Below are 72,089 nucleotides of genomic sequence, written 5' to 3'. Positions count from 1 at the left end.
CATTCTTTCCAAAACTTGCTCATTGTTTTGAGATTGCACCAATTCAGTTCTTAACATGTCATTTTAATGTGCCAACATAAAGAATTCCTTAGATCCGTCTTTTAGAGATTTGGCAAGATTTTCTTCATTCTTCTTCCAGTCTTCAATCTCCTTGGACATTCTCATGGTTAGGGCTTGCATTTAATTCTTCATGACACCATTCTCCTAACTCGTCTTCTAACATAGTTCCTTAAGGGCATTCTTTTCTTCATCATCCTCATTTTGTAAGAGTTCCTTCCTTTTGGATTGAGTAGATGACAACCTCTCTTACACGGTAAGAATGAATTCTTTTACAGAATTTAACTCATCTTGCAGCTTCTTATTATTCAACCTTTCAACGTCATAGTCTTCAAGTGCTATTTCAAGTTATTTCTCTATACTCATCTCCATGGATTTTGGATTGAAGATCTTCCTCAAGTTGTTAAAATTATTTCAAGGCACCAGGCTTTGATACCAATTTTTAGAATCCAAGAACACTAAGAGGGGGCTGGTGAATCAGTGTTCTGTAGGTTTGAGTATGCTTATCCTTATAATTAGACCCACTTATTAACCAATATGCATAAAAGAAAATAAAAATAAGTAATAACAATGCAACCACAAGGATCAACACCATAACACATAGATTTATGCGTGGAAAATGTCAAAGAGGAAAAACCACGATGAGATTTGTGACTCACAATATCTATCCACTAGGCAGTTGAATAAATGTTTCATAAATGAGGGCCCTGCACATGTAAGAGGGCACACTTCCTAGAGCACACCGATCAATACAAAGGAGCCTCATTGAGTACATGATCAAAGTGATAGGTTACAACAAAAATATAAACTTTGAAAGTGCATCTACTATGCTAGATGAGTTTCGATTGAAGCACAGACTGTATCGGTTAATAATGTATCAGGTTCCTTACCGGTAACTTAGTTTGCTTTCCAATCTTTTTGACAAATAACCATGATCGACTATAGATCATTACATTTGCATTCTATCGATCAAGATCTCACTCACAAAATATCACATAACCTATTACACATATCTCTAAATGACCTAACTGGATTGACTTATATACCCTTTACATACATAAACATAAATGCCTTATGTCAACTTACAATCATATTTCAAAGGAATTACATGTCAGCTTAGACAAAAATATAAACATTAATCTTTGTGTATGTTGCCGCTTTAACCTGTCGGATCAATCTCATATGTCAGCCTTCAAATACCGGTTCCTAGTTTGTCGGTTTCCCTGAATGTCAGTTTCCTTGAATGCTGAATGTTAAACCTTGAATACCGGTGAGTACTAGTTAAGTATCCAACCCAAAATGATGTGTATTTCCATCAATGACAACACCATGATCCCAGATGAGTGTCAATTTCCAACATTAGTAAGAAATAACCCCCTTCATTTGAGGTAAGATCAATTCATGTGGCTCATAATCTTGATTCAAAATGAAAGGCACCTCCATCAAACTTTCATAGTTTTCACATAGGTTTACCACAAAATGAACATGAATAGGAACCCACTCATCTATCCACCTCATTTGGATTATCACTAACATTGTCAAGGTCCATGAACTATGTTATGCTAGATTGTTTGTTCATTGAAATATTTTGCGTTAGGGTTAACTAAGAAAATAACCTACACATAGCAATTATTGATGATGCACCACTCAATCTCCAACAACAAAGGAAATATTCACTACAACAACACATGGAATATGGATGTTATCTTCCCCCCATTATGTGAAACAATTATTAGAAACATAGAAAATTGAAGCACATATTAGAATAGAAAGTGAAATGCCACTAGACAAGATAAGCAACCCTATTGTTGTTGACTGATGAGAGGACACTAATTGTCTTCCTTTGTCCATTGCCTCCTGCCTCCAAGATTGAATTATTTAAAACACATCCTCCTCATTACCAGAACAAGGTATCTTTTCATCACTAGCATATTCTTTCCAATTTGTTTCTTCAGCCAAGGAAGCACAACAATCTAGTTTATCATCCAGTGGATCTTGTGTCCTTTTCTTACAATTTCAAATTGCATGTCCTATTTCATTACAATAGAAGCATTTTTTTATTTTTTTTGAAAGAATATTCTTAGACTGGTACTTTAATTTTCTTGTTTTGTTATATACAAATAAGACCACTTCAGATTCTAAGTCTTCATTATGATCCAGTAGAGTAGATATTACTCCTTCAAGACCAATGGTTACTTTATTTAATGTAAACACCATTCGTAACATACTTTTAGGCAAACTATTCAGAAAAATTGCTTTGGCATCATAATCTTTTACATTCTCATTAGTCATAGCTAGTTGGTTTAGGAGAGAGTGAAACTTACTTGTATGATCTATTTTTTTGGTGCCTTTATCCATCTTCAATCCATACAATCTCTACTTCAATGTTGTCTTGCCACTTTCTACTTTAGATCCAGAGAGCTTGTTTAATGACTCCCAAATTTATTTTGCTGACTTCATAAAATCCACATGATGTAAATATGCTTTTGATTAAGCAAGCCCAATAATTCTCAAAGTTTTCTGATTTGTGATATTCCACTTTGCAAGTTCATTTCCATCAGTTGGTCCAAAGATATTTTTCTATCAAATGTAATTGTATCTATATTTATCATGTATGAAAGTCTCAACAGAAAGTTAATTTATCCATAACTACCTTTTTGTCAATAGAGAATCAAAGATGTCAGGCTCTGCCAATAATGCACCTTTTGATGACATAAATTGACCAACTTGTAGAATGGACCCTATCCTACATGACTTTGAATTTTAAATCACTTACCCTTCATTGGTACACTGCTTAAGGAACCACACTACAGACAAAGGGAAATCATTGCAAATGAGTTCTTGTAATAGAGAGAGCTTGCAACAATATTCACCCAAGAATATAAAAATCCTCGAAGTCAAACATAGGCCGATCAAAGAAATACATACCCATGCCTCCACAGATTTTTACAAGCATCTGAAATTGTCTCTATAAATATGCTAGTACGGTTGTTGTATGATTTCCACCACGAACAGTATTGACTTCGTCTTGAAAGAAATCAAAATGAGGATCATATTTTTGACCATGCTCATACCTTTATACTTTCATGTCCTCTCTATTTTCCTTGGGGATGAATGTCCAAGCTGCTATTGTATCCTCAATCCTTGTAATAATTGCATCCATAGCTTATACAAACTTCACTTACTACAGTGTCACCAAAATCATTGTCTACCATAGCAGATCACACAAGTTATGTGTTTGCAAGAAAAAAAAAATGGTTGCATTCTTCGTGGGAAAGGAACCCTTCTGTACTCAAAAGTTGTGGGATTCCACAAAATTTGTTTGATTTTGGTGTGATATACGATGGGCTCTTTCTTAGATGATTCAACAATTATGTAAAGATAACGACATTGAAGTCGCTTCTATTTACAAACTCTTATCCTCCATAGTCAGGGATACAAACATCTAATGTAAGAAAAATGCTGCTAGAGAATCTTCACAAACACCCACAAACTATTGAAATTGAAGGTCAGTAGTTCTTTCCTACACAAAGATAATGATGGCAATAGGCGTATTAAACTTCTACTATGGTTCCTAAGTTGGAGGCCTATCAAACTCCTTAAGAATAGGCACACCATTGATTAGGCTCTAATACAATAATTTAGATTTCAGAGAATAATGAAATCTATAAAAACCATCGAAACATTCTACTTCAATTCATGTCTTTTCTGAATGAGAAATAAAAAATATATAGGAATTGCATCTCCTACCTTATAGGAGGAAATCATGTAACAAATTATTTATACAAACAAATCTCAACAAATAATCACTTTTGTAATAGCTACGTTAATAACTCACATTATGTGAACACTGACAATAAATTTCCCAACATTAAAAATATTCTATCTCAAACAATATCTATTTAGTTGGATGACCTAAACCTCTATAAGTCACTTTAACATAGTACTCCTCAAAATACAAATAATTTGCATATGGGCAATGGTTGCCTCAAATGTAAGTCCACCCTACTAGTCCAACCACTTCTTCTAGTTATCAAAAAATCCTAATCTTTGATGCAAGAGCATGTTGCAAGGTGTGTGCCCTTGGTCTCCTTGTGCTATGCAACGCAATGCTCGGGTTTGTGACATAACTTAACTGTCTCATGTGGATTCTATAAGTCTAGTGGTTGTATTGGGAATTAACAAGTCAATGTTTTGGGGCAACGACAAGCACACTTGTAACAAGTGGTATCAGAGCTTGGTCACAAGTTGAAACTCCTTGCTTTCTCTTGTGGGGGGTGGGTAGTGTTGCAAGGTGTGTTCCCTTGGTTACTTGTGTTGTGTAGTGCAATGTCTAGGTTTGTGACATGGCTTAACCGCCTCCTATGGATTCTATAAGTCTAATGGTTGTATCGGGCATTAACAGGTCGATATTTTGGTGCAATGGCAACCACACTTGTAATAGAGCATATCTGGTTCTTGGCATTCTTGGACCAACCAAAAACATTTTCTTTTTAGTTTGTTTTATGTTTTGTAATTTCAGCATTTCATTTTTCATTTCACTATATTTTCTCACTAGATCTTGTGGAGATATATTTTGTTTGTGGACATATTCATCTATCTTATCCTATGTCAATGGGATGTTTGGATCTTTTTCTAACAAGTTATCTCTTTCAGAATGTGGGACAGTTTTCTAGCTCGACACTAGAACCGTTTGGACTTATCTAATAATGGAGAATCTTGTGGATCATTTACATAGCTTGCAGAGCTTTATTTCATTGTTTCCAATGTTCCCTAGCTTGTGATCGACCTTCCCTTGGGTCCGCACCTCATTCTATGTAATGTTTGGAAGGATTCCTTTGGTGGAGATCGACCTTGGTGTTCTACACGTTACATCACTTCATTAGTAATTTTTTTCATCATGGGCTGATGTGGATCTTCCTTGAGCTACGAATGTAATATAATTCAATATAATCAAGCATTTAGAAGAAAGTAATGTAGAATAAGATTGATTCAGAAGAAGATAGAAGATCAAGAGTTGGCTAGCATTCAACTTGAGCCGGAATACTATATTTGATCATTTTGTACTCAGGCTTGTGTCATAAATCTATAGGGTTGCATGTTGTCAGTCAATTTGTATTTGAATTCCATGATATAATAAGATTTTGAACCTACATTGCCTCTATCACATTGTGTTGCTTCTGTTGTGTTACTCTTGCTACACAATCTAGACTATTCTCTTTGAGGATTAACTCCTTTCATGACTGCATGAATATTAGTGGAGGCATCCATGTATCCACACAATCTGAACAAAAAAATATGACACAATAGGGAATACTATATTTTAATGCATAATGGAGTTATCTTTCTTTATTAGCCAAGGCATTATTGATTTTTTGTTCTAAAAATAGGCATAATCTAAGTGCCTATTATTATCCCAACTTTAAATGTCCTCTATTATCACCATGTGTTTTATCAACATGAATATCTTGGCATCAATTCCAAGGAGCTGGTACACAAAAACCAATTCTTCTAGAAGTACTCCTCAAAAATGTCATAACCGAACAACTTCTTGTTAGCATATATAAAATTCACCAACTTGTCATTTTGCCTATATTTGTGACTTGGTATCCATTTAAACTTGTAATCATATTATAGTCTATGATATTTATGAAGGAATTCTACCATATCGATTGCAATTTGGGCTCTTAGATCAAGGTTAAAAACCTTACATATATACTCCCTTGTTAACTTAACCACTGGTTATCCATCTCCAGTGTAGATTGTTTTTTTTTTAGGTACATATTTCCTCGCCAATGCCCTTATCAAATCCAAAAGACATTAGCTACCAGTAGCCTTCCGAACCCCAACCTCCAAGGATTGCAAAAAAAGTTTTTTCTCATGCACTTCATGAAATGATATTCGAATAGCACATATCCTTCAATTGGTAGTGTATCATCTTTAAATTTTTGTTGAATATCTATGATTCTATTAGACTAGAAGCTTAACTGCTATTGATGGTGAGGTCTTTTGTAATAGCCAAGTAACATACTTGATGTGTGACACATTGTAGAATCTTGCACATTAATGAGTAGCAAAGTATTCCTCCGAATTTCCCTATAATGCACTAAAGATGTATGATATGTTGCCATGTGGAAAAAATTAGTAATACATATGCATATCACAATATCACAAGATTAAGAGGAAAAGTAACCCTCAAGCCGCAAAAGAACATTTAACCTTGATACCAATGAAACGTCACCGCCTAGAAATCAGTTTGATCAAAGATAGGATATCAACTTTTTGTCTTTCCATTGATAGTTCCAATAGAGAGACGTATAATAGAAGCACTATTTGTGAAAAGACGGTGTTAGTGAAATAGATATCACATCAACGTATTTGTCTTTTACAACTTTAGAACAAGCTTGAGATTCATGGGTATGACATGAGACATAATTATGATATGAACACGTTTCTCTCATGGATGACACGTGTCATCTTTTCATGAATTTACTACTTCAAAATTTGAGACCATTATAAGTTTGTGATAAGAAATTTAAGTTTGATACTAGAGCAATGAGGCAATGGAGTGTCATGTTAGTATATCATGGTTTTGCAACTTTGATAAAGAACACAAGATTGCTTCTACGATGAAAAGGTTAGTTGTTATATGATGATAATAGCAAAAATGTAGCTAACATGGTGGCTGACTTGGCAAGAAAAAGCCATCTCATGGTTTCACAAGAACGAAACATCCTTTTGAACAAAACCCACAATAGAAGTAGGCATGATGCAATCAAAAGGTGTCAATTTGTAAACTAGGATGGGAACAACAAATTTCAATCCTATAGACAAAGACTTAAGTTATATAAGCTATACATGCTTTAAACAAGACAAGAAAGGTGAAGAGATTAAACCACAAATATAGGAAAAAGGAAATTATAGAAGCTTTTTTCAGAAAGGGTGAAAAAATAGATCACTTCTAGAATTTCTATAAGATACAAGTTCTCCCAAAGCCATGGAAGAAGGTAAGTTGATGCTTACTAAAATTGTTCACATTAGAAGATGAATTTTAGCTAATCCATAATTATCATTTTCCTCTATTATTATATTAGCAATTTAGTAAGATGATTAGCTTTCCCTTCTATATTTTTTCCCTCCTAGAAGCCTCCATTATCAATGGAGATATTCTCCCTACATAGAAGATTAATCTAAACCAATTCAATCCGCATAGAAATCACAAGTCTTTTGTTTAGAATAAAATTGCTATTAGAGAGCCTAGTTATAAAGTCTATTCTTAGGATCCTCTCTCCATCATAAAAAATCCCCTGAGGATTAACAATATATTTGACTTAACCTCCCTATTAAATCCTTGTATCGGGATAAAGATTTAAAGTGCCCAAATAGTTACCCTTGTTGAAAACCTCTATTTTAAGAAGGATAAGATGGGAAAGGGAATTGTAAAGGAGCTCAGGATTGTTTCCAAAGGAGCCAATCATAAGGGGGCCTCTAGTCACACATTCCCATTTCGATGACAAGGAAGTAAAAATATAAGTAGAAACTATAAATATCAAGAAAAATAAGAAAGGGAAAAAGAAAAAAATAGTAAAAGGAAGGAAATGGGGAGGATTTATGATCAAGATAAATAGGAAATTTAGAATGAAAGCAAATAAAAGAGGTCTTTAAGAATTGCGACACCTACTAACCATGATAAAACCTATTAAACTTTTTTTTGAAAAAGACAACAAAATTGACACTCTGGAAGTTATTCTAGATTCTATTACAAACAATGAAGAAAAAGAGTTTTGTTTTACCTACCAAATCCCTATGGATCTATCCTTTAAAGACATTCATAATTCCTTGAGGAGGAGGCACTTGAAATCAACTCAACATCATTGGTGCTAGACTCTATCTCACCTTCAGAAACCTCATAAAGTATGAAAAGTTTAGGTCATGATGAAAAGGAGGGTATTAAAGGCTCTCAAAAGGAAAAGAAGGGCAATGTGGATGGAAAAAAATAGTTCTTTGGATTGCAAAATTTCTCAAATTGAGGAAACTTTCGCTAAGTTGCTCTCCATTACGAAAAAATCTCATGGATTGTTCTATAGCTTCCATAACTTGTCTACAAAAGGATTTCAACAAGAAGAAGGGCTGGTAGGAAGAGAAGTGCCATCAAGCTAAGAAGGAACCAAACATGACTTGAAATATGGAAAACACAACATGGGATCTCATTCCAGAATGGGGTATTTTGTCATATATTCTAAAGGTGTATAATTTCCTCCTTTTTTTGATATCTCTAATAAATTATTTTTTATAATATATAATATATTTCAGACTTCGACCTTATATATATAAAATTAAAAAAAATAAACTTATATAATCTTCACTATTACAATATTCAATATCTAAATTATTTCCATTAAAATGATATATCAGAATTTTGATTCGATTTTTCAATATAATCTGTCGACTGGAGTTGAGTCCTCATTAGTTAAAAGCTATTGGGGACAAATGAAATGATAAAGAAACAAATATACAATATGACAGCCTTTTCAAAAAAAAATTCCATTTTCTCGCCACTAACAATTAATTTGAACAGAATGACTTCAAAGAGTAGGCTGCTCCCTCAAGCAATAACTGAGGTAAAGTGAACGAACTTTAAATATTATCCGAAAAAAAATTCCATTTTCTCGCCACTAACAATTAATTTGAACAGAATGACTTCAAAGAGTAGGCTGCTCCCTCAAGCAATAACTGAGGTAAAGTGAACGAACTTTAAATATTATCCGTTTGACAATTTTCACTTTTTTAAAAAACGTTAAGTGTCTGAATGAGCTTTAATATAAATAATTAGTATGTTCTAGCTCAAACAATATAAGATTAATGATAAAAAAATAAACCGATGGTCTTCATTTCAGATGAGCTTTGAAAGTGAGCAGTGTACGAGATCTGTCCAGCCTTGAAATGGGGCCGCATACATTTATTAAATGGTTCTATTGGTAGTTGAATTTTGGGTGGGAGTATCGGCAGACAGCCAAAGAAACTATCTGTATTATGCCAGAAAGTCTGACGTAGCCTTCAAAAACATAACCCATAGTTCTCAGTCTGGTGGGAGGAATAATTCTGGCATTAGCTCTTTGTCTGACTGCATTGAGAAAAAGGGTTAAATCTGTCATTTATGGGAGGCCAACAACTGCTAACGCTGACAATCAAGGTGTTCTGGGAATCCTTTTCTAATTTTTAAGGTCATTCCTTCTTGTGGCTTGATTTAACATTTTCTATAAGGTTAACTCATTTTTGTCTCTTTATTTTCTAATACTACAGAGGCATGGATTTTCCTCCGAATCTGGCTTGCTTATGCAAGAGCAACAATTTGTCTTCAGCTTAGAAATGCTAGCAGAAGCCACAGAAAATTTTCATTACAAAAATAAACTTGAACATGGAGCTTTTGGTGCGATCTACAAGGTGGGTCAATAGTTTAATCTTCGTCTAAAGTATGTCAATTTAAATGGAGAGCTCTAAATCTGTTTTGTATGTTTTAGGGAATAACCAGAAATGGAGATGAGATAGCTGTGAAAAAACTTTCTGCCAAATCTGTACAAGGAAACAAAGAATTTATGAATGAAGTGAAACTGGTGGCTAATGTTCAACACCGAAACCTTGCAAAGCTGCTAGGATGTTGTGCTGAGGGAAGTAAAAGTCTGCTTGTTTATGAGTATTTTCCTAACAAGAGTTTGGACACATTCCTCTTTGGTAAGTTCACATTCAACCTTAATTTATGAATTTAGGAAAGATGAATAAGTTACAAATGTTCTGAGAAATTGATATAACAGATTCAGAAAAGGGTAGAGAGTTAGATTGGCAAAAGCGTTATAATATCATCATTGGAATTGCACGTGGGCTTCTCTACCTTCACGAGGATTCACAGCTGCGAATTATCATAGAGATATTAAAGTAAATAATATTTTACTTGATCACAAACTCAATGCAAAGATAGATGAGACACATATTCGTACAGGAGTTGCAGGCACATAGTAAGCATCATATTAATAATGCAGTTTGTGTTCTTTTAGATTAAAATTGCTAATGATTAAGCTATTGAAACCTGAATTTCTTCTCTAAATAATTTTACTTATAAGCCAATTATTTATCATTGTAAATAATTTTAATTTTTAAAAAATAGACATTAATAATAATTTCAATTTGAACCCAGTGTTTGCATGGCTCCAGAGTATGCAATGCGAGGGCAGTTGTCAATTAAAGTAGACATTTACAGTTTTGGAGTGGTGGTCCTTGAGATCATCAGTGGAAGGAAAAACACGGATACTAATCTTCCACATCGCATGCAAAACCTGTTGGAATGGGTAAGAAACAAGATTTATCACTTCCCATTATCCTCATCTGTTAGTTTTCAATATTAGCAAGGATCCAAAATTCTCTGTTGGACGCAGCTCCTCTGCCCACCGCTCTCAGACCTTGCGGTTCCAGCCTCCCCACCGCCCTTCAAGTGGGAGAGATGATGCTTGGCGTCGCCGTTCGGCTTCCCCGCCACGGTGTGGTTCTGGCTCGGGGTGGCCCTCTGATGCTCCTGTGGCCTTTGCTCCTCTTCCTGCTGTTGATTCTAGGAGGTTCTAGGTGGCCCTCTGCCACCACTTCCAAGTTTCCTCGCCTGGCTTTGGTGATCTCGCCTTCCAGTAGGAGGAAGGAGAAATTGAAAGAGGTCCAGAAGATGGGTGGTCTGTGCCAGACCCGACTCCTGACCCCGCTGATGTATGTGGCAAAAAAGATGACCCTGATCCTCCACCCTCAGTTTCCTCTGCTTTGGCTGCCTGAGGAAGTTTTTTGATGAATAGCTTGTTTTTTTGTTTCCGGCCGAGTGACTCTCGCAGAGTGATCTCGTATCGCCTCTCCTTTTTTGTGAATATGTACTTTAATATTTCTAATTAATAGAGAAGGCCTATTCATCAAAAAAAATTCTTATGACTTAATGAGATGTGATGCAGGCACTGAATCTGGTAGACTCAAAGGCGTCACAAGTCAACCAGGAGCAGGCCTTAAGATGCATTCATGTTGGGCTTTTGTGTGTGCAACTTGATGCAACACTTCGTCCAGCTATGTCTAATGTCATTATGATGCTCTCTAGCAGTTCAGTGACATTGCCAAATCCTTCAAACCCTGCTTTTATAGGTAATAGCGAAAGCTACGTTTCCATATCTAAATCAAAGTCAAGCTCGGGGTTTGAAGAACATGAGACGAGAACAACATCTCAGACGACATCAGAGACGACTACCTCATCTTTCGAAAGGATTCCTTCTATAAATGAAACCTCGCTCACTCAAATGCAAGCAAGGTGACCTATAACAAAATCCATCTTTGGATTCTATGCTGCTCATAATCAACAGAAACTTTACCTGGGTAATAATTACACCCAATTGATAGTACTCAATACTATCGGGCTTATATGGTAAAGCATAATACGAGGCCGTTTATTTCGCCAGAATCTTGAAATTCCCGGAGAAAAGAACACCGTCCATTGGGAGGGACTAACCAGGGGAGATTAGATGCTTCAAATGCAGGTGGAGTGGCACATAGTACAGGTAATGGAGATTAATTTTTCCTTTCAAAGTGCAACGATATCATGAAATTGACTTTATTGGTGGACAGTCACATGGTAGTGGGAATCTCATTTTAGTAAATGGTATGGCAGAATTTTTCTGACATCATCTGAATTTGACTTCAAAGATACAGCTTGTTCATGAGACTTGTCATTGTTATAGTTTATCATGTAAAAATAAATTTAATAAAAGTTTACGTCCTTCATGGATGAGTCTAAACAGTAAAAAAAAATCATAAAATGAAAAATTTATAAGATCATTTAAATTTGGTATAGAGATACTTGGCTAAATCTATTTCAATTTCTATTTATAAGATCATTTAAATTTCTAGTTGTGTTTGAGTGTTTTTAAGTAATATTTTTTCTTAAAATGAAATTTGTTAGTGGAGAAAGATCAATTGTTGTGCAAGTTAACTTTATGAGCAAGTAGCAATTGCATGGAATATTGCAAGATTCTTGTTTCTTTTTGGCATTGTAAGCTAGGCTTTTGTCTATCCACAACAAAGGTTTGGAGGACTGACTCATAACACAACTTGACACATCAATACATTTAGTCAAAAGTGTCCTAAAACTGATTTTCTAAAGATTCAACAAAAAATTAATCTTGGTATCTTTTGTAGTTGAAGAAAAGAAAAACTTGTCCTTGTTAGAACAATATAATATTCTTATCTAAAATATAACTTATATGCAACTTGAATGATCTTAATATGTTTCAGTCAACATAAAATCTTGTATTCTCTAATCTTTATATCAACATATATAGATCAATAGTAGAACACAAAAAAAAACTATTTTCTATTAGGAAAAAAACATTATTATTCAAAATACAACTTATACTCAGCTTTAGATTATCATACAATTTTTTGAAAATCTTTGATATTTCATAGGAAATACAACATGTTTATTGTTCTTGCCATTCATATGTGTGATAGGGAAAATTATTAATATGGATTATTCTAATGCATACACATTGTCACCTCAATAGTTGTACAAATACAAATATTATTTTTTCACTATGACATTAATAATTTTTTAAATGAGTACCTTATTTTTCAAATGAAACACTTAAAGTTGATAGTTGATAGTTGTGATATTTTCTATGTAAAAAAACTACTTTTTTCATTGTTAATGAATTTATTTATGCTTTTATATATAACATTTATAAGTTTTCATTTATTCAAGAATGAATCTATCTTCAACAAAAATTGGTTAGTTTTAGATTTAAATGTTTACTAATTATTCACAATATAAAGTATAAATATGTTGTAAGATTAAATCTTATAACCACAAGTACTCTAAAACAATCGCACCCCCATAACTATTGGGCCCTCTCCCCTACCTCAAGAAATAAATCTTAGAAATAGTTTAATATTGTGGATGTCATCTTAACATATTTTCCTACGATTTTAAAAACATAAAATCAAAACATCAAAAAGAGCTTAAAATGAATGACCGTTCTCTAATGTATTGAATTATACACATTAATTTTTATTTAATATAGAAAGATTGAATGTGAAAGTTTCATTAGCTCTTATGGAGGAAAAGAGACAACATATTTCTTATCCTTTATGCAAACATATCGAGTTGTGGTAGAATAACAATTAAGCTAGGGTCATCATAGTAAATAGGTTGATTCATTTACATATATAAATAAATAAATAAGAAGGTTTTACTGATGGGAATGTATCTTTTTTAGGGAAGAAATATTTTTTTACTAATATAAATATAAATCTCATACTAGTTGGTTAGTTTTGGAATTACTATTAAGGTGTAACTTACATACATATTTTTGTCAAAGTTATCAATGGATAGTAAATATATACATAAATTTTCCATAGTATTATTGTTACACAAACATATAAATAAGCTCATGTATTAGAGTAGTTATAACATAAAATAATGAAACTTATAGTATGAGTAATCAATGCACAAAGAAAGATTGTAAAAACTCAAATAACTCTACATTGTGATCACAATGTCAAATCAATCATTCAAGATGTTAGATCTACATTAAGAAATGATGATAGATATTAAAATAGTAACCTCATATACCATGAATGGGTAAGAATAGAATGAGAATAATTCTATTTCACAGTCCAAGAAAACTTATGCATCAATGCATTATTTTGAACCAACTAAGATGCAACCGATCACATATCCAAAAATTAATGTACAAACCATTCAGAATGATTGATTAGGTTGTACAATAGGTAGAATCATAATATCAACCTGATTTATCAAAAGATTTATTGTTTTCTCATGAGGAGCATCTAATAAAATAAAAGGAAAAAAATAATTAAAAAAAATTTATAAAATAAAAATTAAACACCATTACACTAGGTTTATAGGTTGATAAGACAAACTCCAATGATCAATATTTTCTTATGAAAGTTTTTTAAAAGTGCAAAAAATTATCGAGTGCCTTAGAATTTCTCCTCTCAAGAAGAATAACCTTGAATACTAATGTATAATTATCCTTATATACCTGAGGATCACCTATAACTATCTTGCAATCACCCCTAGTAAATAATTTTGTTTTGAAGACTAAATAATCACTCAAATAAATAATTGAGTTCCTAGTGACTCTAAGTTTGATTGAAATGATAAGGGAGGGGTACTTAATAATTATACCACCATAATTAACCTTTAACATTAACATTAGAACTCCAACATAAGGATAAGGATCATAGGTTTGAACACTATTGCCTATACAACCAAATAAAAAAATATGTTTTAACACTAAACATGCTAGAGTAGTCTTAAAACTAAAATTTATTTTTATGCTTGATTTATCGATGATTGATTGTAATATTACTATTATTAAGATCCATTGTCTAGTTTATAATTTCTTTGAATATTAAATAATAAAAAACATGTTGAAAGTTATTCTATTTGTAATTTCGAGTTTAATTTTGTTGAACATTGAGTATATAAGAAGTAAAATCATGATCAATTTTATTCAAGTTTGTATATGTGTTTTAGGTTTTTAGAACTTATGTATTTATATTTTCATGTATCTTGTTAATATTTTTAAAATTAAAGAATCTAATCTACTATAATAGAAGGTCATGAGTTTATTCTTCAAATTAAAAAAAAAAAAGTAAAGCTATGTTAAAGATACACACTAGTAGAAATTTTAAGCATTTGTGGGCTAATAATAGTGCTATATATTATTTGATTTATTTTTCAAAGTATTAGAAGGATAGTGGCATTTAAAGGTAAAGAAATATCCATTTTTCTCATAATAGTATAATTTGTAATGAAGATGGACATTTGACACCGATGGATAACCCTAGAAATGTTCTAAGTGGAGTTGGATTAGAATAATGGCTATGGTTTAAGATTGTTGCAATAGTTTACTACCTAATTAATAGGTCTACCACATCAACTCTTGTTGATAAATATATCTATATAGGCCTGGTTAGGTAGAGAACCTTTACTAAATATTTTTCATGTGTTTACATGCGAGGCATATGCACATATGCAATGAGATATGTACAAAACAATATAGAAAATGATTGTCAAATATATTTTCATTACTTATATCTCTATTGTGAAACAATACAATATTTTGGATCATATTGTATGAAAGGTATTATATCATAAATTTTTTATTTTTAGAGATTAATAGTGATATTGTTATAGTTTTACAATTCATTAACATTTAACTTTATCAATATGGAATGGTTTCTAAAGTTGACATGTAATAATTTTTCAAGTTCTTACAATAGTAGACTTTATTAGCTCAATTTTATACTATAAGCTTGTTTAAATTAAAATTAGATATAATCAAATATTACTTGGAAAGGATTTTTTTTTTAATGAATAAGAATTGTAGTTTTCACAATGTTGTTGATATATTTAGAATGAAGCACCTACAAATCTTGCATATAAAATAAAGAAACTAAAATAAACTTTGAATAAAGATACAATGAATAATAGAGTAAATTAAATAAAGGTAATATTAGACCCCTTCTCTTTCAAGAAGAGCCAGACTTGCTCCTCTTTAAGATCAACTCCTTGAGTAATTGAAATAATTAACTTTCTTGTTTTTTTTTCAAAGTCAATACAAGTGATTAATAAAAAAATTTCCTCCTAATAAATTCTAGGTATTGTTTACTCTATATTGTGGATCGCTTTATAAATAACTATCTAACTTAAAACTAATGAATAATATTTATATAAAAATAATTTATAGAGGATTAATGTTATGGAATAACATTTTATTCAAAATCAATCTGTAAACTAAAAAAATTGAAATTTTAAGTTGAAGATGTTCCTAGATAATTAGTGTCATAAAATAATATCTTAACCTTGACTCGAAGAATTCCTAAACTTTATGTAAAAAATTAAAGTTGTAGTTCTTCAATTATAAAGTTAAGTAGAATAATTAATTCCTTTGAAATAGGTTTTGCATGTTAGAATTCCAAAATAGAGCACAAAAGAAAACTCTTTACAGTAGGCATCCCAAATATATACAATTGAAGGCGTTTTATTAGAATTATTCCTTTCATATATTTAAGATAAGTGTAAAATATCACTCCTCTAGAATTTGAGTTGTTGCCATCACTATTACACATATTTTGAAACTAGGTTAACAATTTGAGATGACAGTCATTAGTTTTAGAGTTGATTGTTAGTCCATTTTGGAAATAGTTATAATTCCACATTTAACATTAGAGGGATAAAAAATTCTTTGGTGCATGCGTAATTTTCTCTCTATTTTATTTTGTTCTTCTCAAGACCCTATATTTGGTATTGAAGGTATGGATATATACAAAAAAAATAATTTAAATGTTCATTTGGTGTTATTTATCATTTAGAAGAAACGAGAATTAACGCGCCATAACTTTTACTTTAAAGTTGTAATAAGCTATTAGTCCCACAATCAAGTAAACTAAATAAATTTTTCCAAAGGGAGACCTATAAATTCTTTCCATAATAGTTTAATAAAGAAAATGAGATCCCTATAACAATCAATACAATCTAGATGATCTCAATTCTTCATGATATTAGGACATGAAGAGGACTAGCTACTATTGTTAATGAAGTGCTAGGCACCAGGACTATGTTCAAGTTTGTTGTAAGAGATTGAGGTTGTGAAGTGTTTGTGAATGAACTATGATAATGATGGCCAAACAACTAATTCTGTTTAGTTACAACATAAATAAATCATAAACATAGAACAAAAAGGAAGATTTCAAATGTAGACACAAAGAATAGCCTAGATCTAACATTTGAAGTTGAATATGATGGATAGTATAAGCATTGGGAGATTGTATCTAAAGGTCATGGATGCTTAGGAGATGGCTAGAAATTGGATTAGGAACCTCTTGTACACTTGTGTCCTTAAAAATGGGTTAAACTAGTTAGGTAGGGGGTGTTAGATGCTTGTGTCTCGAAATTTCAATTCATTTGAAAATTAAAAGTATACGTCGATTTCTACTCCTCCTCTTAAGAGTTCCTTATAGTTAGACCTAAAACTGCATATATAGAAAATGGAGGAAATGGTTATGCTATATATGAGCTTGTCTAAGTCAAATTGTCTGTTAGTGTTACCGCCTCCATGAAAATGATAATGTAAATGAGTGTTTGTCCTTGCAAGGACAAAGGCTAAGTAAATGATAAATATTAAAATGACACAATTAACTTAGCTATGAAACCCTCTCAAGGAGTTTCACATAAAGGTGGAAAATAACTTCTCTTTGGAAGTCTTGCAAGTGTTAGTGTATAGCATAATAATGATAACAAGTGAGAAACAACAATCAATGACCTCACTATAATTGAATTATAGATTGAAAAATGCTTGAAATTCACTAATGCTAATAATATTTAGAGATTGATTAGCTCAAAATGTGTCTTAATGGTTTCTAAAGATTATCTTCTTACACACTAGTTAATGAATGATAAAATGGCGTCCTTATAGATGATTTCATAGTTTGAAAAATTAATATTTGATATAAGGTTGACAAACAAGATCAGGTTTTGGGGTTACCAAAGGTTGATAGTTGAATTTCCAAAATTCAAATGGAAATAAGGACATGGGCATTGAGAACCATAGTCTAGGAATAAGTTTCACTTGAAAGAGCTTAAAAACCTAGAATTTGATGAAGTTTCCCAAACATGTCCCTAAATGGGCATAATTAAATACAATCAAGAATATGCACTAAAAAGAGTGTTTGACATGATATGGAATTGTTTTTTATTAAGGTAAAATAGATTTTGATGGGTCCGTGAAACCCAGTACATAAGGAAGATCAAAAGATAAGCATTAACGCACAGCTAAACAAAATACAACAGCTAAAGAAAAGATAGTTGGCGTACAAAACGCCAAAAAGAAAAGATCATAACAGACTAAAACCAAAAAGGACCGACAAAAGCCCAGACTTAGGTCAAATTTTGAAGCATCTTTGTCACTTCTAGCTCCAACTGATCCATAGTTTCCACAGCCCACTTGATGTCCTCTATTTCTTTGCTCTGGTTCTGCATCCTTTTAGTACTAGCTCTAGTTCTTCTTCCGAACCTAGTTTCCTTATCCTCAAGGGTGTTGTCTTTGACCTCAATAATTCCCTCTATAGCCTTATCCCCTTGGTAGCTCTCAAGCTTGCGGTGAGGGTTTTCATGCTCGCCAATGCAGCCTTCAGGATCTTGTGGCTCTGCTCCCCAATTTTTTTAAGTGTGTTCTCAATATCATCCAGTTTGTGATTAGTAGTATCTGCTCTATTTTATAGGCAAGTAAAACTGTTGCGGTTGGTATTTATAATCTCCTCCGCATTGCCAATCGCCTTGGTTAGCTCACTAAGACAATCTAGGAGGGAGTTGAATTTTTCGGAACCTAGGGCTTGTAAAGTTTCAATTTTCCCAGCTTCATGGGCTTGCTTGACTTTTATGCCCTCGATTTCCTTTTGAATATAGTTGAGCACTTGTTTGAAGTTCTTTTTCCCATTATTTATACAAAGGCCTATGTCCACTTGATGCTCTCCCTGGTTCTTGACATTCATGGTATTAAGATTGACCTCCAAACTAACCTCTCTATCCTTAGTGTTTTGATCATGTTTCATTGTCATGTCCTCCTCCATGATGCTCTTCTGCTTCAAATCAGACCTAAGAGGTGATCTTTCTTCCACCTCCCTACCTTTTGAATTCATCTTTTTCTGTTTCAGGCTCACCTGGGTTTGAGCCTCCTCGCTTCCGGTGTCTGTGTCATTGTCAGTCCCTTCCTCCTCCTTATTCCAACTATCATCCTCCCCTATCTATTTATTTTTAGCAAACCCTCTATTTTGTCTCCCCTGTTCTGACATTTTTCTTTTGTCTTCTTGTTCTGGCCATTTGGGGGCCATCTTCAATCTCTGCTTCTGTATCACAACCATCACCTTCTTCCTCTTCTGACTCATCAAAATTTTCATCCGAGTCAAAAATCTCTGCAATATTCATCTGGACACTCATGTTCTTGATGTGATTATACAAAATCACAATCAAGCCTTCATGCATTGCTGGGTTAATGTGGGGATTAGAAATGGCCTCCTTAATCCTCATGCTAAGGGAGCAAAAAAGATAGCAGGGAAGAGAAATCTTATCCTTATGCCTAAAATGATTTAGTAGAACAAAGTGGTAGCTATAGACCCTAGTATATCTACTGTCAAGCGTGATAAACTCCATAATAGAAAGTAAAACCTTTTGCCAAATTAATTTGATTACCTTAGGTGAAAAGTAGGTGTGGCTGCCCTTCAACAACTTAGCCCTTTCCTCCTTAGTCTTTGGGAACTTCTTCATAGCAACATCGTAGATTTTTCTATCCCTGTAAAACTAGATGCCCTCCATTGGAATGCTAGTGGACTCTGCTATCATTGTCTCAATCACTTTAATCTTCCTGTTTCTGATGGTGAGAGTTCCTTCGGTCTGGCCCTTCTTGAAAATATTGGTGATTTCAGGTTGTTTCTCCTGCTTTTTTTCCATAAATTTCATCATCTTGGCAGCATGGAGGATGCTCGAGACTTGCGGATGACTCTTCCATTTCTCAATGGTAGTCGCATTTGTTCTCTTCCTTTTACCTCCCATTTCTCTATTAATTTCAATCTGGAGCTTCAAACTAATAACTTTCTTCTTGCCAGAGTCTCTGTGAAAGCCACTTCGATTACTATAGAAATTTCTAGTGTAGTTGTTGGGGAGGGTTAAAATTGTCCATAAAGTGTGCAAGATTACACTACAATGATGACTATACTTCCTCCTTGGTAACCTGCAGTGCCAATGTTTGTTGCCACGATATTGTTTTTTGCTTTGAGAAATGATACTAAATCTATCCCTTCTTACCATGTAATCTTTTATAAATAACTATATCACGTGCCGCACACAGTAGATCCCTTTCACCATTCAAGGTTATTATAGTTTCACTCCGTACTGCTATGTTGGCTGCCCAGTCTACTCTTCGATTAGCCTCTCAGAAGACATGTGTGATGTGGCATTTCTTAAACCCCTTTAGAAGATCTCTGGCAAAGTCTATGATGTTTTTGATGGTCCAAGAGGGTTGATGATTGCCAATAAGGAAGTTAATTATGTTTTTAGAGTCACCTTCCAACCAAAGAAAATTAACCCCTAACTTGGAGGCTAATTTAATAGCTTGAAGTGCCCCCATAGCTTCCACTAAATGATTGGTTTGAATGCCTAAAGGATAGGCAACCACTCTTGTACAAAAGCTAGCCCCATTACGAATGATGCTACCACAACCAGTTGGGCCTGGGTTTCCTTTAGCGGCCCCATAAAAGTTTGCCTTGAACCACTCATTGGGGGGGAAAGACCAACAACATAGACTTCTTTTGATTTGGTTAATGTCGGCGCCCAAAGAGGCAGGGATATTCCATCTTTTGAGAACATCAAAATCCTCGTTGGTACAAACTGAACTCCCCTGATCATCACATTCTCAACACAAATGTTTTTAATTTTGAGCCAAACCACATCCGGGGTGTTAGTTTCATTCTCTGAAAATTCTATTATTTCTCTCTTTCCATATCCCCCAAAGGATATGGGCAAAGTAGAACTTCCAAAAATTTCTAATGGTAATGTTATTGGTGGAGAAATGCAAGCTTTCAAAGCAATCCTGCATCTCCTCCTAGAACACCCAATTCAGTCTCCACATCTGAAAAAATATCCCCCAAATAGAAGTGGAATAAGGACAATGTAAAAAGATATGGTTCACTGATTCCTCATTATTCAGACAAAGGTAATAGATATTTGGAAGATAGAAGCCCCTCTTTCTCAGTTTGTCAGTAATCAGAATTTTGTTTTGCAAGAGGATCCACAGAAAGATATTAATTTCGGGAGTCAACCCACGATGCCAAGCCTTGGCCCAACATGGAGTAGGAACGTGGGATTGAGCTAGTAAAAGAATAGCAGAAGAGACCGAGTAGGTCCTTGATGAAGTCCCATGCCACACCATCAGGGCTTTCCTTCCCGAATTTAGGACTGCATGGTTGATCATTAAGTTAATCTTCTTGAGTTTGGGATCAATGTGAGTGAGATCCACCCAAGAATGGTCTCTCCAATAGTCCTCGAATTTCGTGCCTATCTTCTCTTTGCAATTTTGGATGAGTGTATCAGTGGTCATCTTGTTAAGAGGGGCCCCTCCAATCCAGGCATCATCCCAAAAGTTCACCTTCCTTCTATCACCAATGGTCCAGACGCTGCCAAGAAGAGCAATATATTTATCCTGGGTAATGATATTCCAAATGAACGAACCCCTTGGAATCTGTTTAGAAGCCGGGAACTTCTCTATGGTGGGAGCATTCCTTAGGTATTTAGCCTTCCAAATTTCATTCAATTCCCCTCTTCCTTGATAAGTCCTGCAGATTTGTTTGGCCGGGAGAGTTTTGTTCAAAGTTCTGATATTCCTGAGACCCAATCCTCCCATCTTTTTAGGTTTACAAACATTTTCCCAGGCAATGAGAGTCATTTTCTTCTTCTCCTCCACTCCTGACTACATGAAAGCTTTCTGGATTTTCTCAATGGCATCAACAAATTTACCAGGGATTTGAAAAAGGCATAAGGCATAAACTAGAAGGCTCGGGATGGAAGATTTTAAAAGTTGGTTTTTCCTTGCTTGACTAAGAAGGGTTCCTTTCCATCGTGCCAGGTTTCTGCTTAATCTATCAACAAGATAATTCCAAAACAACTCCAAAGGTTTCAAACCCAAGGGCAGGCCAAGATAAATAGCAGGAGACTTGCCCAATTGACAACCATGAATCTGAGCCAATCTATTCATTCTATCTTCAGGGGTATTAAAGAAGAAAACAAAACTTTTCTCCCAATTGATAGTTTGACCTGTAGCCATACTGTAGGTGTTAAGAAGGTGTTTAAAACTGGAGGCTTCTTTAATGGTGGAGGTACCCATTAGAATGGTATCATCCACAAACTGTTGGTGGGTACAAGCTCTAAAGCCTGAGGAAGGTGAAATGCCACAGAGGAGCCCATCAGAAATAAGGTTGCTAATAAATTTGCCCAAACATTCTGCCAGAATAATGAAGAGAATGGGGGATATAGGATCTCCCTACCGAATGCCTCTAGAGGATTTAAAGAAGGTGGAAGGCACTCCATTGACAATGACCGAAAAATAAGGGGTAGAGATGAGTTGGTCGATCAAAGTAATGAATTTCCCATCAAAACCAAAAGAAGACAATAGTCACAACACCTTGCCAAAAAAACTCCAGTCCACCCGATCATAGGCTTTAGACAGGTCCATCTTCATCAGAAATCCTTGTTTTTTTGAGTCCACCAATGAATGTATGTTTTCATGGATAGCAATGATAGAATCAAGGATTTTTCTTCTAGGTACAAATCCACTCCGCTGGGGAAAAATGATTAGGGGAAGAATCCTTAACAACCTGTACGTAACCACCTTTGAGATGATTTTGTAGAAGGAATTACAAAGACTTATTGGTTAGAACTTATCCATAGAGTCCATACCCGAGCATTTGGGAATTAGAACAAGGATAGTAGCATTAAGTTTCTTTAAAATTCTTCTAGATCCAAAGAACTGCTGCTGACCATGTCAGCTTTGAGGATGTCCCAGAAAGTTTGAAAGAAGAAAAGTGGAAAGCCATCCGGGCCTGGGGCCTTGTTCCCATAAAAAAAAAGACATCTTTCTTGACTTCTTCCTTAGAGGGGATAGCCACAATATCCTTATTCTACTCCTTGCTAATGATAGGAGGGATGAAGTCAATGATAGTGTTCTAAAATTGATCATTCAGACCATGGTCCGTCAAGAGCATAGAGGTAAAGAAATTCTTGGCTTCCTTCCCAATCTCCTCATCCTTCCTAATTTCATTTTCCCCATTTTTTAACTTAGAAATTTTGTGAGCTACTTTGTGTTTCAATGCAGTCATATGGAAGAATCTAGTGTTTCTATCTCATGCTTTAAGCGATAGGGATCTGGATCTTTGTTTCTAGAATTCCTCTTCTCTTCTGATAATCCTATGGTAATTCATCAGAACTTCATTTTCCTCATTGAATGAGACTTCCTTGTATCCGCTACTTTGGATTTTATCCTGCATTTCCTTGAGTTCCATCTAAGTTTTAGTTTTGGCAGCAAACAGGTCACCGAAAACCTCCTTATTTCAATTCTTGATGTTGTCCTCTACATTTCTAAGTTTCTTAGCAATTCTATACATACATGTACCTTTGACCTCAATAGACCACCACTTCTCAATGGCTTTTGCAAGGTTAGGGTGGTCCAGCCACATTCTTTCAAATTTGAATGGGAAATTTCTTTTAACAATGGTGTTAGCTATAGTAAAGATTACAGGGAAGTGGTCTGACCCTATACCAAAGATTTAGATAGCTGTGAGGGAGCATTGATAGTGGTTAAACCATTCATTAGATGTGAGTGGCCCTATCAATTCTGACTTGAATGAGATCATCCCCTATCCTTCTGTTCATCTAGGTAAACTTGGCACCCTGGAGATCAATGTCATGCAGGCCTTGATTGTTGATAAATTTCAAAAGATCCACTATGGTATCCAACTAAGAGGGGACACCTCCAAAATTCTCATTATGAAGAGGAGTATGGAAGCCCCCCATAGAGATCCACATATCATCCTTGTAAAGGGCCCTAATAGCCTCTAGTTTTTTCTAGAATTTGCTTCTACCAAATCTATTATTAGGGGTATAAATATTGGTAAGAAGAAAGGATGTACAATCTCCAATGTGATTAAACCTAATGAAAGCCAGATTGTTGTCTTTCATGACCATCTCCCTTGACAACCGCTTAAGGTTCCAAAAAATAGCTATACCCCCAGAGGCACCATCTGAGCTATCCTCACCAACTTCACCATACTTAAAAAGCTTAATTTTTTCAACTTTCTCTTTACTCATTTTAGTTTCTTGGATAATAATGATGTTTGGTCTATGATCTCTAACTAAATTTTTTAGCACGTCCTATTTATGTGGGCTATTTAGTCCAAGTATATTCCATGACATTATTTTCATTTCTTGAGTAGGGAACATACCTCATGGATGGTCATTTGAGTACCATCTGCTATGTTCTTGCTGGCCTCTTGGTCTTTGATCTGGCTAGCTTTTTCCTTCTTGGAAGTGATGGGATGAAACCCGTGTCAGCTTTACTATAGTTTCTTGTTTTGACTGAGTTAGCCTGGGGTGTCGGCTTAGGCCCTTTTTTTCTCCTTGTCTTTCTATCTGCTCCTTCATTCGTATAGCAATCTTCTTCTTGAGTAGTTGTCTGCTTGTCCCCAACAACATCATCTGCCCATTTTTCTTTAAGCACTAAGGCTATAGGTGACATGTGGTTGGTTTCTTGAACCGTATCTCCAGATTGCAGAGATCCTAAAAGTGTGATACTTCCAAGGATCAAGCACTACTAGGCTTCTTCAAAGTCATTGCTAAGGCTTTCTCCGTTGGTATTTTCTGCAATGTGGTTCGAATCAACTTCTTCATTATTCTTTATTAATACTTGTATTTTTCCTTCTTCCAGGATATCACTCTTTTGATCATCCTGATTGATATCATTTTGACCTTTAACACCTTTGCTTGTTTGGTTCATTTTACCTTTATCATTTAAAGGTATATATGGTATATCCTCATTATTGTCAATGTATTTCTCTGTTGTATGTGGGATAATAGTATTCTGGTCCTCTTCAAAACTTCTCTCTTTTTCATTATTCTTAATTTGCTTAATACAGTTTCTAGCTTTCCACTGTAACGTCCTCTCTTTCTTTTCTTTCACTATGGCTATCTGTAGAGGGCATTTCCTTGCTATATGTCCCACTTTTTTACAATGAAAGCAGGTGAAGGGGATTCTTTCATATTCTAGAGGTTGGTTCCATTTTCCTAAGCGAGTGTTGATTTCAATGGATAGAGGCATGTTTGTTCCTTGTGTAACTCCAACGCAGATTCTGGATAAAGTAAGTCTTCTTCTAGCTACAGTTATGGGGTCCATAGATAGGAGTTCACCAAATGAGTTAGTGATACCTTTAAACACATCTTCCACCCAGAATTCTAAGGGAAGCCCTGGCAATCTAACCCAGACCGGGGCCAGGACAAAAAAGGATTCATTGAGTGCCATCTTAGGTGCCCATTTCTGTAGAGCTAGCATAGCTTTACCAATCAAGCAGGGACCATCACAAAGCACCCTTGACATATCTTCCTTGCATGAGAATGTCAAAGAAAAAGCCCCTTTTGGCATAGCTATAATCTCCACTTGTCCTTTCAATGACCATTTATGTTTAGCAAAAGCCCCAATAATATAAATATTCGGCCTAGGCCCCAGAAATTTTCCTACCAATGTCATTGCCATAAGGTTAATGTTATGGTCAATAACAAGGTCTAGGATTTCAATGGCAAATCTCCCCTTTTATTTTGAGATATTGCGAACTAGGGGGAGTGAGAATTTTCCACTCAGTTTGACCCTGAATAGAGAAGTCCAAGACCTTCCACTATCCCTTTGCACTGAGTCTAGACCAGGAGTGCTTTCCTCGTGTGATTCATCATTTTTCCCACCAGGATCAATGCATTTGTCGCCTGCTTGTGGGTCCCCATCCGTCGGGTCCTTTCTGCTTGGTTCAAGAGAATCTGGGCAGTCTCGAGGGTCATCCCTACCTTGCTCCCCCTGGTTACAGAGACTCCCACCCTGTCTCGAATTCAAATTCACCTCCGCTTTATTTTCCTACTGCTCTCCCATGCCTCCCATGTCTTTGTATATATATGGAATTGTTAGGGTCAACAATTTATGATGCTACAAGTTGATGGGAAATTATTTTTCCTCACCATTCCCCCACACATATGATAAATCATATCCTCTTGTCACAAAATAGGCAACCTTCTCCTTAAAAATTGTTTTCTTCTCATCGACTATGTTATAGTAATACTTGAATGTCTAATACTTTACATACATCTTGTCTTCTACATAACCTCTATGATTCAAAATTCTTGCATTTCTAGAATTTGTGAAGTGGCTTCTAACCTATTGAGATCCATCTAGGGCCTAGCATTAAGATAAAAAGAGGCCTATGAAAGTGAATATTACCTTTCCCTTTAAAACTCCATCTCAAATTATATAGTAAACATTTCCTGCAAATGATTTCGAAATCATTCCTACTAATTGATACATAAATGGCTAATAGTAATTAAGAGTTATCCTTCAAGATTTTTGAAATAAAAAAAGCTAATGAACATTTTTTAAGCATATTCATGCCTCACTAAGATACCAACAATAGCTTGGAAATAGTTATATTCTTTGAGTCATTGTTATAATACAATTTGGTATTTTATGAGGGAGATAAAATTTTTAAGTAAACTTCACCATCATATAAATTAAGCATAGACATGTAATGTTTCCCACAAAGAAACCATGTTGGTAGAGTTCACATTAAATATCTTGTTGGTCAATAGCATGATCTTTTCTTTATTCTTGGAGCCCCTTTGCCACTCTATAAAATCTACCACAATATTATCTTCAATTGGCTACAACATAGATTCTCTGACGTATAATCTTTGGCTAAGGTTGTTATCACCTATGACTGCAAATGAAGATAACGTAATGTGATCTATTTTTGCCAATTACAATTGCAATTGCTTTTTATCTTGGGTGTCCTCTTTCAAGTTTTCTCGCTCAATTTACAAATTGCAGTAGACTTCAATGTTCCTTCACACGATCTTCTTCTTATCCATGTTTTTCACAAATTCTCAACAACTAATCCTCCAACGGTCTTTTGGCGATTGCTTCAAGAAATCTCCTGCACTACAATATCACAATCTCCTGCACTACAATCTCACAATCTCCTTAAAGTCTTTTCCAATCTACTCCTAGAAAACAAGATCAACCTACTCTAATACCACTTCTTGATGGTTGGAGGTAAAAACATACAAACTCAGTACACATAAATCCAAATTTGAATGATCGTGAATATACATAAATTTCATAATCTTTCAAACAAACATTTTTTAATTCAACTTTATTACAAATGGACAAATCCATTCACAAACTATATTCATTGATCACTTGGTCACATGAATACATAACATTAAAAGCAATAATTCTAAAGTAAACCAACAGACCAGAACCAACAACTTACTAACAATACTTTTCTTATCTAGAAACTTACTATAAAAATAGTGAAATTACATATTCCAACGCATTACCCAAAAGCCCGCCAAAAGAAAGACAGAGAAGTGACTCATGCTTTTTGATGTCATCGAAGAAGTTTCATTAACTGTATTGGGCTAGAGGAGCCTATCGCAGGAGGCGGTACAGTTGTGGAAGTATTTGAAGTGGATCAGGGGATGGAGAGGGCGACTTAGCAGAGTCAAAAAAATGAGTATGTCTCATATCTTACCTTACAGCTCCCGCCCAGAAACTGGGCTCCTTGATTCGTAGAACAACATTCGTTCAGCGTTGTTGTTGCTGCATCCAAGCATTTTCTGCAATCTTTCGTTGATATATCTCTCCAACATTGAACTGAACCGTATAACATTCCTGAAGCAGAATAATTGGCTGATCCAGCAGCGAATCCCTTATTTGCAGGGATGTAAGCTTTGTTCGACAGATTCGACAGAAGCCTACCGGTTGTGGACTTGAAAACCTCTCCGGTTATACTATTCACGTTCACCAAGATAGGTCCATTAGTATCTAGTGTTGAAATGAAATTAGAGCTCTGATAGCGGAGGAAGCAGTCACCCAACCATATTCGCCCACCTATGTCGTTGGCACAACCTTCTTGAATACTGCTGTTCGCTTCCACCACACATTTTGAGCATTTCAGAGGTGATATATTTCCGGTACACTGCACCAGACCATAGACTTTATTGGGAGATTGGCCATGGGAAGAGGTGTTAAATCCAGAACTTTTAGGTGCATTACGAAACAGATCATTGATAACTAGATTCAAGTTTGTGGGATAGGTGCTGCCCTTTCTGAAAGTTGAGGAATTATCGCAGGTGTGCCATAAGTAGGTACATATGACTGAAGGAAAATTCATTACAAACAGGAAAAGCACGAGGGATTGAAGAAAAATTGATGCTCTTTGAGGAATAAAAGGGAAAGAATTGCACTTCATCTTGTTCTTCCTTTAAACTCTGAAGGCAATTAGGTATCAGAGACAGCATGGGCGAATTTAGGGAGGGGATGAATAGAAATAAATAAATGGATATCCCTTTACTCGGTGCCAATGAAATTCAGGAATAAAAGTCACGGTTCGTCCTGGAAATGTGTGGCTGTAGTTACTCAAGTGGCCTGGAATTTGGCTTGTCTCGTTTCCACTGTACTGGCGGCTAGAGTGGGGGGCCATTATAATTGTTAGTCAGATGAATTAGAAATATAGAGTAGACATCACTGGTGGTCTTTAAAATATATGATAATGGTTACCTGTAGGTTCCAGAAAGGGACGTGGAATTTGAGTGATCTTGTTTGGAAATTCAACGTGTCATTGTATTCACATTGTATCGGTAGTGTGAGGGCCCATTATAATTCCGGAGTTGGGTGGGGCGCATCATATTATTTTATTTTATTTTGTAGAAAATGGCATTTGAAATTGACAACTCACCTAGAAAATCAGCCGTCACGTGAAAGACTGACCAAATGTAAAATTGAACCATTCAAAGTGAATAAAAAAGCAGCCATATTAGTCGTGGTTTTCGTATGTTTGATTTCCTTATCTGCTCATTTGTCTTCCACATGTTTTTCAATAATGAGGACTTGACTGGGCTCTATAGCTTAATATTGACAGATTGAATCGCAATTCTAATCTCAAAGCAGCCATATCAGTCGTGGCTAATTTCCTTATCTGCTCATTTGTCCTCCACATGTTTTTCAATAATGAGGATTTGACTGGGTTATATAGCTTATATTGACAGACTGAATCGCAATTCTAATCTCACTTTCACGGTAAAAATTAGATATCGAATTCTCTAATAGTGATTACTATCCTAATAATTCGTACAAAAGTATAGCTAAGGTTATTGCAAAAAGAATTAAATGCATTTTTCAAATGGTTGTGTATCCGGAAAAAACTGATTTCTTAGGAGGAAGATTTATCTTAGAAATTTTGGTTCTTGCATGGGGAACAACTCAACGAGCCCAACAATCTGTTCAACATGTTCTACTGAATTAAAAGTAATAATTAAAAGGCATTAAAATTAATTTAATTCATATGTGTTCTCTGACTAGAATTTTATTTATTGTAGAAATTATAATTAAATTTCATTTTGGTTTCTATAATAAAATAAATTTCAACTTAAAACCTAATTGAAATGTTTAGAGAGAGAGAGCAAGATAGAGCAACTAACTTTTGATAACTTGTTTCATGTCAATAATTTAAGGATATCATGTTTCTTTGGGGAGTTATGCTGAAGTTAGCATACCATTTGACTATTATCTCCATCTCTATCTCTCTCCCCCATCTATGTCTTGATGCTTCTCCATGTATCTCTCTCTTTTCTTCTTCTATCATTCTCACCTTATGTATCTCTCTACTTTTATCTTCTCCTTCTTTCCCTCTCTCGTTCTCTCTATCTATTTATATATCTTTCCCCCTTTGTATACTTGTCTTCATATCTTTTTCAATCACACATACATTCTATGTTTCTCTCTCCTTATCTCTATATCTATATATATCTCACTCACATAGACACACTCCCTATTTGTCCCTCCCTATCCTTATCTCTCTATCTAGACATCTTATACACTTCCTCATTCATATCTCCTACTTAGTCTCTATATCCCTCTCTACAACTCCATATATCACTTCCTATATCTTCATCTTTCCATCCCCTTATCTCTCACTCTCTCATTGTCACCCTTTATCTCTATTTCTCTCTCTTCCCATTTTTCTCTCCTACCATATTTCCATCTCTCTCACCCCTTTATTTTTTACAAGTTATATCTACTCTTTCTCCATTTTATTCCTATCTCTATCTATTTTTATCCCCATGTATATCCCCCTCTCTACCTCTTTCTATCTAATCTCCCTCTCTCTGCCCCTCACTCACTCTTATTATATCTCTCTAATCCTCCTATCTCTAATATCTATACAAAATCTCTCTCTATTTCTCATGAACCCTATCCCTATCTTTATCTCTCTATCTTTCCCCATCTCTATATATCTCCTCTCTAATGTCTAAACCTTTCTCTCTATTACTTGTCTTTGTCACCTTATTTCTTTCACTCTTGCCCCCCTCTATCTCCATCTCTATATCTCTCTCATCCCCATCTCTCTCTCTCTCTCTCTCTCTCTCTCTCTCTCTCTCTCTCTCTCTCTCTCTCTCTCTCTCTCTCTCTCTCTCTCTCTCTCTCTCTCTCTCTTCCCCTCCTCTCTATTTCTCCACATCTCTCTCTCCCTCATTCCCTCCCAATGTCCCTATCTACCTCTTTGTGTCTACCTCTCTCTCCCTTTTTCTTCATTTATATCTCTACATATCACTCCTTATCTTCCAATATATGTATATATCTTGCTCTCCCCCTATTTCTACCACCCTCTCTCCATCTCTTGTTTCCTCTATTTGTCCATCTCTTTATCTCTCTCAATCTCTTTATAGATCTCTTTCTCTTTTCCAATATATGTCTATCTCTCTATCTCCCCCTATTTCTCTCACCCTCTCTCCATCTCTATTTCTCCATCCCTTGTTCTATCTATTTTTCCATCTTCCTTTATATATCCCTCTTCCTTTATACATCTCTCTATCTCTCCCTCTCTATCATCTATCTTTCTTTCTCTACCTTCACCTCTACCTCTATCTCCCTCTCTGCCCCTATATCTCTAGACATACCTCCCTCTATCCATTGATATATCTCCTTATCTATCTCGATCTCCCTCTTTTTTGACCTCTATATCTATATTTATTTTCCACTCTATATCTATAACTCCCTCTCTCTCTCTCTCGCCCTCTCTCTCTCTCTCTATATATATATATATATCACTTCCTATCTCTATCTTTATCTTTCTATATCTCCCTCTCTCCCACTATTTATTGTTCTCTTCCATTTCTATGAATTCTCCCCCCCCCCCTCTCTCTTTATCTCTCCATATATCTCTTGTTCTCTCCATCTATATGCATAAAACTTTAAGAAACCCCCCCCTTGGACAAGGTGTAAAAACCTGGCAAAAGGTGTATAATTTTCGAGGAAAATATTAATTTTACTAGTGAAATTTGGCAGTTTACGGAGAAAAAATAATAATCTCCATTGGCGAATCATTCATGATCGCTCAAAATTTGTGAAAAATCCTGGCAAATTGTAATGTTTTTAAAACCAAAAGAATATTTGCATGGGCAAATTGTAATGTTTTTAAAACCAGAAAAAATATTTGCATTGGCGATTTCAACCTATTTTGAAACCATAAAAAAAAATATATTGGTGATTTCAACCTATTTTCAAACCATAAAAAAAAAATATTGCCGATTTCAAGCTATTTTCAAACCATTAAAAAAAAATATTGGTGATTTCAACCTTTTTCGATAATGTAAAAAAAATATATTGGCACCTCAGCAGTCCCCATCAAGCCATTAAAACATGTGGCAGATAGTCATCAACCGTCTGCTTGAAAGACTACCCATTAGAAAATTTTGTGACCTAGCAACAAGCCCTTACGACTCTATCTCTAGCTCGCAAGCTGAAAATGTTAAGTCTTCATAACCTCAAGATCTAACGACTGAGGGCAACTGAACTGCCACTCGCCAATTCTCGACCACAAAATGTTAAGTCCTTGTCACCACAGCAACTTGGAGATAGTGGTAACTTTAACCCTTGTCACGTACTTGCCAACATAAAATTGTTTATCTCTTAACTGCTAGCACTTCACTCGCAAGGTCGTGGCTTGATCATGTCTTTAGACATTTAACCTCGCGAGTTGGCGATAACCATAAAACTTAACCTCAAACTGTCTAGTCGCTAGCTCGCGACCTAAAAATGCTAACATTAAACAAACATGAGAGCTAGCGACAATTGTGTGAAATGAGCTACTCGCTAACTCTCGCAGCTATAATGTATGACATCAGATCAACTTGAGCGACCAAAACAATTTCATTAACAATCTCAAGCTCGCTAACATAAAATGCTAACACCCAAAAAGCTAGAGACCTCGCGATGTAAACCCAAACCAACTCTTCGCTAGCTCGCGGCTTGATCACATCTTCAGATATTTAACCTCACGAGCTAGTGATAACCATAAAACTTAACCACAAACTATCTAGTCACTAGCTTGCGACCCAAAATGCTAACATTAAACAAATATGAAAGCTAGCTAATATGTGAGAGGAAATTTTAAGGCTTCGATGCTAACTCATTCTTGAGGGACTAGTTTGAAGGTTTCTCTTGAGTTGAGGTTTATTAGACAAGAAAGGATGATGGTTTCAGAGGCATAAAAGGATTGGACAGCTTTTGAGTTAGAGATGGGAGATCACAATTTTTTTTGAGAAATCAGAGGTTGCTTGTTGTCAGGGATTTTGAAGCAGAATTTGTACAATGAAGGAGGAATAAAATCAGGAAAAAATCATTCACATAAGATGAACCTTAGCAAGATGTAATGGATTTGATAGGCACGACTTCTAGAGTCTAGAGTCACGTTGAAAAACACCAAAATGATTATTTTTCACGTGAATGAGCATCACCAGATGAAGTGTTAAAAATTTATAAATACAATGGAGTGGTGACTTAATTGGTAGAAGAGAAAAGAAACCTTTTCCATTTTCTAAGAGTGTATTTTTCCTCATAAAGCAAGATGATGTTTGAGCAAGATTGTGCATGGAGTTGTTGTGTTCTCTATGATACCGGATGGTTTTTTTTTTTTTTCTCTTGTGTGAGTTTCTTTATTGTCAGAGGGGTTGTGAAAGTGAGAAGGATTGCTAGAGGGGGCGTGAAAGCCTTTTCTTATCAAGAAAAGCCACGCATGGCACATCCTCTCCTTCTACTCTGCCACTGGATGGTAGGGGTTTGGAAGAAGGAGCCTATAGAGGAATGAAAGAAGGATTTGTTTGGGTGGGGAGTGGTAGCTAGTTATCTTTGTGATGACATGGAAGTTGCAACCCCTCCCCAGCATATTATGTTTACCCTAAAGCTCATCTTTCCACTTTCTATGATCCTGGGCATGAAGGCTCGGGCTCCTCTTTCCATTTTCTCTATTCTTGGGTATGAAGACTGAAGCTCCTCTATTTTAGGGGTGACTTTACTTCTTGTCAGGACCCAATATCCCTTCTGAGAAGGGAAACGATCTATTGGACAAAATGTAACATCTCACACTCCATTTGAAGGCATCAGGGTGATAATGGCATGGTTCAAGAAATTTTGCTTCTACCAATTTTTAGTTGAAAATTTTGATTCACGGACAACGCATGGATAAAGAATATTTTTGTAACAAAATTTCATATGGCCTTTTAGGCCTAATTGCTGAGAGTAAATGTTATGTTGACATGTGTCTCTTGGCCTGAAGCTTGTTGCTCCCTTTTCTTCTATAAAAAGGGAAAACAAAGTCATTAGAAGGATTCCTTTTTTTGTGGGGGGGGGGGGGGGTGTCTTGAGGGTTCCAAAATTTTGGTGCCTTTGGGGTTCCTTTTCTGGTTCTAGTAGTGAGTCTAGGTAAAGCAAGCAAGTTGTATAGTCATTTACATAGCAAATGAAAAACATTTAGTGTCAAGATTTTGTGCAGGTTCTTGAAGGAGTTATATGTAAATTTATTTTGTGATAAAAGTAGTAATTTTATTCAATAGAAATTAAATTTTGATCTATTTCTCTCTTCTGTGTATAATTCTATCATCTTTCAAATGAACAGAATCAAGATTTTTTTCATTTGTTGCATTGTTATGGTGTATGTAATTTTTCATTTAATGCTTCCTATTATGCCCAGGAATGCAGAATTTCTATTAGTTTGGAATCATATTAAGGATGCACCTCATTGTAATTGGTGGGTAGATTACTTAAGGGAAGAGGGTTTTGAGGTCCCAAAAAACTTGTCCAACATACCGATGGATAAGATACAAGAAATCTTGAATGTTCACAAAGGAATATATATATATAAAATTTTTATTCATATATACACATATAATGGCAAGGATACAAAGGTCGAGATACATGTTGATTATAGGTATGAGGAAATTCCAACTTTATGGAGGAGGGAAAACATGTACATGATAGAACACCTCCATATATATTACATAAAGATCCATAGCATATAAAATCATAAGAGTATTAAGAATGAAAGGATCGAACACCACAATAGATAGGAATACAACATAACTAGTAAAACATGCATGCAACTCAATTAAAGGGAATATTTTATGAGGATCCAATTCCATGATAGATGTTATAGACAAAGAAGTAAGAACATAGTCTAAGGTTGGGTAGGTGAGATCAAATATATACAACACAATGAAAACCCAAACCGTAAACAAGATGTAATAATGAAACACAAATGAGGGTAGATACAAAATCTAATCAAATCTAATATAAAAAGAATGAAATTATTAAATCAGATCTCAAAAAAATCACACTTTCATAATCAAAGGTAAACAAGAAATCATATTCACCCACAATGAATCAACTATTATAATTGGAAGGTCACATCATCAAGACAACAGATCTTTGCCTTATCCTAGGGCATAGAGTAACTTACAGTTCAAAGACAACCTAATAATAAACTCCAATAAGATTCATTTGTATATAAATAGGAATGAATATGCCATTACATACACAACCCAGATTCATACAAATGACATAATCATCTAATTTGTATTAAGAAAAAATGATTTCACTGAAACTGCCCCAAGAACTTTAATTCTTTCCTTGAAAGAAATCCTAGAACAATTCCATAATCTGCCTTGTAGACACGTAAATTTTAAAACCCTTGACCATTCAATTCACAGTGAAAACATAAATTCAACACAAAGACAAGTATGTGAAGATCTCAAACTACAAATGATATTGATATTATATTCATATTGATATCAGAAAGTAAATTCAAAATGCGATTTAGCTATGCACTTATCAAATTCTTGAATAGTTGAACTATTATAACTATATCAGAGTTTTCAACATTAGTAAAAGTGGCCAATTGGCCATCCCTCTCTACGACCAAAGAAAAAGAGTGGCCATCCCTCTCAAATTAATCTTGAAATCCTTTTCTAAGATGAGGATGCAACAAGCTTAGGATTACTTTGAGGAATCTTGGGTAGCAACCTGACATGTCTTCTTTTTCTTTAGCATGGCTTGCCACTTGTCCACCTCTTTGTCTATTGGCCAGCTGAATGCCTTTACCTCTTTCATCTTTGCAACTGACTCTATCCATCTGGCATTTGTAATTGCCCTGGCCTCAACAATAAACTTTATATGGTCAACCTCAACCTTGAATAGTGAATCAAGCATACCGTTAAGGAAATCAACATCAACCTGATCATCTATATGCTTGATTATTTCTTCTTCCTCCAAAATCAAATCAAATTCGCTAGGCCAATCAGAAACTGATTTCAATTCTCCATTACTACCATAAATTGAAGGCACCAATATACTATAACCTTCCCCAAATGTCTGCAATTTTTCATTTATAAGCGCATCCTTCCTTGTGAAAAATGCATAAGTTGCATTGATTACCTCGAACATGTCTTTAGTGTCACTGATCTTGGGAGGGAACTTGTCACTATACAACATTGTAGTATCCATCTTATCCATTAATCTGCTTCTTCTTGACCAAACATTGAACAAAGGTCCAAGAAAAGCGATAGCCTCAGAGGAATTTTTACTTGCCTCTTTCAAAGAAATGTGCAAATCATGCACTACCATCACTTTTCCTTTCAATATATTAATCCTATGTTTCAGAATTTCTGACACAATAGAGATATCCTTGACATTTTTTTCCTTTTCAATCTTTTCAATTTTCTCTATGTATTCCTCCATTTTTGTTGTCACATGAGCTAGTATTTCTTGTACTTGTTTTGTAATCTATATTGGAGGGGGCTCATTTGAAATTTTTTCTTTCAACTCCACTAACTCTTCCTCTACAGCGGCCTTCTTCATCAATGTCTCTTCATATTTTTTAGCTAATCCAATCAATTGGTTATATGTTTTTGTGTATCTTCTTGAAAAATCCTTTATTTTTGATAAATTCAGGAAAGAAACTTGAGTAAAAAATGAGGCAATCTCCGTGTCACTTGTCTTTTGCAAATTTTAGATCATTTTGTCAGCTTTCTTTTCTACTTGGATATTTAGAAGGTGGGGATTTTGAGTGGAAGGGGCCAAAGACCAAGTAGCAAGTATCTTTGATAGGATTAAATCATGATCCTCTTATTACATCTCCAATTTCAAATTTAGTTTTAAACAATGGGTCCTCTTGCTTCCTAATCTGATCAATAATAAAAATAGACTGGATATCCTAGTCAAGCATCACAATCATACCAGCACTCTTAATCACTTTTCTTGCTTGATCCATAGTTATTTGCTCCCTCTCAGGATCATATTCCTGCAGTGGCTTGACAATCTCCTCATTATTTTCTACATTTCCTTCCTCTATGATCAAATTTTGTCTTAATTGATTTTGTTTCAACCTTATCAAAAAACTTTTAAATTCATCTGACTTAATAAAGTCATCGTCTTTCATGAACTCATTTGACAACATCACACGCTCATCAAATCCTTGAGCAAGGGCTTCGTTTGTTTTTGCCTATTCTTCATTCTACCCTGCTTCTCTGAGATGTGTCCTTACTTGATGAAAGTAGTGTCCTTATTCTATAACAATTTCTCTAGCAGGGTCTCTCCTCACAATTGCACCCACCTCTTTGGTTTTTTGTTTCTTTGCAGGTGGCACTTGGGCAGATTGAACTTCATCCCCACTCTCTACATCATCAACAGACATAATAAGTGGCCTCTTTCCATGTGAAGATTTTCCATCTTGGGGGTCTTGCTGTTGAGCAACCACTTCTGGAATTTAAGTCATTTGTTCCATTAGAGTCATATAAAATCGGCATTCTATTAATCCTCTCTAGGTACGGGTTATCAAGGCAAAAACCTGAGAAACTAAGGTCATCATCTTTCAATTTTGCTTCAACTCTCATCAAATTTTTCCATTTTCTTCTCCTTTCTTGTACTTCCTCTTTTCTCAGCAAATTCCTAATCACATCTTCATCATCCAATGGGTCATGGTCCTTTATTATGGCCCAAGGTGTCATTTTTGGCAATGCATGTTTAATAAATTGTTCAAGATCACAAAATCTAGACACAAAATTAACAAACCTATACTGTTTAAGGAAATTGTTTACTTCATCAATAGACTTCCTACCAATGGTAAAATCAGACACAACCCAAAGCCTAGGAAGTAAAGAACCCTTCTTGTGTTTCTCAAGGTATTCTCTTTCAACTAGAGTCAAATGCCAAATAAACTCCATAAAATCAATCCTAATTGGAACAAATTTTGGTAAAATATGGGTAGTCTGAGGACACCCATAGACTCTGATCACAATAAAGTTATCAAAAAAGAAAAACTCCCCCCAATTATGTGAAATAGACCTGTTTGGAACATACTGGTAAGCTCTCAAAACTCTCCTAACATTAATGGACAATATTTCCCTATTTATTCCTAGCATTTCCATAATTGGCTAACAATCTAGTATTTAAAGTAAAGGAAAGAAGAATGGGGAGAACTACTGTCCCGAACCTAGGTCCATCTTTGTATTGGTATTAAGACACCAAATTATTCTTTGAACAACCCCAATTCTTTATTCATGAACTCAACATTATAGAACAAGATTAAATGCATTAGCAATGAATAATGCTTAAATGTTTCTGAATTTCAATTAAAGCTTTATGAATGTGTTCAACTACATAGCCCACTTAATCATAATCTTTGTTAACATCTAGGTGTTGAATGTCCATAGCCATCACCAGTAATTCAATTGACACTGTTGAATCTCCATCAAAACCCAACACTCTGCATAATCCATAGATTGTACAATGCATATAATGGTGGAAAGGTGTGATGTCAAATGGTGGCTAGATACTATTTCAAATTCTAACTGGTTTCCCATCCACCCTAGGCATGTATCTGGGCATTGCATGCTTCTTCATAAAACCTTTGTGTTTGTCATAATCCTCTACAATCTGCTCCAGATCTATATCTGTACATGCAGCACCAGTAATCTGGAAAGCATCAATGAAGCTAGCTCTGTTAATTGAAACTAGGGAATACTAGTTCTTTCTTCTGATTACCCTAGATACTGGGCAATAGCATTTGGCCAACTCTTTGATCAAATCCACATCAACATACACATCTAGCACAATTAACTTTTCCATATTTAAATCCCAAGGGTTTGACACCGGCACACCCTTAACCCTATTATTCCAGAAATAATGAAACAGAGTAGTACCAAACATATAAAGCATGGTCGGGTTTCTGCATTGGCTCCATAAATCTTTCCATGCCATTTCATTTGTATTCAAAGCAATGGAAGTCCTTGGTAGAAAATCTACAAATTCTTTTTTGTATTTCTTATCCTTCTTTTCCTTATTAGCCTTGGGTTTGGAACCTCCACTTGTCATCACCTTGCTCATTTTAGTTGCAAGAGAAAAACTTAACTAATTTTTTGAAATTTTCCCACACCCAACACTCTAAATTCTCTAATGTTGCTGCAGAGCTCAATTCACTGGATTACCTTGAAGATAGAATGCAATTCTATAAAATCTTGGCTCGATCATGTAATTTATGGTATTTGGGCACCGACACTTCTCTCATTAATTGGCATACTTGCATGAACTAGCTACTGTGTCATTAATTCAAAGTTGAAGTACTAGAGCGAAATTTGATTTCATGCCCTTCTATTTTATTGTCATTCAAAACTTTTACAAAACCTAGCAAACAAGTCCACGTGTCAATCCCTAATTGCTTAGAACCCCTTTTTCTCTTTTCCATCTTAGTTAATCTTTGGAGTGTCACTCAAGCATGTGGCAACAACTCACAATCTCGCATGATGAACTGCACTTCCTTAAATCTCTTTTGCGAGCTAGTAACCAAGCCATTCCCCATCTTTAATCGCACACTCGCAGTTGGTTATAACAATTTGGAAAGTAACCAACAAGTTAGTGACAATCCTACCAAATCCTCTTAATCGCAAGCTCGCAACCCCTTTTACAAATCCTCAAAAAATCTCGTGAGTGAGCGAAAGCCATTCATCTTCATCAAGCCCTTTAGTCGGAACCTCGCAATAACATTTGGAATATTTTTTCTTTACTTGCGAGCTGGCGACCACTGCAAATCTAACAAAAGAACTTATTTCATTACAAGCTTGCAACTCAAAAGTTAACTTGATTTAAACCCTTGTGAGCTAGCAACAACAAGACACTTAACCGCCATTGCAGGCTCGCAACACTTTTGGACTTAAGACTTACAAAAAGGTGACCATGCAATGACCACAAAATTAGACCAAAACTTACCTGTCGCCAGATCGCAACATAAAATGCTAAACAACTTCAAACCTGCGAGCAAGCAACCAAACCAACTAAGTTGTGATACCAACCACATTGCATGATCACAAATGACTTGACTGCGAACACCTCACGACCTTGTGATAACATAAAATCACACCTAGTCGCAACCTCGCAACATAAAATGGTCAAGAGAAAAACATCTTGTGAGGTAGTGACAACTAAAATCTCCCAGTACTCGCAAGCTTGCGACTTAAACTGACTTGATGACAAAGGACCTATGAGCTAGCGATAACCATAAAATCTCAAACTATTTATCTCTTAACCGCAGCAACCCAGCGAGTACCAATAAAAATCGATAGTCACACACTCTCTAATGTTTTATGTTACCTTCATAAACAAATGCTAGTAGTGGCACATCATGTCCATTAATGACTTACTCACTAACTCTCATGGCTATAATGCATGACATCAGACCAACTCGAGATCTCATGACCAAAACAATTTCATTAACAATCTCTAGCTCGCTAACATAAAATGCTAACACCCAAAAAGCTAGATATCTTGCGATTCAAACCCAAACCAACACTCACTAACTCACCACTTAAATTGTTAAACATGAAGTTTATCTGCGAGTTAGAGATGAAATATTAAACTTGTCTCATTGTCTAACCAACCATTTCACCACACTTGACGTTGACATAGACAAATAAAGAGAGGGCAACTCAGATTTTCAATGCACAACAACTTCGGTTTACTAGCCAACTAAGACAAAAAACAAACACAAAACCCTAATCGCCATGAACATGACCAGAAATCGTGAAAAGATACTTCATCAAACTAGAGGATAAACCCACGACATGAATCGAAGCTCAACATTACTTAGCCAAAAAATTTGTAGTCCTAACAGGAGTTGGCATTTTAGAAAAATGGAAAAATGTTGTTCTAACATCATATTAAGCATTTAATGTAGAACATTAGAAAGGTTCTAACAGTTATGCAATATAAATAATTTTATGGATGTTGTGACACAAATTGTTGCATTTCATGTTCAACATAATGTGGAACCAATTTACTAATAATTCAATTGTTATTACTAATTCAGAAACTAAATTCTAATTGTTTACTAATAATTCAACTTCACAATTAAAAATATGAAATAAGTATCCGTTCTGATTGACAAATTCAAGGAATACAATATCAAAGATCATCAATGATAACTATAGTATTTTCAATTGTAATATGACTCAAGAACTGTAGTATAAATACCTATAAAATGACTATTAATTCACTTCACTGACTTAGTCTAAGGCTTCTATATCCCAAATGGACTCAAGATCCTGAAACTGACTAGTACTAACAGGTTCATCTTCATTCTGAGTCGGGTATTCAAAAATTTCTTCGTCTTCATGCTGACTCTGAGTCTACGATCCATCATTTGTCTCAGCACTAGCAGTAGCACCACCAACTTTTAAAGTGTTGCACAACCCTCGTCTTTCAAGAATGGAATTTCAGATTGCCAGTGTCCTATCATATGGAAAATCTCTAACATTATATTGAGTTACAAACAACCTCAAGAAATTTCCAAATTTTTGTCTAATTTTTTAAAGCCCTAATGCACTGAAAACTCTCTCATCTTTCACCAACCCCAATATCATTGTTTGACATAAATCAACAAGTTTGAAATATTCTGGTATGCATTATGCAATACTTCACTCTGATCTATCCTTTTCCAAAGCCTTGTGATTGATCCAGGTTCAAATGGATTCTCCAAGTTATCCAATTGTTGTTTCATACACAATGCAAAGCATTTACATTGTTTTTGAAGATGATCTAAATTTAAAATTCCTTCTATTGGCTATCCATTGCAATATGCATGTTTTGAAAATGTGAATATCAATTCCTCTAGTTTTTTATTAAATACCTTTGCATCATTTGGATTATCTCTAATTGAATGCCAAAATTGAGGATACACACAACCCATGGCTTCAATTATTTCTTCTCGAGTGAATCTTTCATGAACCTCAATTGAAAGTTCGTATGCAATAGACTTCAAATTATCACTAACAGATTTAACAATCCTATCAAAATCTTTCTTTTTAATTGGTAGTGCTCTGCCTTGCTTGCCCATCTTAGATTGGTGCATTGGTATCTAAAATCCTTTTACAAAGACAAATAACTCATTTTTTGCATTCAAATGTAAAAAATTTCAGCATGATTCAAATCTGTAATTATCTACCACCTAAAAAAATTTGGGCTTTGCCCTGTTAGATCTAAATATAGACCATCCAGGCCCAAGAATGTCATTTTACGTAGAGTGCTATACTCATTGATATACACAGTTTTGTGTTGGGATTTCTTAACAAGTTTGTTCATTGAATCCAACATTGGGAGAAGACTAGCTAAAGTTAACAGAGTCTCTATATCACTTAACTTATGTAAGAGATTAGGAGCTTTGTCTACTGTGAGGCATTGCTCATACATTAATCCAATCAAGGATTGAGATTCTATTAGAACTCGTTCCGCTGGTCCATGCAAGGAGAGCCATCTGGTCTCAATATCCATGAGAAGCTTATTTCCTATTGTTACTCCCTCAGCAAAAATCTAAAATTTTGCGAAATGTTTTGGACTTCGGCAGAAGTATCAGTGGAACTCGTGGACCAGATCTTCAAATTTTGACACTGTAGAGAAATTGGTTACAATTCTATATTTTAAATTTATTCGATGGGCCATGCAGTGAATGCCAAGCATGTATGGTGCAATATTAGTTTGTAATCTTGCACAAAGACCGGTCCTTTGACCTTGCAATACTGTAGCTCCATCACCTCCAACACACACCAACTTCTTGGAAATTGTTAAGTCATCCATACTCAAAATTTCATTCAAAGATTTCTTAACTTCCAAATATAAATTTTCTATTGTTGAATTGCCCCTCATTTTACGAACACGGAGTAGATGATCTCGACAAACGTGTACTTTTACAGTATACACATGCATACAAACCCAAGCAGTGTTATCTACCGCAGTAACTTCATCTATGAATAATGAAATGGATTTTGACTCTTTTACACTCTCCTATAAATTTTTCTTTTCCACCTCAGTGAGATAGTTTGCCATTTCCCATCCAGCGTTTATTGACCAATGTGACATAGGATAGTGAGGAACATTCAAAAAAGATGATAAATTACTATATTCTAGGAAATCTTTCATAGGACGCCCTCTCAATAGAATATGAAAAATAACACTCATCTAAACAGTCTTTGCTAGGTTTGCATCTTTCGCTGCATGTTCAAGCCCAGCCTTGATTGTATTTCTACTATTACCAATCAGTGTCATTTTGTGGTTACGCTCTTCATATTCCGTGGCATACTTAACATGAAGACATTCTTCCTTTGATTTCCATCTTACTACTTGTGTTTCCTTTCCGTCTATGATCTATTTTTCATAAACCTTACCAATATGCTTTTCTATGGTGTCAAGCTTTAGCTACATCTTCTTCTCTCTTTTAGTTTTCCAACTACAAATCTTACACCTGCATTCTGTTCGTTGTTCCTCATTATTTGGGACTGGTTCAATGAATGGGTACTTTTCTACCCAATCAATCTTAAAAATCCTTGTCATTTCCCACTCTCACCCCATTTTTACTTTCCTTATTCTTTTCTTCCTACCAACATCATCTTCAGTACTAGCATTTTCATCCGAGTGAATTATCTCATTGTGTGTATCCCTTAGAACATCTTCTGTCGTGTTGGTATTGTCATCCTCATTTGATGCATTTAACTCAATGACAATCCCATCTTGTGGTGGTGGTGAGCTACTGTGAATGACTTCTGCAACTGCAGAATTTGATGGACCAAAAACTTTGCCAATTCCAAAGTAAGACTTTATGGTAATATCTTTAAGTTTTGGGCATTTTGATGGCCTCCCAATACCTTATGTTTCACCACCTTGAGGAGTCTTACCCTTGTCTAACATCCCAATCCCTTCACCACCTCGAGGAGTCTCAGTCTCACCCTTGTTTGACATCTCAATCCCTTCACCATGATGAGGAGTCCCACCGATGTCTGACATCTTGAGTCTTGACCTCTCCCTATGAATTAAAACTAATACTATCAATTATGAAGAAATGATTACTCACATTTATGCCTTCTCAATTCTTTGAATCAAGAATCAGGAATGCCTGGGCCTGTGTTGCATGATTGTAACTTTGGCCCTACACCCTACAATCAACTTCGACGTTCCAACTCAAATTGCGGAATGCGGATCGAGATCTCCCAAATTTACTAATCAGACACGAACAAATTGTAAGAAAGAGTATTTCAAACTTTCAACTGTATTTATATTAATCCATGATTGCATTTTTGGCGAATTTTGCGGGCGTTTCAAAATACATCTTGATTTAAGCGGGGCGAAATGGGTCCTGGAATGCTTATAATGTTTTAATTGATATTGGCGAATTGGGCCTCATTATGCTTAACATGAAATTTAACAATAGGCAAAATAGACCAATGGTGCAATGAAGATTTAATTTACCATTGGCGAAATAGGTCCTGGGTACAGGGTTGTTTTACTATTTCTAGTGAATAATGGAGGTGATCTAATACCCATGTCGAGTGATTTCAGGTGAATATTACGAGCATCCGCTTGGAATAGTATGTGGTCAATGGCGAAGCCAGAATACACTAGACCATTAACCCTAAAATTCTGGGTGATTTGATCACTCTGTTGCCCCAGACTATTTGCCATTTCCTAAAAAATGAAATCACGAAATTCGCCAATTGGCAAAGATTTGCCACTAAAAAAATCTATGTCTGCCTCTCCCCATTCTTAATTTATATCTTCAAATATATGCATATCTCTATCTTATTATCTTTCTCTATCTCTATTTGTTTACCCATTCCTCTCTCACTCTTCCCTCTCTATATATCCCTCTTCCTAGCTCTATCTCAAACACTCTCTCACTTTCACTCTATTGCAAACATAACATGAGCCTATTGGTAATGAAACTTGATTATCTTCTCAATTCTAAGGTTTTGTTTTTGTTATGACTAGTTCTACTTGTAAAGGGATGCATTGTCCATTTTAAGCTATCACTTCTCCATTGAGACCTTTGTTACACAAACAATATCATGAACCACCAATTAACCTCATCTATTACATAAATTTATTTAAAATATAGACCAAATTTTTCCCTAAATGACATTCCACACGTCTTTGGGATAGCCATTGTACACCAAGGTACAATTGCAAGTTATTAATATGTCACATCTTTATTAGATTTTCTTTAATAAAATACTTTTCATTAATTATAAGTTTATTGCATCTAACCAACCATTTAAATTTTCTGAAATTTATTTTACCCGTTAGACAATCACAATGACAAATCCACTCAACAAGCAGTATGTCCTCGAAATCAAATTCTGACGTTGTCCGAAGAAGTTGAAAAAACGATGAAGCAATCCCCCAAAACAATGAAACTACCATTACAATGTGCAGTCCACAAATAAAAACTTAATTGCCCTATTGCAGTCATCGAGGAGAAACAAATCAAAGCATGTTGCCTTAGAAGCCAATAACCTACCCTGGTTATTCCCTCTCAATCGACGGATTTTAGTTTTTAGGAAATTAACTACACCGTACAATACTCAAGCAATCGAAAAAACGAAATATATGATAGCTAAATGTAACAGTATGATCATTATGTCTAAAAACATTTTTATCAGTAATTATTTATCAGATAAATATTCTGTGTATGAGCAGCACAGAATCTAGGGTTGTGTTTGTTCTAGGTCATCTTGCGTCCATTTGGGTGAGCGAGGTTTCATTTATAAATTATAGATGGAATTCCTTGGCAAGATGACGTGGTCGTTCCTGATGTCGTCTGAAATATTGTCCCTTTCTCATACTCTTCGATCCCCGGGCTTGACTATGATTTAGATGTTGAAGAGAAGCTTTCGTCATCACTTACAAAAGCAGGGTTTGAAGGATTTGGCAATGTCACTGAACTGTGAGAGATCATCATAATTACATTGGACATAGATGGACGAAGTATTGCATCAGCCTGTACGCACAAAACCCCAACATGAATGCATCTTAAGGCCTGCTCTTCACTGACCTCTAATGCATTTGAATCTATCAGATTCGGCGCATTTCCTTTCTTGAATATTTTCCATGCCTGCATATCATCTCACTAAATAGCTTGGATGACTACTAAACATTGAAAACTAACAGTTGGGGAAATAAGCAATGGGAATTCTAGTTTCTTACCCATTCTAGCAGGTTTTGCATTTCGTACGGAAGATGGATATCAGTGTTTTTCTTTCCACTTATGATTTCAGGAAGCACCACTCCGAAACTGTAAAGGTCTACTTTAACCGACAACTGCCCTCGCATTGCATACTCTGGAGCTAAATATCCACTGCATTGAAATTGATTTTATTATTAATGTTTATAAAGAACCACCAACAACAAGGGTTTGTAGATATAATGAAAATAAATTAAGAGGGTCTACCATATCTGTAAACGAAATAAACACGAAGAAATATCTCTGAAGTTTTTATATTTTAGAAAACAAAAGAGCGCGAATTAATCAACTGCCTGGTTAACTTTTGACAATGTCTTGACATACATCTATTACATTAAAAAAGAAAAAGAAAATTAAAAAAAAGGTTAAGTATTTCATGTTTAGGTTCTTTATAATGATTTAAAGCTAATGAAATTATAAAATTTACATGATTATCAGTTGGGTATTCTATATTTTAGTTCTTTATATATTAATTGAAAGATATAAATTATAAAATTTATATAATTATTACAGAAGAGAATTTCATAATTAGACAATTAATGTTGAGGGCTCTTTATGTATTTAAATTGCTTTCGAAAAATAAAATATTTATATATGTCAAAATATTTGGTTTCTAACTAAACAATCACTATCTATTACATAAAAGTAACATATATTGAAAAAGAGGAAGAGTGAAGGGTGATTGGGTATTCCATGTTTAAGTTCTCTATAATGATTTCAAGCCAATTGGATTATAAAATTTACATGATTATCAGTTGGGTATTCTATATTTTAGTTCTTTATATATTAATTGAAAGATATAAATTATGAAATTTGTATAATTATTACAAAAGAGAATTTAATAATTGAACAATTAATGTTGAAGGCTCTTTATGCATTGAAATTGCTTTGGAAAAATAAAATATTTATATATGTCAAAATATTTGATTCTAATTATACTTATTAAAGAAATTTACAGTTTCATAACTCAACAATCATTAATTTAAATCTAAAGCACACAAAGAATATAATCACTATTATGCTTACTAATAATCAATTCAAATTTAAAATTACACAAATTAGATTATCATCATTTTGTTTACTATGTGCCTGCAACTCTTGTATGAATATGGGTCTTGTCTTCCGGGAAAAGTTTCGCTAAACCAAAATCAGCTATTTTTGGATTGAATTTGTGATCAAGCAAAATATTGTTTACTTTAATATCTCTATGAATGATTCGTGGTTGTGAATCCTCGTGAAGGTAGAGAAGACCACTTGCAATTCCAATGATAATGTTATAACGTTTTTGCCAGTCTAGCTCTGCACTCTTTTCTGAATATGTTACACAAATTTTGAAAAACATTTGTCAATGTTTCATCTTTTCCAAAATTAATTAAGGCTGAATGGAAACTTACCAAAGATAAATATATCCAAACTCTTGTTGGGGAAATACTCGTAAACAAGCAACCTTTCATCTCCCTCAGCACAACATCCTAACAGCTTTATAAGGTTTCGATGTTGAACGTTCGCCACCAGTTTAACTTCATTCATAAATTATTTCTTACCTTGCGCTGATTAGGCGGAAAGTTTTTTCACTGCAATCTCATTTCCATCTTTAGTTGTACCCTAACATTCACATAAATATATATTTAGAAATCTTCATTTAAATAAGCATTATATGCGACCAAGAATTTACTATCAACCTACCTTGTAAACCGCACCAAAACCTCCCTCTCCAAGCTTATTTTTGTTATGAAAGTTTTTTGTGGCTTCTACAAGCATTTCTAAGCTGAAGATAAATTGCTGCTCTTGCATAAGTAACCCAGATTCTGAAGAAAATCCATGTCCTTCTAAGCATCGGAAAATAATGAGAAAAAACATGAGTTAAGCTTAGAGAACTTGTTATACTAGAATCACAATAAGAAAAAACTAAAAAATAAAACTGAATTTGAGCAGGAGCACCTTGATTGTCGGTAGTAATAGTTGTTGAGCTCCCAAAAATAGCAATTCTAACCCTTATCCTTAATATAATAAAACAAAGGCCTAATGCGAGAATGATGCCTCCCGTAAGACCCAGGACTATGGGTAATGTTTTGGAAGAGCTTTCTGCAGGTGTGATTCAATAATTCTTCATTAGAATTGTAGTTTAATGATACTTTAACGGTACTAAAAATAAAACAAGATAATTTAACTGCAGGTTCAAGACATATCAAGAAATCCCTTCTTCCTTATAACTTAACTGTGGCATCTAAAAATGGCTGCAGCCCCTCCCCACCAAAAAAAATAGAACAGGATACATTCTCCTTTATATTCAGTGTTATAGTCTGAAGTCAATCTCCTGACTCCAATGAATATGAGATCAAATAGATGGGCTTAACAATTAACTTTTGAATCAAATGAAAATTAAAAAAAATAAAAAAGAACTGAATAGAGTCTCTGATTTTATAGGAATGAAAAGATAAATTAACTCTTGAACATAATATTTTAGATGGCAGATTGAGTCACACTGGCGATTCCTTTATAACATTGGCATCCATTTAACAAAATGAGAAAGAGAGAGAGAGAGAGAACATACTTTTTGATGTTGCTGGAGCAGTTCCATTGGCAGGAGGAGTGGCAGGTATGGAAGTATTTGGAGTGGATCCCCCAGGGGAGGGAGAAGGCGACTGAGCAGAGTCGAGAAAGGGGAATGTCTCATACCTTACCTTGCAACTTCCCCACTGAGCCTGGCCTCCTTGGTTTGAAGAACAGCAATTGTTCAAATCTCTTCTTGCTGTAACCAAGCATGTTCCGCAATCTTGTATTGATATATCTCTCCAACACTGAACTAAACCGTACAACGTTCCTGAAGCAGAGTAATTGGCTGAACCAGCAGTGAATCCATTATTTGCAGGGATGTAAGCTATGTTAGACAGATTCGACAGAAGGCTACTGGTTGTAGACTTGAAAGCCTCCCCAATTATAGTATTCCGGTTCAACAGGATAACTCCGTTAGTATCCAGTGTTGCAATGAAATTAGAGTTGTGATATCGCATGAAGCAATCATCCAGCCATATTCGCCCACCTATGTCGTTGGAACTTGGCACAAAGTTCTTGGATGTTTCTATTAGCTTCCAACACACAATTCGAGCATCTCACTGCCGATATATTTCCAGAACACTGCAGCAGACCATAGATTTTATTCGGAGATTGACCACGGGAAGAAGTTTTAAACCCTGAACTTTGAAGTGCATTGAGAAAGAGATCGTTGATAACTAGATTCAGGTTTGTGGAATAGCTGGTGCCATCGGTGAAAGTTGAGGAATTATCCCAGGTGTGCCATACGTAGGTAGATATGACCGAAAGAAAATTCATTACAAACAGAAAAAGGAAGAGGGTTGGAAGAAAAGTTGATCCTCTGTAACGAATAAAAGGAAAAGGATTGTACTTCATCTGGTTCTTCCTTTGACGCCAATCGGATGTTTTGGGATGGGATAAGTTGAAATCGATAATGGTTAGGGGTTGAGAATTTCTATTCTCAAAGAGAGGTTACAGGGTATGTATCACCACTTTCAAGTACTGGTCCATATTATTATATAGATCATATAATTATAAATCATCTATAGGCCTAAAACACCTTCAATACCTTGACTATAAAAACTTTCATTTCCATTTTGCTACCAATAAAATTCAATAATAGTCATGGATGGTTCTTGAAAACATGGAAATGTGTCCCAGCAGGCTTAAAAAGTAAGCTGAAATTTTCTTTATCCGGTTTTCACCGTACTGGCGGCTAAGATTAAGGGCGCATTATAATTGTTCTTAGGTTATTAGAGAGCTCATATACCTATTCTTTACTTTCAATTTTCAGTAGACATAAAACAAAAAAATTGTTTGAATATAACTACTGCATACCAATTATTTATAGAAAAGCTCGATATTTTGAGTGAGGTATTTTCAATCAGCTGCATGCTTACAGTCAGAGACAAACATGTAGTGGGGCTTATACTAATAATACTTTTCAGTTTGAAAATTTTCACAATTTTTGAAGAGATCAAATGTATTTAATGCTCAATCAGTAGAGGATGCGTAGCCTTGAAATTTGACTGTATCTTGTTTCTAGAGTTTCAACATTTCCATGTATGGAGATTATATAGGTAGAGGGAGGGCCCATTATAATTGTGATTCTTGACGTAAGGTTGTACCCATTATATTTTTCTATTAAAAAAAAGAGACATTTTAAAGTTGACAATAATAACATTTGTAGAAAATGAGTCCTCTATAGAAAGACTGACAAATTTTAAAATTGGATCATCACAAATGATTTATTTGTGAAAGTAATGTGAGTGAAAAAGAAAAAAAAGCAGCCATATTAGTCGTGGTTCTCTTATGTTTATCTTATCTTATCACTTGTCCTGTGTGTTATTCGATTAATAAGGACAAAAAATTACAAGCAAAAAAATTTAAGAATCCTTCACACCACTACGAAACCCAAAAATATTTTTTGATGTTGCATTAGTCTAGCAAACATTAGCTATAGAAAAAGCAGGAGAAACCAAAACTCAGCATCTATGATTTTATTGTTAGAAACATATGTGGACTAGAAAATCGTAACATCATGTAAACTTGTAGACAAATGTAGAGGAACAAAGTAATTGGAGCAAGAGATGCTCCTAGATCGTATAGAAAATTAGTTTAATTAGGAGGAGAAGGAACAATAGTGAATGTTTTCGAGTCCTTTGAAATGTTGAATTTTTGAACATAAGCACCTACAAGATCAAGTGACAAACAAGAGCACCTTTCACAAATGAGAGTTGCATAAATAAATGCTATATTACTCAAAAGAAATGAATACAAAATTACAAGAAGAATTACAATCATACAATGAGATGCTTATAATGAAAACATAGAGCTAAGTTTAGGATAACTAAAGTGTAAGAATGAGGAGCTAAATATTGTTCAACTCTAGCTAAACTAGATGCATAAAGATAAACTAGGTGCACAAATAAAATAAGCACTCCTAAGTGAACTTAAGAAAAAAAGCATACCTAGTTGTATGAAAGGAACTAACATCTAATTATGCTCTACCATCCCCCTTAATTAAAACGTAGGGTGAGTTAGAAAAACTCTAAATGCATGATGCAAAACTGGGTCTCAACAAAAAGAACCCCTGATTAGGTGCCCATGTAAAAACCAATGAAATCTCTTTAATTAGAGAAAAGGATAAAAACCATGTGGGAAAAGAAAACCATCTCCAAAAGTGAGAGTTGCAATGCATGAAAAGAAACATGAATTGCTAAAAAAGGAAGGACTAAGAAGCCTCCAAGATAATGTCCTAGAAGAATAGGAACATGAAGAACATCCTTGAAGTGCAAAGAAGCTACAGACAATTGTTGAATGATAGCTATTATAGTGTTGAATGAAGAACCACCTTTAGAACCAAGATGATTATCAGGATCAAGAAGATAACAATCTGTATGAATGTTCCCAAGGACACAACACGAACAATCAGATGGAAAATAAAAGAAAAAAAAAATTCAATCAAAGATATAGATGGGACATGAATCTACATGAGTGACCCCAATGAAACTACTCAATTGCTAGTAAAAAATACAAGTGCCAATAGTCTAAAGAAAACTCATCAATAATAGAAGGTCGAAGATCACCTCCACAAAATTGAAATGCAAGACTGTCTAACTCCAAAGTGAAAACAAGGAAGCATTATCACCAATAGTAGAAACTCCTTATAGTGCTGACAAGGGAGAGGCATGACATGTGTGCTAAAATAATGTGTCATCATGAAGCAAATGAAAGAGAATCTAAATGTGTCGAAGAAGGTACCTACAACTGAAAAAGGGTATGCAACAAACACACATAGACATGGAACAAGAATCTCTATGATTCAATGTTGTCATGGAGGGACACTCATCGGACAAAGGTCTAGTGGAAAAACAAAAGGTACTACACAAAACCCCATGGAACTTTATAATATAGTGCATGTACAAAATAAGGAAGAAAAAAAATGCAAAATCCCCAAAAACCATACACAAGAGTGGCACTTTATCTCAGTACATCTACAAGAAAATAAATTCTTTAAAAGGATGCTCAAAATGCCCAAATAGGGCAAAGTGTTGCAAATACATATAGAACAGCCCAAGAGAAGCTATTAACTATAAACAGAAAGATACCAAGGATTAGAATGACCACATAATCAATATTGAAGTGAAATCATAAAAGACTAAATAAAAGTATCTTGTAGAATAATCTAGAAAATTTAATAGTTGATCTAAATAGGTGACTTCGAGAGCTTTCCAATGATATGCGAAACATGAAAAATAGAGTCTCGACGTACAAGATACCCTAGAAGCACTAAACTTAAAGGTTGACTTTGGAGGCCTATAGTTGACAATTAGAGTAGAATCTGACAAAACTAACACCATGTACAGACCAGTGCCAAAATCATCTCTTTGACAATATGAAAAGTTTAAAATAGAGCCCCTATGATCAAGTTATGAGCAAAAAAATAATGGTAGCTTTTATGGCTTGAGAGGTCAAATTGATCAAAGCTAGTCAAACTACTAATGTGGAGGTCAAATTACTGATGTGGAAAAAAATAAGACCCCTTCAAAAAATCTTCTAAAATATACTCTAGAGTCCCTAGAATATTTCAAATAGATGTTTGTATTTGTATGAAAGATTATTGCAAAGATAGTTGCATTAGGGTATCAATTTTATTGCATCCGTACAGATCCATACGATATGACATAGGTTTTTGCGCCCCTACAAAAAAATTAATTTTTTTTTAAAATCTCAAATTGTGACGAATTTGTAGGCATTTAGCAGTCTTGGGCCTTCTAAACATAATTGTGATGTCCGTTTTCCCCAAACTGACTAGATTTTTCAACTACCTCTAAACCTTGCCTCATAAAACATGCTCCCAACAAATTTGATTCCAAATTTTAACTACTTGTATTTTGATGAAATAATAGTTGATCTTAGGGTTTTTCAATGTTGTGGACACAATGGTGATGCAAGTTTTGTGCCAAAATTAATATAAAAAAATTCCACCACCAAATCCACAAAAAAAAAAGAAAATTTTTGACCTTGCAATAGTTCAATGCAATGAAAACCCTCAAAGCTTAAGAAGGGTTTTCCAAATCCATGCTTTGATACCATGTTGAATTTTGCAACACAAAGAACTTGAAGATCAAATGACAAACAAGAATGCCTTCCACAAATCAGAGCTACACAAATGAATACTATATTACTGAAAAGCAAAGAATACTGAATTACAAGATGAATTAAAATTGTACAATGAGGTTCCTATAAAGGAAGCATAGAGGTAAATTTATGAGAACTAAAGTAAAAACATGAAGAGCTAAATAAAGCTCAACTCTAGCTAAACTAGATGCATAAAGATAAACTTGGTTCACAACTAAAATAAGAAATCCTAAGTGAAATTAAGAAAAAAAAGAATAACTAGTTGTAAGAAAGCAACTAATAGCTAAATATGCTCTAACACAAAACAACACCATCCTTATAAGTAGCATTGGAAAAATTAATAAGGTGGTCATGAATGACATTCTTCCACCAAGCTGAGGAATATTGCTTGCAAGCACTATGGAAGAACCTATAAGCCAAATTCCCAATAGAGAAATAGAGCTTGTACTGAAAAGGGATCCCATAATATTCCACTAGATAACACCAATATCTATCATAGACCTATAGAATGACCTCACCAAGTAGAGATTTTTTTAAGATCAACTTCAACTAAAATGCAAGCAAAGGAAGTATGACCAAAGACTAGTCATACATTCTATCTTCAATAATCTACCTAAAGTATTGCCAATATCCCCATTGGCTTTGTCACACCAAAAATGAAGGGGAAGATAGGGCAACCTTACATAGAAAAAATATCAGTCGAATCTTTCAATGGATTGAAAGAAGAAACATAGGGGCACATTGAGAAGGAATGTGAATCCTACCACAAAGGCCTACCATCAAGAGTAGCTTATCGATGATCCTCATAATCAAGAAAACCATGAAAAAATTTCTAGCAAAAGAGTAAAGCTTTTTTTTAGCATCACCAAGAGGTGACCGAACCTACAAAATTTAGTAGTGAAAATCAAGAAGAGAAGACCAAATCCAAAAATCCTATATATTAAGCCTTTACTAGCAAAACAATCCTCACATTCAAGTACCTCTATTCCTAGAGGTATGACAAGAATAGTAGAAGAATAAAGGATTATCATCTTGACAAAACCCTTCATTTTTCTAGAAGCAGCATGAGCAGCAGTAGCCCTGGCTACATTAGCACTCCACAATAATTCTCTTAATAGATCTGCATGGAGATATTGTTAGGAACCTAATATGTGGTATATATATTAGTCCTAAAAATATTACTTGAGGTGAAAATTTTGAAAATATAAGTAAACACTTTAAATTTTAGTGTAGATAGTTTTGCTAAAGAGTTGTAACTATCCTATTACAATTCAATTAAAGAAACATGATTTTTTATTCTATATGCTTACTTAATTGATAGTGAGATGTTTGTAATCTATTAACTTTTAAATTTAAAAAATTGCTTGAATCTTGTTAAATTTCTTTAATGTAGGTTTCATATATGAAATTCAATTTTTTTTAGAACTCCTTATAGTTCTATATCTATAAAGTTTTTGTTTGATGAAGATCATTGTATTATAAGTTATTTAATTTTCCTAAAACATTTAAGAATTAAGAATAAGGTTGAATGAATCATTTCTTATTTAAACTTACACTTTAGACCTTTAAAGACCTTTTTATCTTATTCTGCAAGTCAAGTATATTAGAAATAGATTATAAACATTGGATTCAAATTTTAAAAAAATATCTTTTATTTTAGTAAATTTAAATTTGGGTGTAGGATTTTTACAAGTCATAGTTTTTTAACACATTCTTCTTCTTAGAAAAATTATACAAAACACATCTTTTCTAAAAGATTGTGAAGGCATGATGCAAAGGAACCTTGGATTTGATTTTGTTTTTGAGTTAGTTAATAGTTTAGAAGTAGAGAGTTCTTTATTCTACATGAGTTTGCTATGTCAAAAGAATCATCAATGATTAGCAAATAATTTTTTTGCACAACAACATAGAATTGATTACAATATAGGATATTTGCACTAGTTGTAAGACTTGGTAAAGTTAGAATAGGGTTATCCATAGTGGAACATAGGAATTGGATAGTCTACTAGATAGATGTAGGGGAAAGTGTATGTTGAACAACAATTAGTTTATGGAGTGCATTGATGCGATGATAAAGTATCTACATTGAAGAAAGTTATTGAGGCTCTGAAACAAGCACCAATAGTATGGTATAGTAAACTTGACTCATACTCAATGAGAAATTGATTTAGGTGAAGTAGTGGTGAGTCTGCATTGTATAGAAGATCAACAAGTAAGGTCATAATTTAGTTATGTGTTGATATGGATTGGTGTAAATTATGTCAATTGACTTAGTATAATGCATTTTATAGTAGTTTTCATATGAGACACCTAGGGAACTGTGCACATAGGGAAGTTTCTTATAGGATAAATTCCACCTTTTGTGGTCTTATCTTGTTGTTAGATTCCACCTTTGGTGGGTGATCCACCTCTTGTGAAATACTTTATTATTTCTCCTACCTACTCTCACCTACTCTTGTTTCTCATTGACCCACATGTTGTGAATGTGTGCTCACATATCCATATGCCCTTCCCTTTATAAGTAGGCTCATCTTTATTGTATGCAATTTTCATAATTCGATTGATGGTATTTTGCATCTTGATGAGAATACAGTTTGTTCTTATCAATATTTTTCCTCTTTATTGTGCTATTCATTAGGCTCTTTATCTTGGCCATTTTTGACAAATTTTTACATGGTATTAGAGCCATTGAGTCTTCATTGAGTAGTATATTTGGAGAGATCTTGGAGCATTTTTTTTTGGATCTAGGGAGTAGTGGAATTTGAGAGTGTCATACGTCAATTTCAATGTTGAGCACCATTGCGTTTGGGAGGCTGTTTCCATGAATTAATTATAAATTTTCTTATTTTATTGAAATTTGTTTTGGGGGTAAATTGTTTTTAGCAAGGAGGTCATATGGCCTACCTACTTGATGGTGCGATTTTATTTTTCAAAAAAAAAAAAAATTTCTGCAGCTTTTCAAAAATTTAATTTATGTTTTCATAGTGTTTATTTTGTAAAATGTTTTATATTATTAAAAAAAATATATATTCGGGGGTCCATAGACTCCCTACCAATCTCATGTTTTGTATTTATTGGAGGGGTCGTACCTTGTGCTACCTAAAGGAATGTACCACATGCAACCCCCACTTGTCCTAGTTTCCAGTGCCTCTACTAGCTCCACCCAACCAACCTTCCCATCCACTATGCTCACCATTCCGACCACTCAATCCCTATCTCTTCGGCTAGCTCCTCAAGCTTGCCTAGTGTCATGCCACCACCACTCCACCTAGCCAGCTCTATTGCTACCTCCCACCACTGACTTCCAAGCTTCCTACCACCAGATGCCACGCACTATAGACCACACCATGTGGTGCTCAGGGCTTCATCCATGTCAATATCACTTGCATAACAGACCAACATCACAGGCACACATGATGAATTTTTATTTGCCTAGGCGCACCATGGGACTCCATTTGATTCGCACATGTGACATATTCTTACATGCCCACTGGATAGTCATTGTTCCTACTCAATGCCATGTGCCACTAGGTGATTCACCAATCTATGCATAGTCAGCATCACACAAGAGACACATGGCATTTTTTCATTTGTCTATGCATTGCTCAGTCAACAACTAGTCAACGTATGATATCGCCATGTCATCTGCCACAAGGGCTAGTTGTACAGCCATGTTAGTGCCACATCACCCAACCATACAGCCTAGTCACCAACCACATGAGATTTTGTACTGTCACATGTCATGTTTTGATTGGTCTATACATGCCACATCAATGTCCGTATAGCCATGCAAGCAGGGGTATTTTTGGCCATGATGATCATACAACCATCAAATTTAGGTGCTTAAAATACTGACATTAGCACTATGTGAGCATATTTAAAAAAAAAAAATTGAACCCTCTCGAATGAGCTTTTTTATTATGCAGTCCAACTTTGGAGGCTCATATGTTGGTCATTTTGAGGCCTTTTTTACTACAATTTTTTAATTTTTAGGTTAATTTTTCATGTTCTTTATAGTGGTGTGGTTATTCCCTGATTTTAGTGGACAAAGGTTTCAAAATTTTCATTTTTTCATAATTGTACTTGTCTAATCCTCATTTTTGCAACTTCTTGGGATCTGTTTAGAATCATCCAACCTCCTCCTTAGGTGCCATTTTTTTTGAAATTGCATAATTTTTCGTCTATTTTCACGTAGTGCTATCATATTTTTACCATTTTGAGTAGAAATTGTACTTTTAGTATTTGGTGTTTTTTGGCCTATTTGGTTCTTGTAATTTGCTTAGATCTTAGTTTAGATCCCTTCCATTATTGGGTTGAGTATTATATAGACTATTTGAGGTAGTTATAATTTTAAAATAAAAAGCCCACTTTTCTCTTATTTGCAAGTGGGCCATTATAATCGCACTAAGTATAAAGTGCCAAATCCTCATTTTTGGGGGGTTTCTTTGATTGAGTGGATTTTGGGGAATGTCTTGTGTGATTGTGCATCTCTCTATTTTGTGCTCTTTAATTTTGTTTCTATGGGTTCTCCTAAATTTCCACTTCTAACTCTACATAATTATGCATCATATAAATTTAAAGCATGGAGTAAGCTAATGCAAAAATGACTCATTCATTACATAAATGTAATAATTACAACACTAGAAAATTCTAAAGATGATCCTAATGCTCAATTAGAATGGCTCACTAAATATTCTATGGCTCTTTGAGCTTTGATAAATATACTATAGTCAAAGAGGTTTGGGATATTTATGAGAAATTGTATGGTCAATTTGAATAGATTAGGCACTACAAGCTTGACAATTAACTCACACTATTGGATCCCAAGGATTTTGATACAATCCAAGATTATGTCAGAAAAGAAAATGAGATAAGAGAAAAGCTTAAGGATTGTGGCATCGACAAGAAGGATGCTCAATTGGTTAACAATTTGTTGGACAAACTTCCATCAAAGTATGCAGCCTTTGTTTTTAGCTTTCACACCCATTGATTGACTCATGCTGCCCCATACATTCCACCATCATTTGATGTATTCATAGAGATGTTGATACTTGATTAATCAAAGTTGATTAAGATGGATATTCTCAAGTCTTCAAAGTCCATGACTTTGATGGCTAAACAACGGAATCAAAGCAATCAAGGAAAAGGAAAGAAACAAAAGAAATCTAGGCCAAAGCCACAACAAGATAGAGCACAAAAATCCTCTCCACTACATGGTGATTCTACATCCTCACCAAAGAAAAATATTTTTTGTGCATATTGCAAGAAGTCAAGACATGATGAACACCATTGTTAGAAGAAGGATATTTATGAATAGAAACATCTTCTTGAGAAGAATAGAATCAATTTTCCTTCTAGAATGTTTCCTTTGGCTTCATCTTCCAAAGAAAAGGAATTTGATAAAGGAAAGGATCACACTTTTGGGACAAGTATAGGGAAATCTCTTTGTGCTACTAGTCATGACTTAGGGATATGGCTTCTAGATTCAAGAGCTTATCATCATATAGTATATTCATAGGCTATGTTATCTTCATTAGAGCCTTGCAACATGCCACCAATTTTGATGGGAAATCATACAATATGAATGTGATTGGGAAAGGATATATTGCTATTGGGAATAACTCCTTCAATGATGTGTTGTGTGTATCTCACTTGACAAATAATCTTCTTTCCATCTATCAAATCACTCATGGAGCAATAAGAAAAACTATGAAATTCACACCTGATTCAGTTATCATTAGAGACTTGGAGAGTAGAACTATCATTACAACTAGGGTGGTGGATCATTCATCTCTATTTTACTCCTTTTCATATTTTGTTCCTATTGGTGAGGTTGATTCTTCATATGATTATCGCACTTATTGTGTGGATTCAAATATTGAGGACAACTTTGCTTACTTGAAATTGGGTGTTCTCACATGTGATCCCATTCTTGAGACTTGCATTTCATCTCCTCATATTTATATCACATCTACTATTGTGCTTGATGATGTAGATGTCACTATAGTTTTGGCTTCTTGTGATTCAGTACAGCAAAATATACCTTGACTTATAGCTATAGCTTCTTGGGATGACTACTTGATAGACATTGCAGGTTTGTGTATGTAGTCCTACATTACAGATTTGGGAGACATCTTTGATGATATTCATCTTCTCTTTGATGGAGATGATCCCTCTTTAGCTATTGAGAGGGAACACTTTGACCCTCTTGTTCATTCTCTACATGATTATTCTTTCGAGGTTGACATCATTGTGGATACTTATGTTTTATATTTGGAGGAGGTCTCTTTATCCTTAGAAGAGACTTTTGAGTCTTTGGACCATGTTCTACATTCATCTCCACTAGATCTTGGATTTCCTTTTTTAGCAGTGTGGCTTAGTACACATGATTTGGAGGGGGGAACTTTCAGCATCAACATGGGGACACTTGAGCAGTTTTCGGAGACTCCATACATCTTGAAGTTTTTTCCTACATCTTGCCTTCGTGATTGGGGAGACTTCATGGATACACCTTTGGTTTTGTTTCTTCCTAGGGGAGGAACATTGTTCAATGATCATGGAGCAGTTTCTTCATTCAGTTTCAAGCTTCTACGATTGGTGCAGTTTCTACATTAAGTAGGGACTATTTGGTCCCTCTTCGTCTATCTTATGGGGTATACTTTTCCTCACATGGGGTTTTGTTCTTCTCATACATCATTGAGAGAATTGTGTTCTTTCATCTCTCTTTTGGGGGGGACCCATTGGGTTTTTCTCTCCTTCTTTGTTTGTGATAGATTGCATTACTTTCTCTGCATTTACACTTGTACATGGGTACCTAACACAGTCTAATAGCCAAGACCCATATTGCATTGTTAGCTTGAGTCTACATTTCCCTAAGTTTCACTTAAAAGGGTGTGTTTGTGTAAATTATGTCTCATAATTATACTTTACTTAAGTTGACTTAGGATAATGTATTTCATAGTAGTTTGTGTATGAGACACTTAGGGAAATGTGCACATAGGGAAGTTGCTTGTAGGAGAAATTCCACCTTTTCTAGTCTTATCTTGTTTCTACATTCCACCTTTGGTGGGTGATCCACCTCTTTTGGAATCCTTTATTATTTCTCTAGCCTACCCTCACCTACATATACATATAAGGTATTTTGCATCTTGATGAGAATACAATTTGTTCTTATCAATATTTTGTCTCTCTTGATTGTGCTATTCATTGGGCTCTTGATCTTGCCTATTTTTTATGAATTCTAACAATATATCTTGATTAATAAAAGAAGGATAGGTTTGTACCATTACATAACTACATAGCTACACCAAGAGAACATGAGGGATGCACATCCAACAAAAAAACTCCCACCTAAACACAAGAAAAACCCAATAGGGTGAATAGTGAGACAACAACTATACTAAAATACCAACAAAATAAAGGAGGAATTGATACAACCACAATACATAGAACAACCACCCAACACAAACACATAGAAATGGTATAGTACATAGGGGTACCTCTTTCCTACCAATCCTAGTAGAAACTAAGCACTTTATCATAAAAAGACACCTTTTTGATCTACCCAATCCTAAAGCTAGAGGAGATCAACATGGAGTCTAGGGTGGCTTTAACAAAAGATGTAGTGGGGCTAGAGCCCGTAGCTAGAAACTCCATGCATTTTCCTTTCCATCTCATCCTAGATATCCTATCGAGAATAACTGTGCTTACTAGTCATGTTCCCGCAAATAATGTTGACCTCCTCAATTTTATTTTTAAGGGCCTTCTACATTTTCTTGACCTCTTCTACCTCGATCTTGGTCACTGTCATCTTGATCTTGGAGTCCATATCATTGATTTATTTACCCAACTTATCCCACTTCCCTATGATGCCAAAAGGATCATTAGAAGTTCTTCAGACTCTATTATCATCCAATTTATCTTTATGATGGCTAAATTCATCTACGTAAAGAGCCACTTTAATAGGTCAACCTATCATTGCATGTCCTCATGTAGGTACTTCATAATTTTGGTAAGAACTATGATAAAGCTTGAAGGTTTGGTAAAAGTAGAGGAATGAGGGTTTAAGTGGAAGGATTAGGGTTAGCACCAGTTTTAGCAAGAGACCAATCTGACCCCATGGTGTCCTACGAGTTTGATTCATCCGGAGAGAAAGACTGAAGGCTAGAGTCTTCAATAATTTAGACATTTTGTTGCATTTTAGGATAAGCCTCCACATCTTCGTCCTTTTTTTGTGGCGGCAATGGCCTTAAATTTTGCCATTCTAGCATGGTTTTTCCTAGTGGGTATTTTAGAACCTAAATGAGACGCTTATCCTAAATTAGATGTAGTAAAAATAAGATCAACATATAAATTGGGCTCATAGATGGACCCAATATCAACAAAAGGGACCCCACCAAAGGGGAATAAAGATAGGTGGAAATCATAGAATCTATGAATGAGGCTCTGATGGAGAGGGGGTTTACCCTTAACAATGTCTTTAGAAATAGATTGAGACAAAGAGGACATAACCCAAAAGAAAATAAATTGTTACCTCGTGGTGGAGAAGGTTTAACATGGGGGAAATAAGAAAATGGAACCTCCTTTTCCTACCATCTAGGGTGAAGTACTTGATGAACAATAGGTCCAACTCCTTCCAAATTCCTATTACTTCCTTCCTACTATAACCACTTTAGAGCCTGGGAACCCCTTCCCCAAGTTTATATAAATGATCAAAGTCCTCTTTATAATTCCTTTTGGGATTTGTGTAAAAAGAAACACTATCAAGGGCCAAATCAATCACCTTCACAATAGTCCCCACTAAAACCAAAAAGGTGACACTTCCAATTCTCACAATGTTATTATTATAGGCCTTGGCAAACACAATAGAGAGCTTAGGATCATGGCTAATCATGGCCTCTACTTAAGTATCTAGATTTACTTCAATCACCTTATTCCAAAGCTTCCCATAATCCTTAAATTTAGAGAATTCGTTGGGTTTGGTCTGAATCAAATCACCACACATATCTGCAAAAAAGGAAACTAGGTTTAGAGAGGGACAAGCTTGAGGGATACAATGATAGGTGGTACCAACAAAATTTAAATCCTGCCACTTTAACCAACAAGGAAAGAAAAAGGCAAGAAAGGTAAGTCTCAAAAAGGCCACCTTGAGATTATTTATCATTAAAAGGTAAGTACTTTAAAATCATGGAACAAGCCTCTATCCAAATTAACATACGCACCTAAGCTAGCCATTTTGGCCACCACATAATTATCTTCCTACTACACATGACAGAACGTGATGTCACCAATGGTAGGAAGGAGAAAGTGACACTTAAAAATGAGAGAGTTAGATTTTTAGTTTTTTTTAGCCAACCCTTTAAGAACCATGATTGTATTTGAAGAATTTGTTATAATAATGATGCGTCTAAGCCCCTTTTCCCTTAGTGCGATTAGCCCATGATAGACCGCTACAACTTTAGCCATGCTCAAAGTTTGGATTCCAAAAATTTTCACATATGTAAGGATGAGGCTTCCATGCAAGTCTCTGACCACTACATCCCCTCCTGCTCAACCCGGGTTGCCATGAGAAAACATGTCATAATTCAGCTTTAGCCAACTAGTGTTAGGAGGGTCCATTTGATTGCAGTACAAAAACCAACATGAGGGGCAGTAAAGCTATAAAGGATTGGTTCCATGTCCCAATATCTAGGGATCACCTAGTTGAAAGGAAGTGGAGGATGACAATGTTTTTGTTTCACAAAAAAAATCATATTCTCTTTGAAATTAGATATAATACTATTGGTTAATCCATCCCATCTACACCCTCTTTCCCTAAAAATTCTATTATTGCTCTCTTTCCATAAGCTCCTTCCCATGTGAAAGAAATTTTTCCTCCACAACTCCAAAGAAAAAGGATGATAGGAAGGCACATACCCAAAAATTAAATTATCCTTGATAGCATAATTCTAAACCTAGTCAAGGAGAAACATGTCAATAGTCTTCTATCTAACATTCCAAGATAAGGGATAATGGAACAAAATGTGTTTGATACTATCCTCATCATTTTTGCACTACACATATCTATTGGCCAACTAAAATCCATACTTTTTTATGTTATTCGAAGTTAGAATTCTTGCATGAAAGATCATCCACCAAAAAAATAGACCTTGGGCATAGTCTTCGTTTTGCATATGTAATCCCATTTGAATAGGGGAAATAGGGAAGGAGAGGAAATTTCAAAGCCATATTTAAACATGAAATTGTCATCTTTCAAGGGTGCCCAAACTAGCACATTGTCATCAACTCTCCTATAAAATCTGATAGTATTAAGTGTTCTTAGAAGCTTTTCCACTGCACACTTCTTTTGTTGGGTAAAGTCATGGTCTTTAAATTTCCACACAATTGGTAAAGTATTGGGGACCCATTAATCACAAAGGATGGTTCCAAGGCTTGTGGATAGATCAGTGTCAATTGCTACACAAATAGGGTTCAATTCAAGGGAGATGGTGGAGATCCATGAGTCCTTCCAGAACTGAATGCTTCAACCATTGCTAAGTTGCCTAATCAAACCTTTACAAAGTAGGTCATAGGTCTTGAGGAAATTATTTCATATATGAGATCCTCTTAGCACAATATTCGAGTCTAGGAATATCAGTGATCTTCCATTTAGATACTTGTCTTCCATCACTAAGGTCCAATTCACACTTTGAAATATAAGTCTCCAGTGGATCTTTGCCAATAAAGCTTCATTAAGGGATCAAGATCCTCTAACACTTAAGCCCCTAGCATGTTTCACAAAGTAGATTTTCTCCCAATCCACAAGGGACATTCTATTTCATTGTTCCACCCCAGCATAGAGGAATATCCTTTGGATTTAGTCCAACTTCTTAGCTCAAGAAACAGGAATGTCAAAGAGAGAGAGAAGGTAAACTAAAGTACTCTACAAAGAATCTTTTAGAAGCTCGACCTTCCCAATGCTACTAAGGACTGATCCTTTCCATCCACCCGATTTCCATTGGATTATTTCAAGAAGACCCACCCAACACCAATTATCCACCTTACCATCACTACGAAGGAGACCTAGGTACATATAAGGTAAAGGAGATGTAATGTCACCAAAATGTAATGCTAGGTGAAAAATGTGTGAATGAGAGATCAAGAGGAAAACTACCCTTTCCCTCCAAGGAGAGATAAGAGTTCACTATGGATTTCCCTTCAAACACTTTTCATGCATTACACTGGAAAAGGGGAGGAAAATTCACTAGATACAAGCTCCAAGGAAGAAGATAGAATTCTGAATGAAATGAGAATGATAAGTTGATCCCCTCTTCCTATTTGAAATCGAAAGGAATTGATTGAATTATGTATAGAAACTAAGTGCAAAAGTGACAAAGAACTGACTATAACTTAAGATCGGAGTATGGGATGAAGTTGTACACCTCGATCTAGTAGTAATATGTCGAGACAAAGTCACCCTGCAAATTTGAGGAAAAGTTGCCCAGACCATGGCAGGAATGTACATGGTCCTTCGAAAAATCCATGAAACGAAAAGCATTTTTCTGCCTTTGCAAATGGAGTCCAAATCCAAAGGTACAGTTGTGCACCTACAACCTACACATGGAAAAGAGAGGAAAAGGGGTTGGGATTGGGGGTTTGCCTTCAGATCAAACTCCAATTTTGAAATTAACCAAGTAATGAAAGACTAAAATGTAAATCACCTCAAGGGAGGTTGTTATAGCAGTGTTGATAGAAATGCTTGTGTGGAATTGAATGTTGGTATCAATCTCCTCTTCAATGGTTGAATCCTTGACTTGAATGCAATACCTATCCTTGAAGGGAGACTTAAGATGCTCAATGCTTGAAAGAGATGCTTGAAAATTTAAATGCTCTTGAACGCTTGATCACAAATTTTCACCTTATTCAACTTATGCAAATGAGAGGGAAAATGTAACTTAAATACATGTCAATTAGGGTTAATGAAATTGATTGTCATCATAGGCCAACATCAAGGAAGTTTTCTCACTCATTGCACAACCTACAATGCAAGCTTAGGAAAGGGTCCTGTCCCAAAATAGGGTAGACCCATTCCCCTGCCTTGCCCCTTTCTCCATGGAATAGTGTAGACAAGGTGGTGTGGAGGCCAAGGGAGATGAATATTTTGAGGGTTGATCAGTCTTCGGTCTTTGATAAGGCCAAGTGATTCAATTTCGCATTTGTGAGGACTCTAATACGGTAAAAAATATTTAGGGTCACAATTTTATGACACTAAATTTAGCCCCCACTTTAGCAGGAGTATGAGCATATGCCAATACTTCTGGTAAAGTACAAGGAAACAAGATTGAAAGACTTTTACCAGATCAAGGAGGCAAGATGTGCCAAGACCCTAGTGGACTTAGGATCTTATGAATTTGACTAACAAAATAAAAGGGAAGATTGAGAAGGGGAGAACCATGACTACAAGTAGAAAAGTTCCCCTCACTATGAGTCATGAAAGCAAGGATACCAAAGATTACAAAGCAAAACAAAGTTCACTAAGTAATTCTAAGTATCAAGAATTAAAATATGAGCAAAGTGTATGCCCCCCACATTAAAGCGATTGTGCATGCCTTATCGAGAGTGATTGCTTTAAGGTGGGATACACCCAAGAGAGAGAGAAGAGAGCAAGCATGTTATCACAAGGATTTAGCCCCCAATTGAGGAATAAACCCAAGGATAATGAACACAAAACACGAGGTAGTTTCACTTTCCTCGGGGTTAGTATGTTGTATGATAACTCATGTATATCATGTATGTATATGTGCATATAATAATTGTCATTCCCCAAAGAAGGACACTACCTTGGAAGAAAGGGAAGAGATGATGTCTTTTGAGTCAACAAGAAAGAGACCAAGAAAATATCTTAATGCTTTGCATGATCTTGAAGTAGACATTAAGGAAACAATAGAAGGACAGGGATAAATAGAGAAGAATGGTTACAAAAGAGAAAGAAAGGAGAGAGAGAGAGAAAGAGAGAGAGAGAAGATCTGCAGTGCTAATATTACAAATCTAGCATGACATCCGCCTCCTAATCTTGTTGATCACTAATTTGGGAAGGCAAGAAACACGTCAAAGGAGCGACATTGAGCACAGTATATGGAGCTATCACAAGATCCAAACAAGGACTATGCTCATGTTGTACATCACTTTGTTCGATTCTAGGAGCTAGGATTAGGGTTTGTGAAAATTCAGTTGATAAATGCTTGCCCACATCAACATATTCATACTCACTATTAGAAGCATTAGGAGTTGTATTGCCATCATGAATAATATTTTCACCCATTTCTTCATCACAGTTTAGAGAAAGAGGAGCAAGAACATGAATTGGAGAAAAACTTATGATTTGGAGATGTCGGTTGAACATCTTGCTTAGGAGAAAAGGGAATCATGTCAATTGTTGGAGTTTAAGGAGATTGAGTATTTTGAGGGAGATCTTCACGAGCTTGAACATGATGTCTTCATTAGCATTCTCTCACACAATGATTTTGTTGAGTCTTAGTGGAAGGCTAGGAAGGAGGAGGAACACTTGAAAAAGTAGGAATGTTTCTCTCCTTGATAGTTGAAGGTTTAGGTTGAGGTATTTTAGGTTCAACAAGAGGAGAAGCATGCCTCTTCTTTCGATAAGAGGAAGGAGGTGGAACTATGCTATATAAAGGATGAATATTATGTGTAGGAAGGAGACCAAGTCCATCAGGGGGAGGAGGTACAAGTCTAACCTTAAGAAGAATATTGTTGTTGTTCTTAGGAGAAGGTATAGTCACATCCATAAGAATAGGTTGAAGATCTTCCTTAGTAGGGAGATTAGTTCTATCCGTGAGGGGAATAACCTCATCTTGAAGAACAATAAGAATGTCAAGTGTTGGGCATCTAGGTTGACTTAAGGATAAGATCATATGTTTTTTTCATTTTTGATAAGATTGAAAAGGAGCATCGCTCCTTGATGGAAGAGATTGAAATTGTTTAGGCCAAACAAAATCAATAAGACTTCTAGGTCTTCTTTTGAATGGACAAAATAAGCTATGGTTCATGGTTATGATTTCGCCATTTTGAGGAAATTTCAAACACTTGTGGATTGGAGAAGCAATAGCCTTCATGGAAGATAGCCAAGGATAGCCCAACTTCACACAAAATTTATCAAAAGAGAGTATGATAATAAAGTCAACATCCATGGATTTAGTATGAAATTCAACAAGAAGGGTGATAGATCCAATGGTAGGACAAGAGAATCCATCAAATAACTTTACATCCACATTAGAAGCATCATATATTGGTTTATGCAATTCTAAAGTGAAAAGATACTCCTCAGTGATGACGTTAACCATGCAAGAGGGATCAATAAAGGCACCACAGCAAGGGATATCCTTAACCTTTGCAACTATGTATAAAGGGCCATCGGGTGCTCTAGTGGTCTCACTAGGGTAAAATTTAATACAAGAATCCTTAGGTGTATCTTCTTTTTCTACCATATTTACCAAGTTCAGAGCCATAGAGGTGAATTCCTTAGAAGAGAAAGAATTAGGCACAATCTCAATAATGTTTGAGGTATGAGAAGGTAAGGGATCAGTGAAAATATTAATATTTTGATTAGGAGGAGATAATTATTTATTCCCTTTATCATTCACACCTGCCACATATATAGTATTGTTATCAATTAAATCTTGAATCTTATTTTTCAATGCAAAACATTGTTGGCATATCATGAACCGGTGACAAAATATGTTGTCATTGATGTCAATATGTGTTTAAGAAGGTACAACAGTATGCACCAATATGAAGGTTGGAAGCGATACAAATCAACCAGTATGAAGAGATGTAGTGAACCAGTGTTGGGGTTTCACTAAGTGTGACTACTAGTTGGTAGTCTCAGCTCTAGGGTTTCCGGTTTGGCAATATAGCTTGTGCGATGCAATTGATGATATTTTGTGATGAGTTAGCTAAGAAATAAGGATGAGATCGAGATGCCCTGAAAAATGGACGATGCAGAATGACTTGTGATCTACTTGAGATTGTTTCATTCCATGTAATGAGTTTGGATACTCAGGATTGGACCGCTTATAATAGTAAACCTAAGATGCTTAGGGTTTAGGGTTTATGTTACCGACCTAATTGTTGTCTATAAGGTCAATGAGTTTTGATATTTTTGTGGTTGGCAAAATTTGTTTATGTATCCATGTGATGAGATACTTGCCAGACCAGTGAGTGAAAACTACAAAGTGTGATTGCAGAGTGGAGGAATTGAAAAGGATCTGCCTTAGCATATAGTGTTCTTATCAAATTAGATTTTTACCTGTTGTCATCTAGCCATTTCAACAGAAGGAAAATCCCTTTGTTAGGTAGCTTTAATAGGCTTACTGTAAATCCTCTAACCAAGTAACTCAAGTTCATTGAGTTCTTTAAATCCTCTAGCGAGGTAACCTTTAATAGGGTTTCAACCTTTAATGGGGTATATAGTCATCCCTTAACCAGGTGATCTTTAACAGGATCAGTTCCTAGTAGAACCTTATTGTAAAGTCTTTAACTGGACTAGGCTGCTAACAGAGCGAGTTGCAAAAGAGTTCAAAACAAGCTTGTGGGTATTCATCCCCACTATGGTTTTTCCCATTTGGGTTTCCATGTGAAAAATCTGTGTGTCATGAGTTATGCATTTTTCATGTGATGATTAAGTATTCTTTCTTTGAGTGATTATGCATGCAAAGCTAATGGTTATGGTATTGATGATATACCACATGCATATGTTTATGGGTGAAGTAGTTATCAAGTATTGAATGTATTTGAAGTGTTTAGTTTTATCGGTTTATGTTGTCTGTAGTTTTACTGTGTTTCACCGGTGTTGCCATGGTTAAGTTCAATAATGAAGACAACTGGTTAGCATTGTTTTAACTCCATAAGTTGCAAAAAAAGCTTTTGTATGTACTGATTCACCCTCCCTCTCATTACCAGTTAGGGTATTCATTTTTCATCATTATTCATCAATTGGTATCATAGAAACTCTAGGTGCTTGGGGATATAAGCTTAACCACTTGAGGTAAAAGATCTTGCCTTAATGATGAAGAGGGAAGGTCCTAAGTTTAATAGAGATAACTTCAAATTTTGGGAGGACAGAATGAAGATCTATATCAAGAGTTTGGGTGCTCAACACTGGAGCTATGTTGAAAATACCTATGTAATCCCCACTGGCACTCTAATCGATGATTAGAAAAGAGAGATTCAAGAAAATGGGCAAGTCATGGAAGCCCTTCTTAGCAGCTTATCTGATATTGAGTTCATTGATGTACAAGATAAGGAAAATCCTAAGGATGTATGGGACACACTAGAAACTATTTATAGCGACGATGAGCATGTCAAGCAAGCTAAAGAAAATATCCTTAGAGGAAAATTTGAAGACATGAGGCTGGTTGAAGGTGAAACCATTCAGCAATATGGCATAAGGATCAAGACTGTTGTTGGAGATATCAAGAGCACTAGTGGAACAATTGAATATGCCACCATTGTCAATAAAGTTTTGAGATCATTGTTACCGATCTATGCAATTAGAGTTGCCGCTATTTAGGAGATAAGGTCTATTGACAAAACCAAGGTATCCTTAGACTCTATCATTGCAAAGTTGACTGCATATGAGTTGAATAGCTATGATTATAGTGTTTAGAAGACTGAGTCAACCTTTAGAGCATCTGTCACACCAACTAGAAAAGGAAAAGAAGTAAGTACCAGTTATGAATCTAGGCAAAGAAGAGGTATGGATGATGAAGAGATTCTGATGGAGTTTGAAGCTCTTCTTGCCAAGAGACTTCCAAAAGGCATTGAAAAACATAGAGGTAAGATTCCTTTAAAATGTTTTTCCTGCAATAAGATAGGACATATAGTTGTTAACTGTCCTAACAATGACAATAAGGATAAACCAGAGAGGTTTAAAAAGTATAAAGGAGGAAATAGAAGAAATTGTCTTGTTATAGTTGATGAAGGTGTTATTGATGAAGAATCAGAGGATGAAGAGAATGAGGACATAGTGTTTGTAGATTTAAAGGAAGAAGTGTCTGATAAGAAAGCACTTGTCTCTCACATTGACAACTCTAATAAGTGGATTATTGATAGTGGTTGTTCTAACCACATGACTTGTGATCGAAGAAAGTTTCTGTCTCTACAAGAATATGATGGAGGTGTTGTCATATTTGGTAATGATGCACCATGCTTGGTAAAAGGAAAAGGATCCATCTCACTGAATGGAAAGAGCAGTGCATATAACATCTATTGGGTAGAAGGTCTTAAGCATAACCTATTGAGTGTTGCTCAGCTAAATGATAAAGGACTCGTTCTAGAGTTCAAAGGTGGAGTTTGCAGTATAATTGGAAAGAGTGGTGAACTTATTGCCACCGGTAAGAATACCTGAGGTAACTTGTTTCAGCTGAATGCCAAGATTATTCAATGTTTGATGGCAAAGTTTGATGACAGTTGGATATGGCATAGGAGACTTTGTCATATTAATAACTTTGATAATATTGTAAAGGCTAGCAAGATCAAGGCAGTAAGAGGATTGCCTTTGCTGAACAAACCGGAGAATGCTTTAAGCAGAGAATGTCAACTTGGGAAGATGTCTTCCTCAACTTTCAAAGGTAAGTCTTTTTTAGTAGAAAACTTACTTGATCTTGTGCATACTGATTTGTGTAGCCTATGAAAACTAGAAGTATTCAGGGAGATAGGTATTTCATGATTCTTACTGATGACTGCTCAAGAACGATGTTGGTCACATTCTTGAAAGACAAGTCTGAGGCATTTGGAAAGTTCAAAGCCTTTAGAGAATTAGTAGAGAAGGAAAGTGGTCAAAAGATAAAATGCCTAAGAACTGATTGAGGAGGTGAATTCACTTTCAATAAGTACTATGAAGATAGTGGTATCAAGAGGTTGTTGTCTACCCCAAGGACACCACAATAGAATGACATAGTAGAAAGGAATAACAAGACTATAGTTGAATAAGCCAGAACAATGTTGATCCAAGGAAAGGTTGCTCACACTTTTTGGAGAGAAGCGGTGAACACTGCAGTCAGTACTATGAACCAGGTACTCATCAAGAAAGGTAAAAATAAAACCCCTTATGAGTATTGGACTGGGAAGACTCCCACTGTGAGTTATTTTAAAGTATTTGGTAGTAAGTGTTACATCAAGAGAGGTGAGCATATGAACAAGTTTGATGCTAAATGTGATGAAGGAATATTTCTGGGATATTCCACTAAGAGAAAAGCTATCAAATGCTACAATAATAGAACACAAAAAATTGTTGAGAGTATCAATGTTAGGGTTGATGAATCTCGTGAGGAGCCTGAGGAAACCTACAGCGAGAAAGTGGAAGATGAATCAAGTATAGCCTTCTAGGAACTGGTTAAGAAAGAAACAAGTAAAGACCTCAGGGTTCCTGTAACGGTAGAAGCTCTAGTAGGTGAAGAAGAAGAAGTAAGCGAAGAAGAAGAGCAGAAGTAGCTAGAGTCATTCCTAGATATGTAAAACTACATCACGATCTGAAGCAGATCATAGGAGATAAAGATGCAAGGATACTCATAAGAAGAAAGGTGAAAGAAAACTCTTGCATGATTTCTGAATTGGAGCCCAAGACTTCTAGAGAAGTTCTTACAGATGAAGACTGGATTAAGGCAATGGAAGAGGAGCTAGACCAGATAGAAAAGAATGCAACATGGTCCTTAGTACCCAGACTAGAACATAAGAATGTCATAGGTAACAAATGGGTCTTCAGGAATAAGCTAAATGAATAAGGCACAATTGTAAGAAATAAGGCAAGACTTGTAGGCAAGGGATATGCTTAGGAAGAGGGAGAAGACTATGGAGAAACCTTTGCTCTTGTGGCTAGAATGGAAGGAGTCTGAATGCTACTTGCATTTGCAGCATTCAAGGGATTTAAGGTGTACCAGATGGATGTGAAGTTTGTGTTCTTGAATGGAATCCTAGAAGAGGAAGTGTATATTGAGCAATAAGATGGGTTTGGTTTATCAAAAGATAGTAACATGGTGTGTAGATTACACAAGGCCCTGTATGGG

General features: G+C 35.3%; 2 protein-coding genes and 1 pseudogene across 2 annotated transcripts; all 3 read right to left on the bottom strand.

Annotated features, from left to right (window-relative positions):
* Nucleotides 1-24,515: 24,515 nt before the first annotated feature.
* LOC131874923 (uncharacterized) lies at nt 24,516-25,445 on the bottom strand. Its single transcript, XM_059218883.1, has one exon. The coding sequence runs from the start codon at nt 25,443-25,445 to the stop codon at nt 24,516-24,518; it is 930 nt and encodes a 309-aa protein (XP_059074866.1).
* Nucleotides 25,446-27,293: 1,848 nt separating this feature from the next.
* LOC131874741 (cysteine-rich repeat secretory protein 55-like) lies at nt 27,294-28,233 on the bottom strand. Its single transcript, XM_059218647.1, has one exon. The coding sequence runs from the start codon at nt 28,207-28,209 to the stop codon at nt 27,460-27,462; it is 750 nt and encodes a 249-aa protein (XP_059074630.1). The 5' UTR covers nt 28,210-28,233; the 3' UTR covers nt 27,294-27,459.
* Nucleotides 28,234-45,471: 17,238 nt separating this feature from the next.
* On the bottom strand, nt 45,472-48,863 carry LOC131074166 (cysteine-rich receptor-like protein kinase 44; annotated as a pseudogene).
* Between the last annotated feature and the right edge of the window lie 23,226 nt (nt 48,864-72,089).

The sequence above is a fragment of the Cryptomeria japonica genome, chromosome 4 (genome assembly GCF_030272615.1).
Source record: "Cryptomeria japonica chromosome 4, Sugi_1.0, whole genome shotgun sequence".
Taxonomy (NCBI): domain Eukaryota; kingdom Viridiplantae; phylum Streptophyta; class Pinopsida; order Cupressales; family Cupressaceae; genus Cryptomeria; species Cryptomeria japonica.
This window is presented reverse-complemented; position numbering and strand designations above follow the sequence as displayed.

Bases quoted from the DNA above. Each gene is read 5' to 3' on its own strand.
- LOC131874923 (XM_059218883.1), bottom strand. From the start codon at position 25,445: ATGACATTGGTAGGAAAATTTCTGGGGCCTAGGCCGAATATTTATATT.
- LOC131874741 (XM_059218647.1), bottom strand. From the start codon at position 28,209: ATGAAGTGCAATTCTTTCCCTTTTATTCCTCAAAGAGCATCAATTTTT.